General features: G+C 44.6%; 2 protein-coding genes and 1 pseudogene across 4 annotated transcripts in view; all 3 read left to right on the plus strand.

Annotated features, from left to right (window-relative positions):
- The window catches only part of LOC147010450 (uncharacterized), a 71,818-nt gene extending 64,872 nt beyond the window's left edge, over positions 1 to 6,946 (plus strand). Inside the window, exons 17-18 of the mRNA XM_085860310.1 lie at positions 1,897 to 2,007; positions 6,628 to 6,946. Of these exons, the coding sequence (XP_085716436.1) occupies positions 1,897 to 2,007; positions 6,628 to 6,946 (430 nt within the window). The remainder of the gene's footprint in view (positions 1 to 1,896; positions 2,008 to 6,627) is intronic.
- LOC147010447 (uncharacterized) overlaps positions 1 to 14,143 on the plus strand; it is a 188,325-nt pseudogene extending 174,182 nt beyond the window's left edge.
- Positions 14,144 to 27,744: 13,601 nt separating this feature from the next.
- LOC147010451 (protein mono-ADP-ribosyltransferase PARP8-like) lies at positions 27,745 to 59,219 on the plus strand. Of its 3 annotated transcripts, none has more exons than XM_085860140.1 (14): positions 27,745 to 27,788; positions 28,658 to 28,750; positions 29,021 to 29,113; positions 32,604 to 32,738; positions 33,615 to 33,680; positions 39,090 to 39,157; positions 39,376 to 39,424; positions 41,079 to 41,191; positions 44,133 to 44,205; positions 49,620 to 49,689; positions 50,124 to 50,164; positions 50,264 to 50,324; positions 50,424 to 50,508; positions 53,413 to 59,219. In XM_085860140.1, the coding sequence occupies exons 3-14, from the start codon at positions 29,066 to 29,068 to the stop codon at positions 53,510 to 53,512; spliced, it is 909 nt and encodes a 302-aa protein (XP_085716266.1). In that variant the 5' UTR covers positions 27,745 to 27,788; positions 28,658 to 28,750; positions 29,021 to 29,065; the 3' UTR covers positions 53,513 to 59,219. The 3 variants fall into 3 exon arrangements, with proteins under 3 accessions (XP_085716266.1, XP_085716263.1, XP_085716264.1); XM_085860137.1 differs by lacking the exon at positions 27,745 to 27,788 and having other exon boundaries at positions 28,665 to 28,750; positions 53,413 to 53,549; positions 53,669 to 59,219; XM_085860138.1 differs by lacking the exons at positions 27,745 to 27,788; positions 53,413 to 59,219 and having other exon boundaries at positions 28,665 to 28,750; positions 50,424 to 53,383.
- The last annotated feature ends 6,580 nt before the right edge of the window (positions 59,220 to 65,799 follow it).

The following is a 65,799-nucleotide window of genomic DNA, read 5'->3' on the forward strand; positions in this document are numbered from 1 at the left end:
ATCGCCCGGTCTACCCTCCGTGTGGGTACTTAGGTAGGTCGAATTTGGCGAACAACCCTATCCCACGCGGGGGGCCCACCCGTGAACTAGTTCCCGGCGTTAGTCCGAGATGGTCACGACAGAATTGTCCGTCCGGTGGGCGACGTGCCGCGATTCGAGTTACGTGGCCGCTCGCACGCCGGCGGGTGCGAACCCGCAACAATATATATATATATATATATATATATATATATATATATATATATATATATATATATATATATATATATATATATATATATATATATATATATATATATATATACTGTATATTATGTACACTCTAATCGGAAAGAGTTTCACCTTTGGTGGTAGCCGGTATTCCAAATAATTTTCCATTATCTTCATAATATAATGGAACCTTGTCAAAATTATGATGTGGAGTATACTGTATGTCGTGATCAATAAAATATCTTTCAAAAATGACAAAAATTATAAAGTGCATTTCTAGGAATGTGTCACAGGACATTCCCCACGAAAGATGGGCTGAGAAGTGTACTGCTTGGAGAGCTCGCTCATGCATGTAAAGATCAAGACTTGGCTGAAGACTTGGGGGGTTGGGGGGAGGGGAGAACTGCAGCCTCCACTGTGAAAACAGAGAAGAGGGTTGTATTGATAGCAATGCATTGATTGTGTAATTGGAGGAAGTCACTCAGTTATGCATTTGGCCTTGTATACCCTTGGCAGTGAGCTTATTAAGCAATGCAGGATACCAGACTGTGATGAATGCCCAAGATGGAATGTGGTCCTGAGCTCTTATTTGTGATTTTATGCCTCCAACCATTGCTGAGAGAGAAGCAGCAGCATGTCAACATTGAGTGCATGCGCATCGACTGGGGGGATTTGTGGGGTGTGAACGCACTCCCCTTTTGTTGGTGAAAGAAAATTCAAGTGAAATTCCTTTTTCCTTTTCTGAAATAAAATAAAAGATCTACAAACATTCATCTTTCCTGATGTAATTAAACCCAAACAAGGCTCGAAAATGCTCCAAAATCGAGAATAAAAATATTCCCATGGGGAGAGGGATGCCCCCAGACCCCCTTTACATGGTGTCCTTTTCACACGTGAGCCAAAGATAGTCAACAGTTTACACTTTTAGATTCGCTCCTCCCACCCCCCCCCCCTTATGAAATCTCGGTGACGTTGATTGGAGTGAGTATGACACAATCAACATGATGGTAAGAGATCATGCCGTTTAATAAAGGGAATAATTTGATGTTGATGTTGGCAGAAATTCTGGATTGCAGGACGTTTACTGTACTGTAGGTGAGAGGATATTTTTCTGTATCCTTGTGAATAGAAGTGATGTTAACAGAATTCTGGGCAGCCAAAGAAAAGGGATATGCTGAAGAGAACAGACAAAGGAGAGAAGTAAGAGAAGCAGAGCAGGAAATTAGAAAACGGGTACCAATTCCATCTGGAACTATTGCAGATGTCGAAGTGATGTTGGAGAGTTTTCTCCACCTTCTCTGTTGTAAAATACAGATCCAAGAAGGGCACTATTCGTTGGAGTGTGAGCCTTACAGAATGTTTTAAAGTTGCCTCCAATCAAGTTGGCCTTCTACGATGAGATAGCAAGCCGATTCACCACAACCGCCTCCACACAGGATTCAGTGTACGAAGTGTTAGATGTTTATTTATAACCTCTGTTGCTGGTTAACATCCCATATTGGTGACGAACGAAACCAAAGTGCGAAAGAAAAAAACAATTAAAATCATCTTTACCTTTGTATAAAAGAGGTTATCTCGATAACCAGTTGAAGTACTTTGCTTGAAAATAAATAATTGAATATTAAATGTTGACTTGGTAGTGCAGGGTAACATCTCTTTCTTACTTTCCCTTATTTTTCTCACTAGCATGCTGAAAACCTTTCTCCTATCAAGATGGAAAAGAATGAACGTTCCTCGTGATGCCAAAACGAAGATGAGAAGTCCCATCACTTTAAGATTCCTGAAGGGTGCTAAACGGTAACCTTTTCCATGGGAGGGATACCTTCACCACCACCACCACCACCACCACAACTACTAGTACTACTACTACTACTTCAATGGACCCATTTAATCCCACCTTGTGGGGTCGGCCACAAAAGATTTTCTCTCTCTATTCCTCTCTCGTGACCATCCTCTCTATCTGCATGCCACCTCTCATAGCCCTTTTCACCATCTCTGTCATGACCCTTCCACCATCTCTCTCATGACCCTCCCACCATCTCTATCATGAACCTTGCCACCATATCTCTCATGACCCTTCCACTATCTCTCTGTCATGACCCTTCCACCATCTCTGTCATGACCCTTGCCACCATCTCTCTCATGACCCTTCCACCATATCTCTCATGACCCTTCCACTATCTCTCTCTCATGACCCTTCCACCATCTCTGTCATGACCCTTGCCACCATCTCTCTCATGACCCTTCCACCATCTCTCTCATGACCCTTCCACCATCTCTCTCTCATGACCCTTTCACCACCTCTCTCATGACCCTTCGAACACCTCTCTCATTAACCTTGCCACCATCTCTCTCATGAACCTTGCCACCACCTCTCTCATGAACCTCCTCATTATCTCCTTTCATTTCAATTTTAATCTGGCCCTTTTCCTCCTGTTAAATATCTTAACATCAGAACCCTTCCGAACTTACATTCCCCTCATCCCTCCTGACGACACTCCCCAACTAACACAGACATGCCTTCCATGCCTTTTCACGAATATTGATGTCCTTTATGAAGATTATCTCTTTGCCTCCAAATCATCCTGTTTCTTTGATGTCAAAGAAAATGTGATCATGTTACGATTAGCCATGAATGTGACAACAGCTGAGAGGATGATATTATGGTGATAATTAATTCCTGCAACTTTATTTTGCAGTAAATTCTTACAGAGTTAGAGCATCACTTGATAGAGTGCATCTCTCTGACAGGCTGAACAGTTTGCTTTTTGTATCCCACCGATAGACGGATATGAAATTGGACCTCCAAAATATAATCGGCTTGTTCTTGGCACTTACCCAACTCGTCCACCAAGTTTCGTCAGAATCCATCCACACCTTTTGAGATATCATGATATATGTGAATACATATATGTGAATATATGTATATATATATATATATATATATATATATATATATATATATATATATATATATATATATATATACAGTCATGTGCCACTTAACGACGGGGTTACGTTCTGAGAAACGCGTCGTTAAGCGACGTCGTCGTTGTGCGAACATCATTTTTTTTTTTCGTTTTCGAACACCGTACTGACACAAAACTACACACCGAGGCTATATGGTATAGCCTATTGTTCCTCGGATACAAACCTGTACAGCATGTTACTGTACTGAATACTGTCGGCAATTGTAACACGCATCCAAGAGAGACGGAAACACGTTAGTTTTACCTTTGTGCTGTTCATGACGGCCATCGGTGTTGTTCGCAGCAGCTTACAATCGCCTCTCGCATCGATTTATAGAAAGATGAATAAATAGCGTTTGGATTTCATAAACACGTAATCATTGCATCGATGTTATAATTTATAAATGAAGAAACGAGCTCCTGTCAATTGTGATATATATTTTCGGAACAGTGCGATTGTTTTAACAACATGAGAAGCTTCACCAAAAAGAAATTTGTGTTTTAATTTCGAGTGTAACAACGATTTATTCGCGGAATTCTTCAATTCAAAGGTATTTACTTGCTTGAAGGTAAACGTGCAAACATTGGTTCAGTTTGAAAGCCGATTTTCTTGAATCCCGATTTAGCACGACCCTGATTTTTTTCGCGATGACATTTTATGGACCTCAACAATCGCATTATAACAGGGCCACACTGTCGTTTATTATCATTATGAAGTATTATGTACTGTACAGTGTACATAATTGTATGTGCTATTTTTATACGACTGGCAGCGCTACGTCGGCTACATCACTCGGCGATAGGAATTTATTAGCTACATTTTTTTTTCATTTTTTTTTTTTTCAGAGCTGGCAGATCCGTCATATATGCGATCCGTCGTTGCCCAGAACGTCGTTAAGCGGCACATGACTATATATATATATATATATATATATATATATATATATATATATATATATATATATATATATATATATATATATACTGTATATACATATATATATATATATATATACATACGAGGTGTGTTCAAGAAGTATCCAACCTTAATTTTTCGTGCATAAACAAATGAAGCTAGGGAGGCGTGGTTTGGTGCACGTATGTAGGCGATCCTAATCCGTATGCATGAATATTTTCCCGCCTGCAGAAGCTGTCAGTCGCCGACAGACCGCCAATGAGTGAGGAAGTGTAAGTGAGCGCCGTCGGATTTTCGTTTTTGACAAAATGACGGAAAAACTTGAACAACGCTACTGCATCAAATTTTGTGTAAAGCTTGGTGATTCCAAAGTGGAAACGATCCGCAAGATTCAACAGGCCTTCGGGAACAAAGCAATGGGCACCACACAGATAAAAGAGTGGTACAACCGCTTCAAAGATGGTCGCACATCAGTGGAAAGTGAAGCACGTTCTGGTTGGCCCTCAACATCCCGAAATGAGATCGTCATTGACCAAGTGAGGACCCTGCTGATGCAGGATCGTCGAATCATGATCAGAGAACTTGCAGACGAGGCGGGCGTCAGCATTGGATCCATTCATTCCATTGTGACTGAGGATTTGGGCTTAAGGAGAATCTCAGCGAAGTTCGTGCCAAAGCTGCTAACGATCGAGCAGAAGCAACTCCGTTTGGAGATCGCATAGGACATGCTGGAGACTGTGAACAGCGATCCCAACTTCTGAAACACAGTGATCACTGGCGATGAGACCACAGTGATCCATCGTTTTGTCAAAAACGAAAATCCGACGGCGCTCACTTACACTTCCTCACTCATCGGCGGTCTGTCGGCTACTGACAGCTTCTGCATGCTGGAAAATATTCACGCATATGGATTACGATCGCCTCCATACGTGCACCAAACCACGCCTCCCTAGCTTAATTTGTTTATGCACGAAAAATTAAGTTGGATACTTTTTAAACACACCTCGTACAGTTTTTACTCCTATCTCTCAGTGGTGAAGAATCACTTGTAAATCAAATTACACAATTCAGGAAAAATCACGGAATTGTCAGATAGTATCCATAAATGAAAATATAAATAAATGAAAAAAAATGCAGGTGAGCGATCAGAGATAATGGGGAAGCATGGTAATTTTATGTGCCAATCGACATCAAAGTTGATACACCTGGGGGAAAAAATCACAGAACCATCGGAAAGCATCCATGAATGAATATATAAATAAATTAAAATAAATGAAAAATCAAATACAGGTGAGCGACCCAAGACAATGGGGAAGCACGGTTCATATGCCTACACAATGTGTAAACATACCCCAGTAGTAGATATATATTTAAGTATTCTGTGAAATTTGGTTAATTTCCGAATTTTGGGAGGGATCAGCTTGGTGCAGCGTGACAAGTGAATCAGTGATACGACTGGTCTCGAACTGTCATTTTCCCACAACTTGACATTATGACAGTTTGTGTCTGTATCTCTTATCCACCCAGTGTGCCTTCCCCGAGCCATCAGTCTTCCTCACATCCCTTATTTCTCCAAGTCTTCCTCTATTTTTTCCGTTTCCTACCACTGGCTCTCCGTCCCTCCCTCCCCCCCCCCTCTTCTCTTTCTAATGTTCCTTTGTTCTGTTATGTCCTGAACCATTTTATGTTCAAGCTCCTCCATGAGCCTCTTCATTGTATACAAAAAATCTGAAGAAAACAAACTGTTTCAACGTTTCACCTTCTCAGTATCTCCACAATGACAAATCAAATTAACCTGAAATTTGCCCCTGAAGTGTCTGGAGTAATTAGTTATTCATAACTAGCAATGTCATCAAATGACACAATCAAAAAGCGATTTGTTAAATTGTTCTGTGTTCCTCATCGTAGGAATGCAAATTCATAGGAAGCTTGTATTTTGTATTCACCTTCAGAGTAAAGTCTGAAATATTCAGTTAAGTATTCCTTACAAAATGTGATAATTGTTGACATCAACAGAGTGATATCCAAGTTTAATGTACATTCTTTATTTTCAGAATCCCAAATTATGGAAAGCTGTTATTTTGCAAATACCTTCATAGGAAAGAGTAAAGGAAAAGATAATCCAATTTTATGGATGCTATTTTGGTGAATTATCTCTGGAGCTTGCCATGTCTGGTCCCTTGGTAATTTGTTTGCTGGTGTCCTGGATACCTTAGCAGGACTTTGCAACCTGTTCAGAGGTAACCTTTCAGGTATCAAAAGGTTATGTGTCCTCTTACCCTGCAGAGGGCGATGGGAATAACAATAACATATTGATCCCATTTAATTAATTTCCTGTCTTTTTCTCCACCAATCAAACTATCGACATTGTCTTTCCATCTTTGCATTTTTCTTTGCAATTCATTCATGTAACCATTTATTTATCTTTGTTTGATCAGAGTTGAGATAATATTGTGGTTTTTGTTTAAGCTGTTTGTCAGATATCGAGAGGAAACTGCCACTTTCTAATTATGCTGTTTCATTTTATCTCAGCCTTTTCAAATCGACATTTAACCACAGTCACAAGAAGGGAAAGAAAATCGCCGTTCAGGTGAGCCTTCTGCTGTTGATTCTAAATGGGTACAAACAAGGCAATATTTTGGATCTGACTCCACCACAAGACGAGGCTAACCCCCGCTCCAGCAGGGAAAATGGCCTTAAAATGCTTGTTATTGTTGTGTGTGTACCACAATATTCTTCTATTTGTCTGGCATCCACTCTCTCATTCTTCTTCATTATCCCTTTGGTTTTCAGTGTTCTCCAAAGAAAATCTCATTATTTTGCTTGGTTGAGTTGGTTTGCTTGTTTCTGACTTAAAACTTCTGGTCAATCACTTAAAATTGTATGAAGCTTTTTTTTTTTTTTTTTTTTTTTTTTTTTTTTTGTATACCTTGGTCGAGGCTCGTATGAGAGCTAACACACAACTCACAGCAAGGAGGCATGAGACAAGAGGGGCGGGAGTGGAAGGGACAAAACATTGGGGAACAGACACAGGTGAACTGTGGAAGGGAGAGGGATGGGGATGGGACGGGGAACATGGCGAGGGGAAGATGGACATTAAAGGGACTTTCAGGAAGGAAAGCAGGAGAATTGAAGGAAGTGGGCTTGGGTGGATTATCGGGGGTAGAAAAGATCGAGGATTTGGATTGGGGAAGATAAGAGGTGGTGGTGAACAGCTGTTTTGAAAGCCTGAAGGGAAGAATGGGAAAGAATAGAGTGAGGAAGTTTATTCCAAAGGCGGGAAAAAAGAGGAATGAAAGAGTGAAGATGAGCAGTGATTCGTGATTTTGGTAGTTTTACCAGAAGGGGGTTGTTGGCGGACCTTGAGCGCCCTGTGGAAATGTGGTTGGGACAAATCGCAGAGAGAGCAGGGGGCAAGGCTGGAGAGGAGTCGGTAGAAGACAGAAAGACCACCGACCAACCTGCGGTGATTGAGTGAGAGGCCCAAAGACTCAGCTTCATTGCGGGAGATGCCAATGATCTTAAAAGCCCTGGTTTCGACAGCGTGAAGTCGAGAAAGGTGGGAGGCAGGAGCACCAGCCCAGAGGGGAGAGCAGTACTCCATCAGGCTACGGACAAAAGCTTTGTAAGTGGTCAGGAGCTCAAGAGGGCCGAGGAAGGACTTTGCACGACGGAGGATTCCCAGTCGGCGACTGGCTTTTGAGGCAAGGTTGGAAATGTGACTTTCCCAGGAAAGGTCATGGCAGATAGTGAGACCCAGAAGCTTGAAAGAAAAGACTTCTTCCAGAGGATTGTTGAGAAAGTGGATGGGGGGTTTTGTAAACGGTCCTTTCGAAGAGACATAGTGAGAGTGTGAGATTTGTCTGGATTGAAAGACATGTTCCACGTGTTGGACCAGTTTGTGATTTTATCCAGATCTGCAGTGAGCGAAGAAGCTGCTGCTTGCCGGTCTGAGGGATGACAGATGGTACGGCAGAGGGTTGAGTCATCGGCAAAGAGAAATAGAGGATTTTCCAGAGAGTCCGAGAGATCATTGATGAAAACCAGAAAAAGAACAGGGCCCAGAACGCTACCTTGAGGAACTCCAGCCTGCACAGGAAGAGGGGATGAAAGAACTCCATTTAGGGCCACACGTTGACTGCGACAGGAGAGGAAGTCTGCGAGCCATGAGTGGAGATGGCCTTGAATACCATGGGCAGAGAGTTTGGTGAGTAGGGCAGGGTGCCAGACTGTGTCAAAAGCACGTGATATGTCCAGGGATACGGCTCGGATTTCCTGTCTGGCATTGAGGACCTCCATCCATTGATGGGAGAGCAGTAGCAGCATATCTAGGGTAGAGTGACCTGGTCTGAAACCAAATTGATGATTGGAAATCAAGCCATTGGAGAAGAGGAAGGATTTCATGTCTGAAGCGATGATGGATTCCATAACCTTGCTGATGATTGGGAGAAGGCTGATTGGTCTATAGTTACAGGGATCTGTTTTTGCACCTTTTTATGCAGGGCAGTGATGTTAGCAGATTTCCAAGCAGATGGCAGATGACCTTGGGAAAATGAGAGGGTGAATAGAACAGAGAGAGGGTGAGCAAGAGCAGAAGAGCAGGCTTTGAGGACACGTGGGCTGATGCCGTCTGGACCGGTTGCAGAATCTGACTCGAGGTTTGAAAGCAAGCTCTCCACCTTGTCAGGAGAAAAGGATACAGAGTCCAGGGACAGTTGGGTGCGACTGGGTAAAGTGGGTAGAGATAGTGATGGGTTTGGGACACAAGATTTAGCTGCAAACACCGAGTTTAGACATTCAGCTTTATCACGTGTGGAATCAGCAGTGCGGCCATTTGAGGTAAGGGAGGGGATGGAGGGGGAACATACACCAGAAACAGATTTGATTAAACGCCACCAGGATTTTGAGGAGGGAGAGAGGTTTGAGAGTTCAGACTTGAGATGAGAAAGATGTTGTTTTCTGGCTCTCCTGAGGGTAGATACACACTTGTTCCGAGCTTTGTGGAAAGAACTGAGATTGCCCTCAGTTGGGTTTGCTTTCCATGAGGCAAAGGCAAGTTGTTTCAGGACAACTGCCTCGCCACAAGCTTCAGTAAACCAAGGGCGGGAGGAAGGGTAAGACAACTGAACACGAGAGGGGATAAATCTGTGCATGAGGGAGAGCAAGTTTCTTTGAAAGAATTCCCAGGATGAGTTGATGTTTGAGAAAGTAGTGATAGGAGACCAGTCTGTAAGTTTGATGGCTGCTCGGAGACCCTGCCAGTCGGCTTGAGTGAAATGCCAGACTCGACGGCGGTGAGGTGGTTCTCTGATAACAGCCAGAGAGATATCCACTTTAATAAGGACGTGGTCAGAAAAACCAATTGGAGCGAAGGAAGAGCAGCAGATATTGTCAGGGAAATTTGTCAAAATCAGATCCAGAAGAGATGGAGTACCATTGGTTGAGATCCGGGTCGGGAAGTTGACCGATTGAGTCAGTCCCAATGAGTCACAGAAAGCTTTTGCTGATGTCCCATGGCAGGTGAGAGAGGTACCCACACCTAGCCAACTGGCGTGATGACAATTGAAGTCGCCACATAAGAGGAAGAGAGAGTTTGGATGAGAAGATAGAAGATGGTCCATGTTTTCGGAGAGTGAGGTGTAGATGGAGTCATCACTGTTCGGTGGACGGTACAGTACACATATAAACATGAGGTGGGAGTGGAGGGGAAGCCGAAGCCAGAGGTATTCCTGGGGGTGTGGGGGAGTGAGAGCAGTGCAGGGAGAGTGAGGAATAGAGTCTTTGATGAAGAGAGCAACACCTCCACCAGGACGAGGCTCAGGTCTGTCATACCGTAAGAGGGAGTAACCAGGGAGAGATACTTGGGAGTCAGACACGTCTTGGGAGAGGAAAGTTTCTGTTAGGCAGATAATGTCTGGTTTGTCAGTGGCAACCTGCATGGAAAGATCTGAAAGGTTTGAGCGAAGGCCCCGGATATTTGAGGTCCACACTTTTAATGAAGAGGTAGGGGAGGAGGCTTTTGGTGCAGGAGGTGGAGGGGGCGGGGGAGGGTCGGACGAGGGACGAGGGGGAGGTAAGGAGGGTTGCTGAAGGAGTGGGGGGGAGTGCAGAATAGGGAGGCGAGGGGGCCGAATGAGGAGGAGAAAAGGCTGTGTGGTGCTGTGAGAGAGGGGGGACAAGAGACAAGGAAGATGGCAGTTGAGGATTTGAGGAGGTGGAGTGAAGAGATGGAGGTGAGAGGGCAGTGGAGGGAGGCAGGTTGGTGGATGAGAGGGGGGCAACTTAGAGAAGGAAGAGTGAGGGGGATGAAAGGTGGGAGAAAGGTGAGGGGGAATTTTTGAAAGAGGTGACAGGGAGGCTTGGAGGGAGAAGAGTGGGATGGTTGCTTTGAGAGTGAGAGTGAGAGTGAGGGGTGAGGGGGGTGAGTTGGCACTGAAGTTGGAAAAAAAGAATGGTTGATGGAAAGCGAGCATCCATGGCAAACTGTGGTTTTTAAAAGTTTTAGGTCAGATATACGATTTAACACAATTCTTGATGGATGCAATGAAGGCGAATTCAGAGCATGGAGAGAAGAAGCGCTGTAATAGTTGGATTTTTTAGGCAAGGAATGAAGGAGAGGTCGAAATGAGAGCAGTCTGTTAAAATAGCAGAAGAGTAGTGCATTGTGAAACAGTAAAGAGTACCACATGTGTGAGAGAGGAAGATGAAGCATTATAAGATCGTTTTTGTTGTTAATATTAATGTATGAGAGAGTTCAACAGATTAGGTCATGGAAGTGTAAAAAAAAAAAAAAAGAAATCGAGGAAGACGAGGAGGAAGTTAAGAGGAAGAAGTAGCAGAATCGGGAGAAGGTTGTTGTTGTTGTTGTAGGGTTTATTTTTTTTATTTTTTTTATTTTTTTTTGAGATAAGAAAGAGATTAGTTGGGAGAATGGGGGATATTTGGAAAGTGGGGAGGATGAAAATTGAAGGTAATGGGGAGGATAGAAATTGAAGGTAATGGGGAGAAAAAACAAACAAACAAAAAAAAAAAAACGATCGAACACCAAGTGGAACCGGTAGGCCTCAAGCCTAGGACTAGGCCTCAAACACCAGGTGAGAACGTCGACATAAATACTCACAAAATAGCACGATTTTTGAAACAAAACCGAACTAGGAACACACATTAACATGTAGGTGAGAAAATTAAACAGTTAAAACGGGACAAATAACAACCGGAACTTAACTTTGAGAATGTCAGCAGGGAGCCCCGAAGGAGACCTCTTGCCGCTCAAAACCGGAACCGGAAGTGGTTTTGCTCATTTTTACATCTTGCAAGCAAAAGGTTCTTCCTTCAAGCATGAAGGAATGTTCAACAGAAGAAAAAAAATTATACAGAAGGAATGCTCAAAGTATAAAGTATCTTTGTGTGACGATATCTTGGGAATGTTAAGTCTGAAGATGAAACCTTGTACATTTGGCTCGCAAGAACACTTTGTGTGAAACGTTGAGTTAGTTCATTATTTGCCGATTCAACAAAGAATGACAAAATGTCGGTGGTCTGTCTGTCTTCTGTCCCTGCTTTCTGACTTCCATGCTCTGTTCCTTGATCATGATCACAAAACTGAATGATAGAGCCAAACGGCCCACAAAGGTCATGTGGAGGTGGGTCGGTTCGTTCAGTTTTGTTGTGCAGATCACCAATCGAAACGAAATTCACCCTGTACATTCATGAGAACACACCATTGAAATTCCTACTTGTTTCCATATGCACAAGTTGACACACCGACAGTTATTACCATTTGAAATTACTGCCGTGAAGTGGGCGTGACGTGCTTGTAATCGCGGAGGAAACGACCAGTAAACGCTCAAATCAATATGGCGGAACCCATGGTTGTCGTGTGATTTCGAGTGATTTTTGGTCTTTCAACAACCAAATATGCGTTGTTTCATACACTTGGGCGCGAAGGATGATGAGAAAGTGACGCAATTCACGGATAAGAGCTAGCGTAAGGTATGCGAGCGAGTGTGCGAAGGCTATGTGCGATGCCACAGATAGTGAAACGATCAACAAATGCCGTTTGCTGGCTGATCAAATTATGAAACTGCTGCCAATGACTGATCCTCCTGCGGATGCCCGCTGTCACCAGTTCTGCTATGCCTCGTTTTGAAACAAGGATCATATAAAACGCGCTGAAGCCAGGACAAGGAAATCAGAAGCCAGCACTACTGCAGTTTCTGCGAGAGCCAATGCGGTAGTGGGCGGACTCGAAGAAGAGGGGCACTCATTCCACAAAATACGTAGAAAATCCCTCAGAACCTCTGTAGAAAGGGTGGCTGGCAAATCAGCTGGTGTACTGCCAAGAATTTGTATCATATGCCAGAAAAAAAGACAAATTCATCCGTGTCAATGGAAAATCTCAACGTGATCAGTTGTCCCTGGCAGAAACACAGGATGGAGGAAAGCTCAGGGAAACTGCTGAGCAGAGGAGAGATGAACGTGATGTGAGAATAATGACAACTATAAAGGAAAAAGACTGTGTGGCACTGGAAGTTTGTTATCACCGTAAATGTTATTTCGAGTATGTGAATGACACATACCACAGACAGAGTGGAAGTAAACTCCAAACTCAGAAAGTGAACTATGACTCAACATTTGAGATTTTCTGTGATGAAGTAATCAATGTAAGACACATTGATGGAAAGTAATCTATACACATGAAGAAGTTGTGTGAGATGTTCAATGACCTACTCAGAGTATGCGAAGGTCAGGATAAGGCCAACTACCAGGCAACAAGACTGAAGAAAAGACTGCAGGAACGGTCCCCAGACATGATTTTCTATCGTCCACCAAAAATGTCTGAGAGCGAAGTGGTGTACATGAAGGACATTGATATTGGTTCCATTGCTCAGGCTGCTGTTGTAGACAGTAGCTCTACAACAGAAACAGAGTCAACTACAGAGGATGAAGCCAGCCAGGGTCCACAGCAGGGTGACTCAGGCCTCAATTTACATGTTCTATACTCGGGAGCACTCATGGTGAGGGATAACCTGAACAAACATCAAAGTGTGGACATTACATGGCCACCACTTGCTCCTGACTTCGACATTTCAAATGCTGAAAGAGCCATCCCTGTTGCATTGTACAACCTTGTTGCATGGATAGCGGGCCTGTCAGACGAGCCAACCCTGGAGAAATTTGTGGAACTCCCACGGCATATTCATCTGAAAATGCTCTCTGTTCTTCAAGACGTTGTTTCTATAGCGTCAAGGGGTCAGACGTTTACTCCGAAGTCCTATGCATTGGGCCTGACTGTGAAACATTGGACTGGTCTACTCCACTGTTAGGACTGCTCAACAAGCTTGGGCATTGTGTCTCAGTCAGTACTACACAGGCGTTGGAAACTGCTTTGGCACTGTTGCAGATTTATCAGGAGGGAAAACTGCCCTCAAACTGCCTCAGAAATGTACCGACAATATTTGCGTATGATAACATCGATTTCAGTGAGGAGACCCTCACTAGTCATGGGACCACTCACCACACCAATGGATTGATGATACAAGACGCACCCTCTGAGCCGATTCAGCACGCTCGTCCAGTGACTCCAATTAGTCGTCGTCAGCGGTCAATAGTTGGTGACACGCCACCCGTTCTCAAGTATGGTGGCGTGAAAAGGCAAGGGACCACAGCCTTTTACAGTTGTGACATTGACATCAGTCCGTCGCAAGAGGACAGGCTATCACTGGATGTGCTCTATTACACAATGAAAACGGTCCAGAAAACGGACGGGCGGTTGCCGACATGGACTGGGTACAACACCCTCCTTCGTCTGGATCAAGAGTTGACCAAGTCAGCCATCATCTACCTTCCTGTGATCGAGGCATCACCCACGGAACTGGACACCATTTACACGGTCCTACGCCAAAGCATCGATGTGGCTGATAAACTGGAACGTGAAGAAGTAGTTCTAGTCTTCGACCTTGCGATCTACAGCAAGGCGCAGGAGATTCGTTGGTTGCACCCGGAGTTGAGAGAAAGGTTGGTAATTCGTCTCTGCGAATTCCACTAACTCATGAGCTTCCGAGGCATGATCGGTAAAAGATTCAGAGATGCAGGTCTGCTAGACCTCATAATAGAGTCTGGTATTGTCGCTCAGCGTTCTGCAAATTCAGTAATAAACGGCCACCACTATAACAGGAGTCTGCACTGTCACAAGCTCGTCTACGAAGCGTGAGGAAGACTATGCTTCCAGGCCTTCATGGACTCCCTCGCAGAGGAGATGCATGTGCGATTCGAGAGGTGTATAGAGCATCTCCAGGAAACGTTTCCGTCTCCGTTGTTCGAACAGTTACTGTCATAGGAAGAGGTCTCGGAAATGTTCACATGCTACAGCGACTTCAGACAGCAGCAATGTACAGCGAGCAAAACATTCACATTCTGGTGCTCCTACTTGGAAATGGTGGAGATAGCATTAGAGCTTATACGGGCAACTCGTACTTCGAACTGGCCGAAACATCTTGCGATCACGAGAGCGTCAATGCCCTGGTACTTTGCATACGATCACCTAAACTATGCAAGGTACTTACCCGTTTACTGGCTGGAAATGGCCGGGCGAGAGCACTCCCACCCAGACACCTATCAAGCATGCATAGACGGCAAATGGACTGCCCAACGGCATACTCGTTATGGATTTAGTGGTGTTGCGTGCGATCAGATCATAGAACAGACTTTAAATAGGGACAGCAAGACCAGTGGAGGCATCATTGGTTACACTCAGAAAACCACAGCTGTGAAGAAGTGGATCCTGTCCCAACCAGCACGTGCGGAAATCGCAAGGAAATGTGAGTCCATGGCGGGTATCCACGACGAGTCCCGAACAAGAAAGGATTTGGATGTGTCGAGCTCGAAGAAGAACGAAGCAGCTGTGGTACAAGTGATGGACACAGTACTTCAAATGATTAACCCTTTCTCTGGCGCTCACCTTAACTCGTCAATATCATTTCAGGTGTCATCGCACCGCCAGCCACTTCCGCGGACTTGATGAACGCGTATGTCACGGGAGAGAATGCTGTTGTGCAATTCATGCGTAATCGGCTTCTCTCGGGTGAGGTCCCATTCTTCAGTCCGATTTCGAAGGCCAAATTGGCAACTTTCTCGAAGGCGCGAGGCAAGTCGGCGACTCCCCACCAGCAGACGCCGAAGTGTGAAAAGATGACGTTCATTCGCAATTTCAACCGACTGCTGTTGATTGGAGAGAAAAGCAATGTAACACTCCACGATCTGCTCGCGTACCCACTGGCGAACATATCTTTCCCGCTGGCATCTGGTGATGGTTCGATTGCTAAGACGGACAAAGCCAAACTCCGCAACCATATACTGAATCTGTGGCCCGATTGCCGTGTGGACGCTCGGCCTATCCAAGGTGCAACAATTGTGGATGGAATGGCCGTTATTCAGGCGATAAAGGCTGGTTCACTGCCTAACACTTTCGGAAAACTGGAAGAGATGGTGCTGAACATCGTAGTGGCCAAAGCACGACATAACCAATCTTTGAGACTGGACGTGGTGTTTGATACTTACCCAATTATCAGCATCAAGTGCTGGAGCATGCCACATGAGCGGGCAGGGTGGGCGATCTTCAGGTGCGAACCATCTACGGACATGATCAAGCCCTTCCAAAACAGTGGGCCAATTATCTCATGAGTGGAGCTAACAAGGAGGCGTTGATAGAGTTCATCGTTGAATCGTGGACGAGAAACATCTCTCCATAAAAACTGGGCGACATGCTGTTGTATGTCAGTCATGCCGGCAAATGTGAGAAAATCGAGGTGTCGAATGGTGTCATGACTGTGTTGTCAGTACCTGAACTTGAATGTGACCATGAGGAAGCTGACACGAAGCTCCTGCTACATGCCATTCACGCGGGACAGAATGAAGAGTCGGTGCGCAGAGAGTTTCGACACCGTTGTGTTTGTATTGGCGTTGTTCACTCGAAGTCGATTCGAGCATGAAATTTCCATCTGGTCACAGGAAGTCCCAAGGACATTATCGTCGTTGACATTAGGAAGCTGAGTAATGCCTTGGAAAGTTCTGTCTGCGATGCGTTGATAGGTTTGGACAATTTCAACGGAAGTGATACCACCAGTGCATTCAACTGTAAGGGCAAAACAAGGTCATTTGACTTGATGATGAAGAGTCCCCATCTCATCACCTGTTTCGGGAGCATTGGTCGAGAATTCACGCAAGATCAGAATATCATTCACAACCTGGAACAATTCGTCTGCGCCATGTACAATCAGCTGACCATGAAGAGTGTAGATGAGGCTCGCTACAAGCTATTCTGCCGCCAGTTGCTGGGAGAACAGAAGTTGCCGCCCTCAAGCGACGCTCTGATGCTGCATTGCAAAAGAGTGAACTATCAGTCTGCGATCCACCACTGCGCGACTGAGAGGTTTATAGAAGCTCTTTCTCCTACATTTCACGGATGGGTGGAATGCAATGGAGCACTGACTGTTCACTGGCTGAGCAAACCACCAGCGCCGAAGGAACTGTTAGAGGCGACGAAATGTAATTGCAAGAAGATGAAATGCGAGACCAACCAGTGTTCTTGCCGGTCAAAAGGACTGTCCTGCATAGAGTGCTGTGGGTGTCAAAACTGCGCCAACGATGAACAGACCCGTGCAGAAATGGAACTTATGGATGATGAAAGCGGAACCGACGATGATTCTGACGACGAACTGTGAATGCGGGTGTCACACTGCTTTTGCTGTGGTGATCTACTACACAGTAGTATTCAGGTTGGGGAGCATGTAATAGTGGACTTGAGTTTTGTAATAGCAGCAGTCAAGAGCCACGTTCAGCAACCGCTTCAGAGCAAGAAATACTTGAGTTCGAAGACAGTCATCCTCTTGTGGCGGTTCTACTTTTCATCAGGCTGAGTCGCACAGTCTCTTTGTCTTTGATTTAATCCGTAATAGCCAATGTAACTGTCTTTAATAGGCGCTGTAACTGCCTTTAATAGTCAATGTAACTGCCTTTAATAGCCAGTGTGGTTGCCTTCTAAGCAAAAAGTTGCCTTCGTCAACTCGAAGGCCTGTCAGGTCGGTCCAGACGTTTTCGGCCAGTAAAAATATGTAACTGCTTCGGTTTATGACCTTTAATTATAAACGTCTTTAATAACAGTGAATAGGGTTTTCTTAGATAATATATAATTCTGCAGAAACATATTGTATCATTTTAAGACCTCACAAGAGTTTTCTTTGACATACATATCAGTCTAACCTTGTGTTGCGAATTCGCGCCCGCCGGCGTGCGAACGGCTGCGTCACTCGAATCGCGACCGCGTCGCCCACCGGACGGACAATTCAGTCGTGACCCTCCGGGAACTATCGCCCGGAGCCAGTCACGGGTGGGCCTTTCGACCTCACCACAATCGTCCCCATCGGCCACCCGCGTAGGATAGAGTTGTTTGCCAAACTCGACCTACCTAAGTACCCACGCGGATGGTAGACCGGGCGATCGTACCTCGCCGCAGGTCGACTCCAGGCACGAACCGCTAAAGCGGCCCGTTCCATGCTACAGTGATAAACGAGCTGTGTTATCGTCGGCCTCGACGCTCCCGATTAATTACCGGGCGTATTACGCCCACTACGAAACCTTTTCGTGAATCAGGATGGAGGGTCAATTAAAAAAAAGACGAAGCGAAACGGGAAAACGGTTCACACAAAGCACATTTATTTCCCGGCACACAGAAAGCACACATATACAGCCAAACAGTCAAAATGCACATACAGCAACCAAAACAAAAGCAACAACGACGCAGAGTTACTACCGACTACGCGCACACATGGCAACACTTATACAGTTCTACTTCGCAGACGGCGCCAACACACATTTACTCAAAAGCAAAGGAAAGAAGCCACCCTCATAGACAAGGGGGCAGACAGGCCTGTAGGCCAATTGTCGCCGTTTTATAGGCCGGCAGGAGAAAACAACATGCAAATATCCGGATCAGGATGACCTCGGTGGCGGAGCCACGCTCGCCCATTGGACGGAGGAAAAGTGGGCGTGAACCTCCCCTGATCCTAGAATTTGCATATATCGATTTCACACAGACGCGCCTGGAGGCGGGGCCAAGCCGCTCCGCGCTTGCTAATTGGATTTTGGCTTGCTAATTGGGAGGGGAAGTGGGCGGGTAGCGTTCTTGATCCGAATTCTCCCTCTTAAAGGCCGCTATTTGCACTCGCGGCTCGGTGCATTCGGCACCAACCGCCGAATGGGCCCGAGACAGCCCGACGCTCAGTGTTCACAGGTGGTGCGGGAATGGCCGTAGAAGGAGAGAGGCGAAGGTGGTGGAGGGTTTTCGGTGGTGGTTTCATGGTTATGGTGCCGTTTTGGAATGGCGGTGATGCGATGATGTGGGATTGAGTTGTGAAGGCAAAGGTCGTGGCTGTTGGCGTTGATGTTGTTGTCCGACTGTTGGAGCCTGGTTGGTTCAAAATAAAGATAGAACAGAAAAACAACTATCTCAAAGCGTCGCAGCCCGAATGAATCACATAAAATCCCTCTATACAACGGGTTTGGGGCTAACTACACATGAACTGCGAGATATCTCGCCTACGGGCCCTGAATGGTGGTTTGCGAATTTCCACAGCCGTAACACTACCCCCTCCCCTTTTTACAGACTCGTCCCGAGTCGTCAAATTTTGTGTGCCATCATGTGTAGTTCTCCCCAAGTACGCTTTACCTACGGACCCCTGAGTGCGACATTCATGGTATTCCTGTCCCCAAAATAAATAACCTGAGGGCTGAGTAACCAACTAAACAAACCCACTCACTCAGACGACTAAAATAAAATTGCCGGCGCTCGGACATACATGCCGGGGGCGCACTCATATTTACAGTACATCTTAACCTTAACTTACAAATTTTACACTAAACCATGGTCCAGGATCAATGGACTCTGCAAAGAGAAAAGCAGTTAGTAGGGAGCCAGGCGGCTCGCATGTAGTCTCTGGCTCATGAACCAATGCAGGTGACAGTGAACGTGGCTGGCTACTCACACGCAGTCCTAGGCCTCCCCCTTTTGAATGGGCGCAGCGAACAATGGCGCATGGGCTGCACAAATGCAGTCTCCTGGCGCGGCTGCCTACCGGGCAGTCCCTGCAGTACGCGCGACGATCTGACGCAGCAAACAACGTTGCACGGGCCGCCAATGCGGTCCCGTGATGCGGCTGCCTACAGGGCAGTCCCTGCAGTACGCGCGACGATCTGACTCAGCAAACAACGTTGCACGGGCCGCCAATGCGGTCCCGTGATGCGGCTGCTTACAGGGCAGTCCCTGCAGCTTGCAAACTGTTGCGACGATCCTGGCGCACATGGCAATGAACAAGGGGGGCAAAGCAAAATTGAACGGGGCAAAAAGTAGATGAGGGCAGTGGGCATGGCATGGCAAAAGCAGCAGGCTACCACAGCCTGCAGAACAAGGCCGTTGCAGGCAAACACAGCCGGCAGACGAACTGGCCGGCAAAGGCCCTTGAAGCACAGCAGCTGCATACGATCCGGCCGGTACAGGCCTCGCAGCAAAACAACAGCTGCCGATGATGTGGGCTGGCCTTTGCCTTGCAGTGGAGGTTGGTGGAGGGAGTGCGGTGATGCTGGCCACTCAGAAGGCAGGCTCGGACCTACCCTACGGTCTCCCTCCCAACCCATCGCCTTTGCCTGTCACTGTCCATACCCACTCCCTTAATTTGTCAAAACCAATTTAGCCCCAACTTATTTTTTTGTTGTTTTTATTTTTACTTCCCCACTATAAATCGTCCCCTCACCCCCTTTGCTGTCCTTGTTCGGCTAACCTATCTCGTCACCTAGCCTACTCCCAACCCCTACGTTCCCTTCCCAGAGGGGAATGAGGGAGAGCTAGCGTCATGTGCCGAGGCCCAACGAAGCCTCAGGATGGCCTCCCCAGACGTCAGCGATCGATAACACAAAGTGGGTCCAGTGGCCCATAACGAGAGCGAAGGGATGGGTGGTGCGGAGGGTACACTTCCTAATCTACCCTAACCATTAAACTTTAAACTACCCCGGGGCTTTCAACAAGCACCTCTCGCTTAAACTATTGGTTCTATCAACCCAGATTCCCGTCGCCTGTGTTGGTGTCCTCACAATTTCGGGCCTCGCCCCCCCAATTTTCTTCCCGTGCCCTCACACGGTCTCTTGACTGGGACACGTGGCTCCCTTGGCAGGCACGACCCTCTGCTGATTCTCCAGCTATGGCACCCCTGGGCACTACACTGCCTCCGAGCCTACCAGATCCCTAAACACCGGGGAGTGCCCTCCCTGACGACTCCCCAGAAACGCTCACGTGGCAGGCTCGCTTCCCGGGCCCCTTTCCGAGGGTCACCCGTGCCCACAACACTGCCCACGCGGCTAACGGCGCCCCGGGCCCCCGCATCATGCGGGCGCACCCGTGCCCACTACGCGATCCCGGCCCCCCATGGGCCCTTGGCCTACCGCAGCTGACTAGCCTGGTGCCCGGGGTACCCACTCAGCGAGACTCACCTTTCGCAGCCACGCTCCCAGCCCGTCAACAGGGCTCCTGCACCCCTCCAAATGGGTATCGAGCCTACACTCCCACCAACAGCAAAACGACTTCCATTTTTCAATTTGACTAACCCAGCTAACTTACTTTATACTGACCCCGGGGTCCCTTGGGCGGGAATCACTCCTCCCCCCAATCACTCATCGCACCATGCATTCCCCATTCGCTCCATTCACACAGACCCGCTGGCCTCACTCACCCACCAAGCACATGTTTCCACTTCACACTTCAACTCGCACATCGCTGAACTCAGCCATCCTTCTAACTACATCCCCTAACTAACTCGTGCTCCCACGTCGTTCCTTACACTGTAGCACGTTCCTTTTAACCTACGTAGCTAAGCTACGTCCCCGCTACACATCCAAAGTCTGTCACTGTCCTCAAAAAATCATTTTATTTCCCAACCTAAATCTCATCTAAATCCCTCTACCTAATCCATTCCACGGGCCCCATGAGAACTTACCCCTGCCCCATGAAGCCGGTCTATCTAAGCTAACCCTTCCCCCGAGCTAGTTCCATCCTGTGTCCAGGCCAGGGGGTCTTCCACCCCTTGCCCGGGAATCCTGTTCACCCGAAAGCGAGGCTTGCTTTTCTTTTTTTATTTTATTGTGCAGCACCAGCGTGGCAACTCGCAACCTGTGCACCAGCACGGCAATTCACAGCCGCGCACCTTTGGCGTGACGTCATGGCAGCTGCTCGCGTCCCTCGTCCTTCTTGGACGGTACCATCCAGCAGGGATTCACCCTCCTGCCGGATTCCAACCATACACACAGCCATGACGTCACCCGGCGCATAAAAAAAAGCCTCGCGTCTCGAGGGGTTCCCCACACGAACACATGTGCTCTGCCCGTTGGAGCTTAACACACACGTCCGCGTGGAGAACCCATCCGGTCAAAATCCGAAATCCTGCCCAAACCTTGTCCATCGCGGGATCGGCAACATCTACCGTGGGCGTTTCCGGACCGGGCTTCACTCCCGCAAGCGAGCACGTGGCGGCCTCGTGCGTTGCACAGCACGGACCGCGCGCTCGCTGCTGGGTTAACCCGGCGTGGTCCCCGTTACAGCTACGGCCACTACTCGGCCCTTGTCTCTCTGTAGCCGTCTCCGTTGCCATTCAATCCACGCACGCCTGCGTGTTACGACACTCTCTCTCCATTCCATCACACTCACACCGGGAGACGCGGCTGCATGTTCGCGCATGCCCACCGTCATCTCCCTCACATACCGCTCTCTCACACACACGGTCCCTCTCACACTCACACACGCGGTGACACTCACACGCGGTGCCTCATCCACACACGGCGTGCTGGGAAGCACGCACTTCGGCACACTCACCACCACACCACTCACACACGGGGCCGCTTCCACACACGGGGGCGCACTCACGCCTTGCACCACACACACCGGGACAACCACACTGGGGATTCTTGTCCCCAGAAGGGGTTCCTGGGCCTCTATACCCCCAAGCTCGGCGTGCACCCGTTCGCAGCACTCCTCCCCTCGACCTCGCAAAGTACGACCGAACCCACCTGGTCGTGACTCGCTTCAAGAGGGCATACTCCCTCCCCTCGTTCCTGGAGGAGGCCATCCAGCTGCCCGCACCGGGTCACGACACATCCCGCCAGCTCCCCCTCCTTAAGCCTCGCTACCTCAATGTGTGTGTGTTCGTCCTTAACCCTGTCCAATTCATCATGTAGTCTCTCCTCTACCGTTCCCTTCTCCCGCGTCTCAACTATTTTTATTTCCTTTGTCGTCACCTCGTGTCTCGTCTCACACGTTTCGGTCACCCCATTTCGTTTTTCCCTCTCAGTCACCGTCACTTTTTCCGTCACCTCTATGCTTCTCGCCCAACATGTCCCCGAATTATTTTGCCCTCACCCGCCTCCATTGCGGGTCTGACAACCGTTGCACCCCCTCCCAGCTCGTTCGCTCCCACACGTGGCGTCGCCATTTTGAGCTCCCCTGTTATTGCCTTCATGCCCGCCTGCAGGTTTCGGCCCATGATCTGCATCTCACCCCGCATTTCTTCCATTTTGTTTGTGTTTGTTTCCATTTTCTTATCCATTTTCGTTTTCATTTCGTTTATGGCTTGCAAAATCATTTCGAGTGCACTCAGCTAAGCCGATTCGGCACGGATCGGGGGGTTTTGGTGGAGAGGGGGAGGGGAGGTGTCATACGCCGTGGCCGCTGCTGCTGCCGCGCCCATTTCGGGCTCTGGGTTCGGTTGGGGGGGAAATTGTTCCTGCACAACCAACATTTCCTGCTCGGGGTCTCCATCCTGGGCCATGGATTCTAACAATTCTACATCCATTTCTACTACCCCCGGCTCCCGCTCGCCTTGAGACTCCATCTTATTTCTCGTAAGAGATTAAATTTAGCTCACTCGTAATTTGGAGGGAACGGGGGGGGGGGGGGGTCGCCTCGCACACCCCTGCTCCGTTCCCGTGAATTTAGTTGGAGACCGAGGTGGGTTTGAATCCCACTCCCGGACACCAGTGTTGCGAGGAGAGGGATGGGTTCGTGTCCCACTTCTGACACCAGTGTTGCGAATTCGCGCCCGCCGGCGTGCGAACGGCCGCGTCACTCGAATCGCGACCGCGTCGCCCACTGGACGGACAATTCAGTCGTGACCCTCCGGGAACTATCGCCCGGAGCCAGTCACGGGTGGACCTTTCGACCTCACCACAATCGTGCCAATTGGCCACCCGTGTAGGATAGGGTTGTTTGCCAAACTCGACCTACCTAAGAACCCACGCGGATGGTAAACCGGGCGATCGTACCTCGCCGCAGGTCGACTCGGGGCACGAACCACTTAAGCGGTCCGTTCCGTGCTCCAGTGATAACTGAGCGGTGTTATCGTCGGCCTCGACGGTCCTGATTAATTACCGGGCGTATTAAGCCCACTACGAACCCTTTACGTGAAGCAGGATGGAGGGTCAATAAAGAAAAGACGAAGCGAAACGGGAAAACAGTTCACACAAAGCACATTTATTTCCCGGCACACGGAAAGCACACATATACAGCCAAACAGTCAAAATGCACATATAGCAACCAAAACAAAAGCAACAACGACGCAGAGTTACTACCGACTTCGCGCACACATGGCAACACTTCTCCAGTTCTACTTCGCAGACGGCACCAACACACATTTACTCAAAAGCAAAGGAAAGAAGCCACCCTCATAGAAAAGGGGGCAGACAGGCCTGTAGGCCAATTGTCCGCGAGACCAGGGGGGTCCTACGCGCGTCCTCGTGGCTGTGCCCCGACTCCGTGCTCCTTGGGGGGTTTCGTTGGCACGACGTTTGGAGTGGGGTGGGAACGGGGCCTCCTTTTTGCACTATCTCAGCGCGGGGGAAAGGGGGAATTGTTGATGCCCTGGGGGAGGAGAATGGCTGGCTGGCTTGGGTCCCGCGACGAGCGATCCCACACTGCGGCCTAGTCCCCGACCGCCGTCCTCCCTCGGACCCGAGCTCCTTTGCCTCTTCCCGCAACTCTTCTCAGCCGACTCCAGAACCCAACTCGAAGACACACCGATCACTTCGCCACCCGACTCGACTGACTTCGCCACCTGACTCAACCCTGCCACACTAATGACTCGACTCACTATCCACCCGACTCGACTCTCTGCCACACCGATGACTCGACTCACTCTGCCCTGATTGGCTTTGCGCTTGCCGTTTTTTAGGCCGGCAGGAGAAAACAATATGCAAATATCTGGATCAGGATGACCTCGGGGGCGGAGCCACGCTCGCCCATTGGACGGAGAAAAAGTGGGCGTGAACCTCCCCTGATCCTAGAATTTGCATATATCGATTTCACACAGACGCACCTGGAGGCAGAGCCAAGCCACTCTGCGCTTGGTAATTGGATGGAGGGGAAGTGGGCGTGTAGCGTTCTTGATCCGAATTCTCCCTCGGAAAGGCGGCTATTCATGCTCGCGGCTCGGTGCGTTCGGCACCAATCGCCAAATGGGCCCGAGACAGCCCGACGCTCAGTATTCACAGGTAGTGCAGGAATGGCCGTAGAAGGAGAGAGGCGAAGGTGGTGGAGGGTTTTCGGTGGTGGTTTTGATGGTTCTCGTGCCGTTTGGTAATGGCGGTGATGCGATGATGTGGGATTGAGTTGTGAAGGTAAAGGTCGTGGCTGTTGGCGTTGTTGTTGTTGGCCGACGGTTGGAGCGTGGTTGGTTCAAAATAAAGATAGAACAGAAAAACGGCGACCTCAAAGTATCGCAGCCCGAATGAATCACATAAATTCCCTCTATACAACGGGTTTGGGGCTAACTACACATGTACTTAGAGATATCTCACCTACAGGCCCTGAATGGTGGTTTGCGAATTTCCACAGCCATAACACTTGATTCTTCATTTCTGTGTCAAAATCGTGCTTTAATGTTCACTGGATCTTTAATTGCCAAAAATGACCAATTGTGTCATATCCTCGACGTGGAAACAAGTGGATTTGGACTCGGCGTCTAAAATTCTTTAAGTATGCCAAATTTCATTCAGATTGGTGATCTGCACAACGAAAATCATTTTCTGAAGGTAATAGCGCGTACCTCTACATGGTCTAACAGCCTAACATCTTCATGAGGACCACGAGGACACCTGAGAAAGTCTTTCAAGTATCTCTTGAACTGCTTGACTTCAACACAGCCCTGACCTCTGTTACACCTATCAATAGCAAAGCTCGCCTACAAATCCAATAAAGAATGCCCTATCTTTTGTCATCAGCAAATTGGAACACCAATCACATGAGACATCACGCCACGTGAAATAACCAGATCTCCGCCATCGGTGAAGCTATATAGGTTTTTTTACGAGCTCTCGTTGTCCTGCACACTTCCACTCGAGTTTGCATGCCAAACGACTAAACGTGCACTTTCGTTCATTCTGGCTTACAGAATACACATAATTACTTGCAATACAAGTAATGATGTACGTGCACCCTGAGTTGATTGCTTTTGCTTCACTTCAATCACTGACATAACAAACTCCAAAGAATGGCTTCTGATGGTGCAAACTTTCAACATCTACGAGCGATTGACTTGAAAAAAAATCCAACATGAAAGGGGAGTTCCAGGGAAAATCGCGACATGAACTGTTCAGTTTTGCGGCGAAAGCAGAGTTTGTTACAGCATTATTGAAACCTCAAGGTTCCCGATCTCAAGGAGATACTAAGTTTGGTAGACGCGTTTGCATCGAGTTTCCATGGACCACACAGATATTGAAAAAAACACGTCAGATGACTGTTTTTGGATATTTCTCGATTGGCATGTTGAACATTTGGACATTAGCAAGGTTGATGTCGTGTAGAGTTCATCTACATCTGTGGGGAGGTGAAGTCAGAGCAACACTACCGGAAGTACGTAAGGAAAAAAAAATCACCGATTTTAATTTATTCAAGCGTGAACAGCACCAACTATGGCGATGATGTGGCTGTTTCAAGTCGTGAGAATTTTGAACACTTTATACCTATCTGTTATAATGACTTTTTTGCAGGAATGGATGAAAACAATGAGATATCCACTGCATGTATCTGTCGAGGTTTACACTCAGACCTGCAAGGAAAACAAAAGAGAGCCATTAGTACCATCGTCCCAGTTAGATCTGCTTGATGTGTCCCTTTCTGAAGACACCAGAATACTCTGTTCTATTTCTTAATAATGCAAAGGCACAGAATGTTATAAGTTTCATCACATTCTCACAATGGACATTTGGCCTTTGGATTTTCAGTCGCATTTTCATTTGTCAATTCGTCAGTAATTTACAAAATGTCAAATGTTAGACAATCCTCTGCTGAGTTTCAACTTTACGTTGTATTTCTACACAATGCTAAGTCCAATGTAGGAGAAGTATGATGAAGCTTAATAAGTTGGTCATAATTACCTCCTCCACTGATGGTGGAGGAGGTTGTTTTCACCCCTTTCTTTTCGGTGTGTGACAAGGACGAACTGATGAGATTTGGTGACGATCCGAATCCCGATCCGACTTAGAGAATTTTTCAAGTAATTCTTCACCATTGAGAGATCGGGCCAAAAATGATATATTGCACGATATCTCAAAAAATTGGGGATGAATTTGGATGAAACTTGGTGGACATGTTGGGTGTGTGACAAGGAAGAAATGATTCAATTTTGGTGAAGATCCAGATCTGATCATTTTTTAAAAGTGATTCTTTACCTTTGAGAGATACGGCTAAACCGATATTTCACACGATATCTCAAAACGTTGTGGACAGATTCGGATGAAACTTGGTGGACAAGTTGGGTGTGTGACCATGACAAATTGATTCGATTTTGGTGAAGACCCGGATCTGGATCGGACTACTAGAATTTTTTAAGTGATTCTTCACCATTGAGAGATTGGGCTAAAAATGAAAGATTGCACGATGTCTCAAAAATGTATTGGGCCAGATATGTTCTCGTGGATCAGGTATTACAGGGCAGGGTATGCACTCTACCGAGTGCCCTTCAAGTTTAAATCTTTGTCGTTTCCCTATTCTTGGTATTTCAAAATAATAAAGAATTGAGCTACAAACAATACACCAAAAAGTCGGCCTGGGCCCATCATGGGCTTGCGATTTGATTTGATTGCATTAGGTTTGATTATACGGTTGAAGTCTCACCATGCAACTGATGCTATCAACTTGATACGTTCCCTCTTGTAGACCACTCGTAGGCATTTCAGGTATTTTCTTTTTTTTTGTATCCTCTACCAACACAAATTATTATGTTTGGGGAACTGTCTTTTAAAAATTACATCAACAATTAAGTTTTGTTCCAATATCCATGAGATATCAGTAATTCTTTCACAGTTCTGCTTTGATTTGCAAACATTTCTGCAAAGCAGGTCCACCTGGATTTCAACTCTAATCATTAACAAGCTCCACCTGTGAATCAGTTTATTTTACACGAAGTACAATCCGATTATCCTTAAATTGGACGTTCATTAAATATTGATATTGTTGTTCATTGATTTAATGAAAATAACGGGTTCGAGTACATATACATCTGCCTGTCTTTACTGACCTTTTTATTGTTGTTGTTTTTTTTCCTTTTCTTATTCAGGAGTCTATATATTTCAAACTATCAGAACAGGGACTCCTCTTGGAGGTAAGCTTCCATCGTTGGTTCATGAAGGTGCAATTGCTTGAACTCATCATTACAGCTTTCCACTCATCTCCATACATAAGCTGGTTGTTTGTTTTTGCATATCTTGGTGCATTTGCACTTCTCTTCCAAACTGGTTTAGTCTTGAAATGACAGAAAGTCCAGTACTAAGTGACATGACGACATGTCTGCCTTTTTGTCTCATTATGTATTTGTAGAGTGCACCAGTCAGAATAAATACATTCATTTAGGTGTTTCTGGAATAATACAGCATATTAGTTTGTGAATTTATTGTACGAGGTTTGAGATATTTAGTGATCATCAAGGTGAATGACAGACCTGATCACCAGACTTGATGATGTAATGGTTATAGAGCGTCTGCTCTGAGGTCAGCGGGTTGAACCCCGGCCAAAAACCAGGCTCGCAGTGGATGCTGTAACTATTACACCACAGAAGTTGAAAGGTAGGTGTCATGTTGGATCGGGTGCCATGTTGGATGTGCAATGAACAATTCAATCGCACTGTAATCTCTCCGTTTATTTCTTGTAGTGAACATTACATGGTGACAGCAGTAAGCTATCCAGAATTTACAGAGAGAGAATTGGGGTGCTCTCCCACCCCGAACCCCCAGGACTATAATTTTTTAAATCATTTAAATCCTTCATGTGCACCCTCTGAGTACAACCACAAGTTTTCATATTATTCCATGCAGTGGCTCAGGAGTGTATTCAAGTGAAACAAATACACAAATACTTCTGAAATTATAATATGAGGATGAATCTTAGCAACCAGTAACTTGCTTAAGCACCCATTTGTCATTCGGTTTGTCATGAACACATTGTACTTCAAACCCTATTGTGCTACACTTGCAGGCAATACACCATGTCACAAGAAATGTTGAAGCACTGAGAGGGCTCCACGTGCTGTTTGATTCTCCATACATCTCCGAGGAGAAAATTCTGGAAGTCAGTACATCGGATGACTTTTACAACGGGCAACTCCATTTTGTTTCACAATTTCACTTCGCTCACTCTTCCTTTATCAAACAAACCTGAGTATCATAACCCTGATTGGGGTCCCACTGCAAAATTATGAGAATGTGCTCACTACTCATTAAAGATTTGGAAAGCTCATGGTTGTTCTAAGGCCAGAAAGACGGTGTTTGTTTTTATTTTTTGGGGCACATTTAGAATAAAAATCTTGTTCCTTCCCTTCTTCTTTTCCGATTTGTACAGTCGATAGTGTTCATCAGAGATACCTGCAACTCAACATCTCAACGAATGCCAGGTCATGTTCAGGCAGAAATTGAGGTGTCAATCAGTGCTGAAGTAAGAACATTTTCTTCCATTTCTGATCTGCAACTCATACTCACACACAAACATTGCTTGGTCTGTTTAGCATGGCATGCTGGGAGCACAGATTCAAATCGAATGAATGATATGTACATTGTGTTCCAATCTCAATGCAGTTCATTCAAATGTCCACTGATGTCTCCTCATGTCCTTATCCTGCACATCATTTGTGGAAAATTAATACTTAAGCAATGTTTTAAAGAAACACAAAGGAGAAGTTGGGAACCAGATGTTATGAGAAGTTAAACATTTAGTTTCTTGAAGTGGTTTTGAAGCGTGTGGCTGTGGCTGAGATAAGAATAATTTCATGACCATTGCTGAGGGAATTTGAAATATTGCTGCCAAGATAGACAAAGTTGGCCAGCAAAGTCAACGCAGCACCACCGATGGCACAGGACAGGGGATTTTCCAAATTTTGAGGAAAGATTGGTTTGTGAAAAAATTTTGTTTTAGTTAAATTGATTGTGAAGCCAAAGTCAGTCATTGGTGCTGAAAATAGATTGAGTACGCTGGAAGTCAGAAGCTGAATTGCTGACAAATGCACAATCATCAGCACACAATAATTCACTCACAAATTTCTTGAATATTTTTGAGTCAGCTGAGAAGTGACGCAGATTGAAAAATCCACCATCAAATTACACACGAATACAAATACTACTTGGAACATCCTTCACAATGAAGTGTTCAAAACTAGCAGCAAGGAACAATGTGAACAATGTTGGTGCTGGCACACAGCCCTGCTCCACACCCTTCTCAACAGCAAAAGGAACTGACAGCTCATTGTTCATTCCGATGTAACCATTCATATTATCATGCAGACAATGAATCAGCAAAATTAGCTTGTCCGGACAACCAAATCAACCCAAAATTTTCCACAATAAAGATCGATTTAGACTTTCAAAAGCCTTGGTAAAATCAATAAAAACAGCAAAGAAAGGAAGATTTTGCTCTCAACGTTTCTCCTGCATTTGACTCAGATGCATCAACAGTCGATTGATATTTGGGAAAATCATTCTGTGACTTATTAAGACCTTTCCCTGAAAGAAACAAGTCGACTTTGTATAATGTTGGAAAACCTTTTGCAGCAGCCAATAGTGGACTAATTATACGATTGTTGCTTTGATTTGACCGGTCACCTTTTTTGAAAATCGTAATACATTGAAAAAAAATTTGCATTCTTGAAATCGCTTGGCAAAAACTCATGAAGCAAAAAAGCAGAAAAAAAAGACGAAAGAGAAAGTCAGTGAGGAAGAAGTGGGCAATTTTCCAAATTTCCATTGGAGTACAATCTGGGCCGCTCGCTCTTGTGTTTTTATTTGTTTGATTGTGTCATTCATTTCAGGGAATGGTGCAGTGGCTTGACTTTCGAGAACAGTATGTTGAGAGATCGAGTCCAAAACTCTAATCAAGAAATTATTTGCTTTGAAATGATTGGAGAAATGCTCACACCAGTGATTCAAAATTGGAGACTTTTCTGTTGAAACATTACCATTTTCAGCGAGGAGAGTAGAGCTTGATTTTTTTTAATTGGGCCAAAACATTTTTGTTGCTTCGAAAAATTAGTGGAAATTACCAGAATCAGCTGCATTTTAGCTGGTTGTTGGATGACAATGCCAATCAGCAGATGAAACTGGTTGATGGATTTCAATTGCTTTGTGTCGCGGCGAACGATTGCAGAACGAGTGTAGCGGCGAAGATTTTTTGTGTGTCACGTGAAAATTGCGTGTTGCTGTTCTTGTTGAATGAGTAAAAGTTATAAAGTTATTTGACGTGCTGCATTATGCGTTTCCAACACTTTTTGAATTTCCGAATTATTATCATCAAACCAGTCCTGATTTTGACTTTTACTCACACCAACACATCCAGAACAACCTTTTTCAAAATGTCAGTATTGTTGGAAATGTTGATTGACTCATAAATTGCTCAAAGAGTTCATGTTTTGATGGCAATTTTAAGAACACTCTTCATTTTATATTTTCTATACATTGAGTGAAGGTGGATTTAGTTTTGAGCAAATTGATGCTTATAGATTGTTCGATTGACAATGCAACGTAAAAGAGAGATTTCAATGGTAGTTCGGGTAAAATGATCTCAATGATCTAAAGGGTTTATATGTTCTAAATTGGTCAAAAGCCCTGTTCTTCATTGCATGGCCCACGATGGCCACTGGTGGCCCCTGGTGGCCCAAAGTGTGGCCCGTAACGTGCAGCCGATAATACACAAATGTGAAACCACTACGGGCAACACGGGCAAACATTTAACCACTCATCCCAACTCTCTCTTCCTCGTATGTGGTGATTTCAGTTGTCATCATGTAACTTGGCTGGGTGATGGTACCTCTCTCACCACCCATGGTACTTCAGCAAAGGACTTCCGTGACTAAATGGGACTGATTCAATCTGTAAACTTTCCAACCCAGATTTCTCCCAATGGCAAATCCTCCTTTCTGGACATGGTGATGACTAACTTTCCTGCAAATATCTTCTGCTCTGTCTCTGTTTCAATTGGTTCATCTGATCATATGCTTGTGCAAGTCGATTTGTCTAATCTCCAATGGGTCTGTCTATAAGATCTAAAATTGGTCTTAAGAGATCTAAAGTGTGTAAATGTCTAAAGGTTCTTAAAAGGTTAAAGGGGTTCAAAGGGTCAATGGGTGTAAGCAGTCTTTTGGGTTTGGAGGGTCTAAAAAGGGTATTAAAAGGTTTAAGGTTTTAAAGCCTTTAAGGGGTCTCAGTGGTCTTAATTATTATAATCGTCTCAAGGTTCTATGAAGTTTAAAGGACCAAAGGGTGCATTCCAATAGTTGTTTTGGTCTATAAGGTCTATAGAGTATGAAATTGTTTTGATGGATCGAAAGGGTTTAAAGGGTCTTCAAAGGGCAAAAGGACTAGAAGTGATGAGAAAAGGACTGTACCCTCTCTGCCACCCTCCGACCCCACCCCAACTCTCTGTCCTTCCATCCCCCTGTCTTTCCCGTTCTTCAAAACAAGAGTTCTTTTATGACATTAAGAGGTTAAAATTTAATCAAGAGGGCAAATTTAATAATGATGAAGATCAAATTAAATTAAGAGGTATACATTAAACAACAACAAAACATCTTGTGTTATGGCAGATTCTTGCAATAATGTTACGGCCATACAAAACATTGATAACATTTTGAAATAATTAGCGAATTACCTCACCACCTGGATGGAAATTTAAAAAAGGACTCCAGCATAATTAATCATCGTGCCGAGTTTCAAAACGATCCGTTGAGCCACCTTGGAGTTGTCGGGAAAAATACGAAAAAATGTAAATGGACCCATGGACGGAAACAAGGAAGGAAGTACAGATTGACTGACTGAAGGACATCATTATAGCTTTAACAGCTCATCTCGACTTTGTCGTCGCCAAGCTCAAAAAACAAGAGGTTGTTTCCTCCTGACCATGCTATCTTTTATAATTATGTTTTGTCTGTTTCTCGCAGGTGCTCGATCTTCTGCTTGCAACAACTTTAAATGCAGATAATCATGCGAAAGGCACTGATGGATCGGTGGTTATCCCCTATCCGAAGGTTGTTGACCCAAAGAATCCCAACGCTCTGGCATTTCACCCCGGGAATGTGAGTGTGTGTATGTCCTTGGCTGTTCTCTCCATATGTGGGTTTTAGAAGGTGTAACAGAGGTCTCAAAGACATCCCAGGTCTCAGTGTCTATCCGCATGTGTGTCTCTGCGTGTGTATGTCCACGTTTCTGCCCTAAGGTGTGTGTGTGTGTGTGTGTGCGCGTGTGTGTCCAAGCCATAACATTTTTACTATTTGAGCTTTTGTCATCAAATTTTCAACAAACCTTAATTATGAGGAAATGGAGAGGCCTAATTGATAATTGGCCCAAAGGGCAAAGTCACAAGAAGTACAAATTGCCCTTATTAGCTCACCCGCCACTGCACAGTGGTTTACGGCTATTGACCTGCAAGACAGCTCGTTTGGGTGCCAAACCATGTGAACTATGATGTCATCCTTATCAAACTTTATACCTCGTGGCTATACTTTATACCATGGTCGGTTTCGGAAGCTCCATCACAGAAATCACTGCTCGCAGTTATAATTGGTAATCCTTGGGATTGACTAGCCATGAAAATATAGTTTGATAAAAATGACATAAGAGGATGGCATCGTCAGTGGAACGGTCAGTGTGGGATTGCATCATCATTGGATGATATCTTCATTGGAACGGTCAGCGTGGGATTGCATCGTCAACGGATGGCATCAGAACGGATGGCATGGAATGGCCTCTTCATTGGAATGGGTGGTGTGGGATGGCATCGTTACTAGAACGGGCATCGTTTGGTACCCGGCATAACTGCTCACAGTTGTAAGAGGCAGTTTTACTTATTATTATCATCATTAGTCTAATATGCAATCATTGTTGAATACAATTCATTAATATATCAAACATGCGTGTGTACATTCTGACACTGAATTCTGTTTTGTTTGCAGCGTAAAACTTATAAAAAGTTCATAAAAACTCTCCGGAGAATTCCATCACCGATGAAGATGGCAAAAGTAGGTGATTTTGAAAAGTTTTGCTTGAATTACTCAAGCTTGCTTTAAGTTTTTCAAAATGTTTATTTTCATTTAATCCATAATACACAACAGAACCAGCAGAAAAGATGCAGCATCAAAGGAGCAGACAACGATGGCAAATAACATTGCATACTATGGAAATTAGAGGTTCAAAACTACAAAGATCAAGGACACAATTGCTTCCTAAAATCTCTCACCCAGTTTGGAGGACCACATTTTGTTGTGAGAAGAACCAAGCAAGAATATATTTTTGCAGTTATGCAGTGAAATGTAACTCAGTGGTGTAACGGTGAGATCGTCCAGTTTTAGTGTGGGTGCTCGGAGGTTTAAACCCCGATTGAGTCATACTGAACACTTTTAAAATGGTACTTGCTATTTCCTTGCTTGACACTCAGCATTTAAAAGGATATAGCATGGACGGACAAACAACTCGGTGAAGGCAATGACGAAGCACCCAATATAACCCGGAACAAGACACTGCTTCGGTAGCACATGTCAGGATCGCCTGGACATCAGAATCATAATCCACTTAGCAAGAGAGTGAAAACTGCATCACTATATGAATCCTTGACAGAAATATGGGATTGAATAAGTGTGAGTGCAGACATATGGGATTAAAGTGAGAATCCTAAAAATAGGTTGCTGTGTATGACGTCAACCGTTAACTCTATGTGATGATCGAACACGATGTTTTGCAAGCCCGGCCATAGCTTGAAAGTAAAAAGGAGGAGAGTTTAGATCGTAATCAGGCAGGGATTTTTCAGTCAGAGAGTAGTTTAAGAATGGGATATTGTCCCTTGAGAAGTAATCGCAACAGAAACAGTAGATAGTGAAACACCAGACCAAATCCAGAATTGGTACCATCAGGAGGAACCCGAATTGATAAAATGTAGGCATCAGGAGGAATCTGGATCGGATTCGGGTTTTGGTTGCCTCTCCTCTACCCTCAAACCTATCCAGATGCAGCCAAGTGAGCCTAAGAAAAACAATTTCCAAGCTTCACCTCTCCCTCAACAAAGAAAGAGAGAAACGAAAAAGAAAGCAAAATAATGAAATTAAGAAAATAAAGAAATTAAGAGTAAAAGACACCAAAACAAAACAAAAACACAGTCTCAAAAAAAATACATGGGCTCAAAACAAGAACCCAGGCCCAAAACAAGAACACAGGCCCCCTAAAAACACACAGCCCCCCCTCAAAACACACGCCCCCCAAAAAACACAGGCTCAAAACAAAAACACAGCCCCAAACAAAAACATGGGCTCAAAACAAGAACACAGGCCCAAAACAAAAACACAGGCCCAAAACAAGAACACAGGCCTGAACCAAGAACACAGCCCCTCCCCAAAACACAGGCCCCCCCAAAAAACAGGCCCAAAACAAAAGCACAGGACCAAAACAGAAACACAGGCTCAAAAGAAGAACATAGGCTCAAAGCAAGAACACAGGCTCAAAGCAAGAACACAGGCCCAAAACAAGAACACAGGCCCAAAACAAGAACACAGGCCCAAAACAAGAACACAGGCCCAAAACAAGAACACAGGCTCAAAACAAGAACACAGGCCCAAAACAAGAACACAGGCTCAAAACAAGAACACAGGCCCAAAACAAGAACACAGGCCCAAAACAAGAACACAGGCCCAAAACAAGAACACAGGCTCAAAACAAGAACACAGGCCCAAAACAAAAACGCAGGCCCAAAACAAAAACGCAGGCCCAAAACAAGAACACAGGCTCAAAACAAGAACACAGGCTCAAAACAAGAACACAGGCCCAAAACAAGAACACAGGCCCGAAACAAGAACACAGCCACCCCCCAAAACACAGGCCCAAAACAAGAACACAGCCCCCCCCCCAAAACACAGGCCCCCAAAAAACAGGCCCAAAACAGAAACACAGGACCAAAACAGAAACACAGGCTCAAAACCAGAACACAGGCCCAACACAAGAACACAGGCTCAAAACAAGAACACAGGCACAAAACAAGAACACAGGCACAAAACAAGAACACAGCCCCAAAACAAGAACACAGGCCCAAAACAAGAACACAGGCCCAAAACAAGAACACAGGCCCAAAACAAGAACACAGGCTCAAAACAAAAACGCAGGCCCAAAACAAAAACGCAGGCCCAAAACAAGAACACAGGCCCAAAACAAGAACACAGGCTCAAAACAAGAACACAGGCTCAAAACAAGAACACAGGCCCAAAACAAGAACACAGGCCCAAAACAAGAACACAGCCCCCCCCCAAAACACAGGCCCCCAAAAAACAGGCCCAAAACAGAAACACTGGACCAAAACAGAAACACAGGCTCAAAACCAGAACACAGGCCCAACACAAGAACACAGGCTCAAAACAAGAACACAGGCACAAAACAAGAACACAGGCACAAAACAAGAACACAGGCCCAAAACAAGAACACAGGCCCAAAACAAGAACACAGGCCCAATACAAGAACACAGGCCCAAAACAAGAACACAGGCCCAAAACAAGAACACAGGCCCAAAACAAGAACACAGGCCCAAAACAAGAACACAGGCCCAAAACAAGAACACAGGCCCAAAACAAGAACACAGGCCCGAAACAAAAACACAGGCCCTAAACAAAAACACAGGCCCAAAACAAGAATACAAGCCCAAAACCAAAACACAGGCCCAAAACAAGAACACAGGGCCAAATCAAGAACACAGGCCCAAATCAAGAACACAGGCCCAAAACAAGAACACAGTCTCAAAACAAAAACACAGTCTCAAAACAAGAACACAGGTGCAAATTAGGAACACAGGCCCAAAACAAGAACACAGGTGCAAATTAGGAACACAGGCCCAAAACAAGAACACAGGCCCAAAACAAAAACACAGGCTCAAAACAAAAATGTATAATTTCGTGTCTCGATGCATTGGAAACAGAGCGGTATGGCCATATTGACAGGTCTTGGAGGTACCGTGTGTGCATGCATGCTGGTATCTTCTAGTAGTGTCGTGTAATCACTTTTTCCTGCACCAAAGTTTCTTGTATATTCTTGTACGTATGTGCAGCGAGAAGAAGAAGCATTATTCGTATCTTCTGCTGATTGGCCATTCATGGTCATGTGTTTACCGAGACATGTATGATTACATCCATTTTCATGTCTATTAAGAAATAACGAGTTACTCCACTACATTCTCAACTTCGTGAAGATGAAGCCTATTCTTGAGAATGCTGCACCCCGGCTTCCAACAAGCGGCGCTTTGAAACATCTTGGTAGACATGATTCAAAATTCCACTGGAGTTGTTTTATGATGCTTTTTCGAGGATCCATATTACTACTTCTTCTTCTTCTTCTTCTTCTTCTTCTTCTTCTTCTTCTTCTTCTTCTTCTCTTTCTTCTTCTGCTTCTTCATCTTCTTCTTCTTTTGACTGCTCCAATTAGGGGTTGCCACAGCGGATCATCCGTCTTCATTTCGCTCTGTCCTCTACATCTTCCATTGTCACACCAACCACCCGCATGTCCACCCTCACCACATTCCTTAAACCTCATCTTTGGCATTCCTCTTCTCCTCCTACCTGGTGCCTCCATCCTCAGCATCCTTCTCCCAATATATCCCGTATCCCTCCTGTGCACATGTCCAAACCATCTCAATCTCACTTCTCACTTTGTCTCCAAACTGTCCCACCTGCGCTGTCCCTCTAATGTAATAATTTATAATGCTGTCAATCCCAAAGAGAATCGCAGCATCTTTAACTCTTCCACCTCCAGCTCCGTGTCCTGTCTTTTTGTCAGCGCCACCACCTCCAAACCATAAAACATACCTGGTCTCACTACCATCTTGTATACTTTCCCTTTCACTCTTGCAGATACCCTTCTATCACAAATCACTCCTGAAACTCTTCTCCACCCACTCCTTCCTGTGTGCCCTCTCTTCTTCACTTCTCTACCACACTCTCCGTTACTTTGGACAGTTGATCCCAAGTATTTAAATCCATCCACCTTCACCACCTCAACTCCTTGCAACAGCACCATTCCACCACCCTCCCTCCCATTTACGCACTTGTACTCAGTCTTATTCCAACTGACTTTCATTCCTCTTATCTCCAGTGCATACCTCCACCTCTCGAGGGTCGCCTCAGCCTGCTCCCTACTCTCACTACAGATCACAGTCATCCGTGAACATCATAAGCCATGGAGACCCCTGTCTGATCTCGTCTGTCAACCTGTCCATCACCATTGCAAACAGGAAAGGGTTCAGAGCCGATCCTTGATGCAATCCCACCTCGACCTTAAACCGATCCATCATTCCTACCGCACACCTCACCGCTGTCGCACTCTCCTCATACATATCCTGCATCACCCTCACATACTTCTCCACCACTTCCAACTTCCTCATACAATACCACAACTCCTCTCTTGGCACCCTGTCCTAAGCTTTCTTTAAATCCACAAACACACAATGCAACTCCTTCTGACCTTCCCTATACTTCTCCATTCAACACTCTCAAAGCAAACATCACATCTGCAGTGCTCTTTCCTGACATAAACCATATTGCTGCTCACAAATCATCACCTCTCCTCTCAACCTAACTTCCACGACTCTTTCCCAGAACTTCATGGTGTGGCTTATCAACTTTATACCTCTGCAATTACCACAGCTCTGCACATCACCCTTATTCTTAAAAATCGGAACCAGTACACTTAATCTCCACTCTTCAGGTATCCTCTCACTTTCCAAGATTTTGTTAAACAATCTGGTTAAAAACTCCACTGCCGTCTCTCCTAAACATTTCCATGCCTCCACTGGTATATCATCTGGAACAACCACCTTTCCACTCTTCATCCTCTTCATCGCTGTCCTCACTTCATCCTTACTAATCCACCGCACTTCCTGATTCACCATCTCCATCTCTTCCAACCTTCTCTCTCTCTCATTTTCTTCATTCATTAGCTCTCAAAGTACTCCATCCACCTTCTCAACAGACTCTCCTTGCTTGTCAGCACATTTCTATCTGCATTCTTTATCACCCTCACCTGCAGCACATCCTTCCCAGCTCGGTCCCTTTGTCTGGCCAATCCGTACAAATCCTTTTCCGCTTCCTTTGTATCCAACTTCTCATACATCTCGCCATATGCCTTTTCCTTAGTCTTCGCCACCTCTCTCTTAGCCTTGCACCGCAACTCCTTGTACTCCTGTCTACTTTCTTCATCTCAATGGCTAGGATCCTTATTACCAACTAGAATGTGTTTTTCTCTGCTGTCGACTGGGGTTTAACAAAGTGATTTGAAGCCTAACCACACTCAAATAAATCGCTAATTACGGAAGAACAATTGTACTCTGGATGTCACAGAGTCTGCCACTCACATGATTGCAAGGCTAACAAAAATATCTTCTTGTTTGTTGAATTTGTTTTTAGTGGTCCTCCATGGAAGTAAAAAAGCATTTGAAGAAAAAGCATCCTTTGGCATTCCCTCTGTTGAAATGGTAAGATTTTGATCTCAATTTATAATGCATCCATTATTACCTTCAATTGTCATTATTTTTTCAGTTTGTGTTAATTTTGAGAAGTGCATATGTTTCGACGATCTTCTTTTCAACAATTATATGCAATTGCATTTACCAGCTGTGATGCACTTAGTGGTAATTTCTGTTGCAGGTAAAATGAGGCATTCAATATATATTCCTTCGTATTTCCCCTGCAGGGTAATCGAAAGTGTCGAAATCCCAATTATGAAGCTTCCCATCAATCAGGTGAGTCCCTATCTGCAACATGCTCTCAGCACCCTGTGTGTTTATGGTGCAATTTCTGCCCTGAATTGTATACTTTAAGTACAGTAATGGAATAATTTTTTTAATTTTGAATTGGCCAAACATTTGTTGACCAGTTATAAATCGCTCCATAATGCCTAAGCTTTGGTAACCACATGAAAGGTAATATCAAATCATCTCTAACCCCATTCCTTAGTGGGGGTAAGGAAGTGATTAAGGTCCCAACAAAAATGGGGGAAAAAATAGATTTCTTCAAAATGCGAATGAGATTTGAACAGCACCGCGCAATGCCCGGAACCTTTGCGAGGACATCATAAATATATGCTTTATATATTTGATGATGTGGATTGTGAGAGAGCTTTTTAAATATTGACATAAGTGAATTGTAGTTACATTCTGTAAGTAGCTAAATAACTCAAGTAAATCAAGAATTAGTGATTGGAATGAGCCCTTTATTTAAAGGTTTACAGTTTCAGTAAATTTTAGTGTAAATACGGCAAAAGTCATCAGGAGGTGGAAGAGGCACATGTTAGCATTGCCGAGCAACCAATTCCAGGGTAAGCTCCATTGTCCTTGGTCACGAGACCTGCAGTAAGCAGACCGAGGCTGCACCGGCTGACTTGTATTCGTTATTATTTTCATTTGCGGAAATGTTCCGACTGTTTTGTGATTCTTTTCCCCTGGGATATTGGATTTGAGTTGCATCGGGATGCAAAATTTCAGCTTTCTTCCCCACCTAGAAGGTATTTAACATGTATGTCAGTGAGTCCGTGAGTGAGAGAGTCAGTGGTGAAAAAGAGCTGCATAGACTGGATTATATCATTCCCTTTTTCCCGTCCCCATTTTTTTTTTGTTCTTTTTTCTATTTTCATTATTTTCTACACATCCACATTCAATTCTCACTTTGTACTCATGATGATTTCCCTTCAAGTTTGTCACATGGGCAGTCAAATTGAAAGCTTTCGATTATATTTGTTGCTGGTGATACATAATATACCTCCCTCTACATTTGCTTCAAGTTTCTGACACTGTATTCCAAATACTTCAGTCTTATTCTGGGTGAATTAAGAAATAGGTGAGCATGTATAGGTTATGCTATGTGTTACAAGCAAGCAGTAAGTTTGAATGGCGAGGTTGAATTGATGGATTGGTTGACTGCCTGACACTGCTGAGGTCATGGATCTACAGATGCAGACCCACTGCCGAGATTGTTGTTGATCCAGCGTTTGGAGAGATTCTGGGCTGATGGGATCGAAATCTCTGTGATGAGTGGAGCCCAACTTATGATCTGGGTTGTCGGAAAATCGATCATATCACTCTCTTACGGATTGCTGTTATTGATACGTTCGGTTTATAACTATGTTAGCCATTTCCATTGAATGAATGATTATAATTGTTATAAGGAATGGACGAATGATGGTAGTCCTGTGCAGATTTGATAATCATATTCTTATCTTGTAATTTATACTTTTTGTCAAATGATTGATGAGGAAAGACTTTGCACATTAATATTTACACACTACCTATGTCGCTGTCTCTATCTCTCTCTCTCTCTCTCTCTCTCTCTCTCTCTCTGTTTGTTTGTTCTCTCTCTCTCTCTCTCTCTGAACATCTCTATCTGTCAATATTTCCACAGCAACTTCCTTTCATGTGCACACATCATCAGTTTTTGTTCCTCACCGCTCCAAGTGAAAAAGAGGCTGAATTTCGTTCAGCAAGAAGGAAGTATGGGAGTTCCTTTGCCTTCCAGTAAGTATGAAGAGTTGATTTGTATTTTTGATTGCATTATGTATCAGATTTACCTGCTTATGCGAGTTGTGTATGGAATGTTTGATGCCTGACATAGAAAACAACATCAAGAGCTTTCAATTGTTTGTTTATTTTATAAAATTGTTCCCAATGAGTTTAATACATGGTGATTCAGGGGTCGAGATGCACAGGTTTTCAGATCAATGGCCAACATCCCATGACCCAGAGTAATGTGAGAAGTTTGGTTGGGAGAGGCCTCAACCCTTTGCATCCTCACCACAGTACTCACCATTGATATGATTGAACACACCTTCACTGCCCCACAAAACTGTAGCCATGAACTTTCGAAGCTGATGTCCTGTTGAACTTCCAGGGAGATGGACATTGTGTGTGATTCCACTTCATGCAGTGTTGTTTGGTTTCAGAATTGATATGATGAATTAATTAACAAATCTGCTCATAAAATGTGACTGAGTTTACTTGAAGCACTTGACAAGTTCCCAAGAAATGTCAGGTGGGAACTTTTCTGATCGTTCAACGTTCTGAGCATCCATCTTGCTTGCACCTTTTGCAGTGAGAATGGAATGCACTGATTCAGTTCTGATTCCCAATTTCTCGAATGTGTGCCAGGCTGTTAATCTTCTCTCATTCGTCAAAATATTGTGGATTCATACCAATTCACAAATCTGCTCATTAAGTTGAATTTCTCTCTGCCTGCAGTATTTACTGTGCAATCTTTATATCTCCCTTTTCTCAATATCTCCAAACTGAATCTTCATTGAATGTGAAATTGTAAACGCTTCTTCCTTGAGAAGCATTTATAAACATTTTGAAATGTTTCACTGTCCAAACTTCTCCATCACCAACATACCACATGTTCTTCTTCTTCTTCTTCACTACAATCTTACTCCCTTCACTCCCACCTCTCATTTGGCTGTGTGTTGTACTGTCCTCCAAACAGTGACAACTTCATCGACATTTCTCTCAGTTGGTCTAAATCTCTCAGATTTAGACCAACTTTTCATCATTCATCCCAACTCGCTCTTCCTTATATGTGGAGATTTTCATCGTCACAATGCAACTTGGCTGGGTGTTGGTCACCCTCTCTCACCAGCCATGGCACTTCATCAAAAGACTTATGTGACTCCATGGGACTGACTCAATCTGTGAACTTTCCAACTCGGATTCCCCCAATGATAAACTCTCCCTTCTGGACTTAGTGATGACAAAGTTCCCCACAAGTATCTCCTGCTCTTCCTTTGCTCCAATTGGTTCATCTGATCATATACTTGTGAGAGTCAACATCTCTCGAGATGTTCTCAGAGAGCTGCCTCAATGCTGGCGAGTCTGGCAGTTCACTCATGCAAACTGGCAGGGACTGCAAGCAGCCATCTCTCTTCAGGGATGGTCTCTGATATTGACTGCCAATGGATTCTTCCACAGAAACCCACCCTCTCTCTGATGAGCAGATCCATCCCATCATGTTTTCATTAATAATACACTTCTTCCCCCTCCTGGTACACTGAATCCTGTGAATCTTGTGGCACAATGAATCATTCCACAAAGCCCACAACAAATGTGTTCACTTTCACGAGAGCCAGAAAATGACATCTGTCCACTTTGACACAATGACACAAGATTGAACTTTCAAACTTTTCTCCCTACTCTAACATCTGGAGGCACTTTTGTTAAGTCTGTCTTCCAGTGTGCCTCCTTCATCCCTTCCCTCACTTCAAATGGCACTACAGCCCACTCTACTCATGGGAAGAGCCAAATGTCTCAATTCTGTGTTTGCTTCTAAATCTTGTCCCCAACCCCTCGCACTCTGTACCCACTCTACCCCGTCACACACAACTGCTTCTGGACTTGTGTCTTTTGCACCGAAGAAGGTGGAGATGTTCCTGGCAACCCTCGACTCTGATTCTGCAACTTAACCAGACAGCATCAACTCACGTGAACGAAAAACCTGCTTTGCTACTCCTGCACATTCTGTTTCTGTTCTCTTCAGGCTATCTTTTGCCTGAAGTCATCTTCCATCTGCTTGGAAGTCAACATAATGGAATCCATCATTGCAGTTGACATGAAGTCCTTCCTTTTCTCAAACAGCCTCATTGTGGATCACCTTATTAGATTCAGACCAGGTTACTGTACTTGGACATGCTGCTTCTACTCTTCCAACAATTGATGGAGAACCTCATTGCCAGACATGAGATCAAAGTCGTCTCTCTGGACATATCTCGAGCTTTTGATACAATCTGGAATCCCATCTTGCTGTCCAAACTCTTTGCTGATGGCATGCCTCTACACATGGCTTACTAACTTCCTCTGCTCTTGCAGCCAACGTGTGGCTCCCAATGGAATCCTTTCATCTCCTCTCACTCTCATGGCTGAAGTTCCCCAAGGCAGTGTTCTGGGCCTAATCCTATTCTTGGGTGAACCTCATTTTAAGTTGGGCTCCAAATGGGGCATCCTCCATCATACATAGTACCTCGTTGGCACACCTGAACTCCTGTCCACTGACAGGGTCTTCATCCGCAGCTTGATGGAGTACTGTTCTCTCCTCTGAGCTGGTTCCTTTGCCTCACATCTTGCTCCACATGACAAACTCACATTGTTAAGTTTGTATACCTGCAAACAGAAAGAAAGCCTGTTTAAAAGTAAAACATCAAATCACAAGTGTCTTTTGGGTCAAAAGATGACCTGAAATAGGTCAGGCAAGAAACTTTCTGAACACCCCTTATACTTCCAGTTACCTTTGTTGTTCCATTGCTGTTAATCAAATTTGAAAGTTTTAAATTTTTTTTTTGAGATATTAAATACTTCTCTCATTCATCAAAATGCAGTGTGTTCCCGACGTGCAGTGATATATGTACACTGTACAGTTTATTTGCTTCGTTACTGCTGTATTTTATTTCTGATGTAAACTGTTTCTGCCCTCCAGTGGATCAAAAATTGAGAATTGGCATTCCATTATCCGTCAAGGCCTCTTTGTCTATTCTTACACCAAATATCAGGTAAAATACGTCATGATTCTTGGAGTTTGCAATATTCTTGTGTACGGCCAACTTCTGTGTTTGCTTATGGATGTAACTACAATGGCTGTTCTGTGAGCTTTGACATCCATGTTAAAGATGTGCTGTTTGAGATTGGTGCAAATCATCCACAGGGTTTTCCCCAGTACAGGAAGTCCTCTTTATTCCCCCATCCGACCAACACTTTTTCACATTAATGCTTTTTAAGAACTCGCATCAGTTTTCGGTGAATGCGTGGTCTTTTTCGTGTTAACGCTTTTTCCTTGGGGCAAAATTGTTTTAACTTCTCCCCAGAAATGAAATGAGCCTGTAACGTCCCTGCTCACGATTTTGTGACCCTCGCAATGTCAGAGACGCGTAAGACACCATGAATACGAGCATGTGATACTCGTGCATCGAATAAACTGAAGACGCTTAAGTTGGAAATTAAATTAGACATTACAAAACTGTCTGAGATGGGAAACTCCTTCACAAATCGACGTTTGCTATCCTTTTTCTAAACGATCGGGACGATACTCGAGCATAAGGCGTGAATTCCTGAACACATGAAAGCACCGATGGGGTCGAAGGTAATTACCAAGAAAATTAGTGGAGTGATAGCTGAGATGGAAAAAAAACTTTTGATTTTGTGGTTCAAGGACCAGACAACAGAATCGGCACCTGCTGATGCTTATGCTGCATACTGTTACGGGCAAGAAGGTACAATGACTGCTTTCGTGGGCAATGTTGTCATGTCTTGGTTTTGTTTTTGTTTTTTGATGACATTTCTTTCATGATCATGATCCAGAATCCTATGCTCCAGTTCAGGATTTTGTTCTCTCTCTCTCTCTCTCTCTCTCTCTCTCTCTCTCTCTCTCTCTCTCTCTCTCTCTCTCTCTCTCTCTCTCTCTCTCTCTCTCTCTCTCTCTCTCTCTCCCTCTCTCTTCCTCTCTCTCCCTCTCTCTCCCTCTCTCTCCCTCTGTCTCTCCCTCTGTCTCTCCCTCTGTCTCCCTCTGTGTCCTCTCCCTCTGTGTCCTCTCCCTCTGTGTCCTCTCCCTCTGTGTCCTCTCCCTCTGTGTCCTCTCCCTCTGTGTCCTCTCTCTCTGTGTCCTCTCTCTCTGTGTCCTCTCTCTCTGTGTCCTCTCTCTCTGTGTCCTCTCCCTCTGTCATCTCTCTCTGTCCTCTCCCTCTGTCCTCTCCCTCTGTCCTCTCCCTCTGTCCTCTCTCTCTCTGTCCTCTCTCTCTCTGTCCTCTCTCTCTCTGTCCTCTCGTCCTCTCTCTCTCTTTTCTCTCTCTCTCTTTTCTCTCTCTCTCTCTCTCTCTCTCTCTCTCTCTCTCTCTCTCTCTCTCTCTCTCTCTCTCTCTCTCTCTCTCTCTCTCTCTCTCTCTCTCTCTTTTGTGCTTGCCCCCAGGGCGGTCTCACTCATGCCGATGGTGAATGAAATGCATGGGTTGTTATTTGGCAAATACCGTACCAGGTTCAGTTCCTCGAAAATTTGCTGGTTTCAGGTTCAGTTCCAGTCACACACGGTCTGTTTGAGTGATTTTCTTACTTTCATTGAGAATATATTTTGCCACACCCTTCATAATGAGTGGCATTGCTATAAGGAGCCACATTATTCCAGAAGACAAAGAAGAAAGCTGTCCAGACCACTCTTCTTCCCTACTTTAAACATCAGGAAACCCCATCAACTCCGTCAACAAGAAAAGGAACCTTGTCAGCCATGTATGAAACCAGCCAGATATCAGACAAGATGCAGCAAGCTCTGCCTCACTGTCTCAGTAATCTCTCCAATCGTCACCCAAACCTCTCAGGCATCGACATGCATTACACACAATTCTATTTTTGCTGAGTACAGTCCACTAGTACATTTACATTCAGTCATAAGCCGTGTTAACATTTATAAATTGATGATGGAGCCATTTAGTGGGGCACCCCAAAATATTATAAACCACAAACACATATGATTACCTTTTGAAACGGTCACTACTGATGTTTAACTCTCAACTGAAAGGGAGGAAACCTGGGGTGCGTTCAGTTACCATGCAGCTAGCTAGCACTTGCCAAGCCAACCATTCTTTATCAGCTGTTTCAAATGGAGTGCTTGATTGAATGCTTAAGCCACTTGCTGAGTGCTCTCGAAGAAACTTGGTAACTGAACATCCCTGATGTTCTTGAGGCCTAACCCTTGATCTACAGTAATGTACATGCCCCAGAGAGGATAATACCATGACCCTTCCTGCCACTCCCGTATGGATTGGGTGTACGAGTTTATTAAAATAAACATTTATCGATGTTCTCCTTTTACTTATTTAGTCACTGTCATTACTATTAACTTATTCATCGATATATTTATGTTCTGTCTGAATTTATGTAGTTCTTACGTTTTTAGGATATTATTCACTTTAGACTTCGTATGACCAAAAATTGGTGCCCAGGAATGCATCCTCAGTTTTTAACATGATGCCAATGGGAAAAACGTTTCTGATTCACACTTTTTTGCATAACTCTCGACTTTGTGTGAACGCATCCTGAGAGTTAAGCGACGACTCTTGGTAATATAATCAATTCTATGAGGTTTCATAAACTGGAAAACACTGGAACAGAGATGAGATCGGACTGTAAAACCTCCAATCTGCCTACACTGAGTGAGAAGCAGACCTTGAGACTCTACCTTTTGTTGAAAAATGTTTTAATGTGGAAGAAAAGACATTCGGATTCCAAGTCAATTCTCTTTCTTTAAACCACCATTGTCTGACCCACTCGTCCTTCTTCCGGCTCACCCGGTACCGAATCCCCCGATAAGGCAGAGCTGAAGCATGTTTATATGTTACAAAATCAAAGGCAAAATGATTCCGCAACAACGTCAATGATTTGAGAGATTTTGATTTGACTGCCTCTGTTGAAGGGAAAAGGGAGAGTCAGCTTCACCAGCCAGGACTGGGGAGAAATATTATATTTGGATTTCCATCGTACGTTTTGCGCACTCGTGAGATGCAATGGTTCAAAGAGGACAAGGCTTTGTGGAGAATCCAAAGACTGTGACCATCCTTCAGACCAAGATGGGTGATGGCTCCATCAGGCTATGGAGCTCCACAAACTGTCTCACTCAGAGGGTAGCCATTGAATAGATTCAATGATTCACCATTCAATCCATATGGAATGACAGTGAGAGTGTGGAACTTTTAATGTGCTGAATGGCGTGTTCTTGTTTGTGAATATCTCCTTATTTTGTTGAGATCGGAATACAAAATTAACACCACAGCCAGTTTGGAGTATGAGGAACATACCTGTACATGGAGTGGTTTATAAAATGGTGCACAGTGAATTTTCCAGGAAAGCAGAAAGGTCATTGTTTTTATACCAAGAACGTGGCTTATCCCTGTACATTGCCTTGCGGCCTGCAGAGGTCGGGTACAGAACCAAATTCCATACAAGGCAATCTTCTGCTTCCCTTCATGCAGTAAACCCAATAGGTCAAGGAAGAAATGCTGAATTCCATGGAAGATAGCTTGTACTGCAAAGTTCACTTCTACACTGGCAGACAAATGTCCAAAGAGATGGGCCTGAGCTTCTGTTTGATATTCATTGCATCCATCATTGTGGAGAGGAAACTTCTCAGGGCAGTAGCCAAACTGATGATTTCAAACAATAGATTTTGGAGAAGACTTAAATGTGAGTGTAATTGTTCATTTCTTCGACTTCTGGTTTTGGGTTGGAAGCGACGGCTGGTTCTCTCAGGGCTCTCTGCCGACTTTCTCAAAGTTAACTCTCCGGTCGTTGTACGTCACGTTTTAACTGTTTATTTTCTCACGTACATGTTTACTGTGTGTTCCTAGTTCAGTTTTGTTTCAAAAATCGTGCTATTTTGCGAGTTTTCGTCAACCTTGTCTTATCGGGCTCCTTGAGGTCCACCCGACCTTCCCGTCAATGTGTAAGATCACTTTATTTGTATTCTCTCCCTATTACCATCAATTCCTATTTTCCCCACTTTTCCCAACACGCCCCCCCCCACCTCAATCCATCCCTCCCAACAACATACTCTGTTTCTTGTCTTAAATTAATCCACCCCCAACCCACCTCTTTCAAATTAACTGCTTATCTTTCTGAAAGTCCCTGTAACATCCATCTTGTGTACCCCGTGTTCCTCGGCCCACCCTCTCCCCTACACAGATCTCCTCATGTCTCTGTTCCCCACTGTTTTGTCCTTCCCTCTCCCGCCCCTCTTGGCTCATGCCCCGCTTGCTGTGCATTGTGTTGGCTCTCATATGAGCCTCGACAATGCATACTAAAAAGAAATTGAGGTGATCAATCTTGGCTTCCATATTATCTTGTGGAGAATGCTCTCCACATTGTGTCGGTTCTTCCATGCAGTTTCCCTATCTTACCCACTCGTGTGCAGGTATAAAAATAGCTCCGCAAAGCGGGCGTAACCCCTCAGCCCATGCATTGTAAAAGGAAGCAGTGATATCACGATGATGCAGTCAGTTAGAGCACGTTGGACGTCATATCGAAAATCAATCAGACTTCAAGATGGCTACCATGGCGGCTAGTGAAAATCGCAGCGCGCCAATTTCAAAAGGAACCTTCCTCTACTTAACCCCAACATACCTGCAAAAATGGATTTAATCGGACAAGGCGTTCTCCTCAAAATCGACGGAAACCAATTTCAAGATGGCTGCCATGGAGGCCACATTGAAAATCGCAGCGTGCCCATTTTCAAAAGGAACCTTCCTCTACTCAACCCCAACATATCCTGCAACAATGGATTTAATCGTACAAGGCGTTCTCCTCGAAATCGACGGAAACCAAAAGTTGACAGACGCCCGGACGCCTGCCGGACAATGCCTGTGATGACAATACCCCTTTTTCAGCCCAATTCGGGCTGAGGGGTAAAAAAAAGGGTGAATTCCCGAAACATCTGCTTCTCCTCCTTTCCCATGGCAGTTAGCATACAACTTCCTGTTGATTTCATCCATTTTTCCATGAGGCTTTGCTTGATGTTGGAAGCAATGCCATGCTTAGGGTAGTGGACAGCCGCAATGAAGTTGTGGCCATGAATAAGTTTGTGGGTGGCATATAACCCATCTTTAGTATGAGTTTATTGTATTGCAGAGACATGATACTACTGTATTTAAAGGTTTTGGAGGAGTAGTGTAACTTCACACATGACATACCTTCGATTATAATCATCTGATAACACGTAGGCTTGCATCTAATTCCCAAGTAGTTCGGCCCTGAAAAGGGCCTTTTGTGGTCTTGCCACTCTGCTATTTGAGGACATTAGTTTGTGTGTGAGAAAACTTAATAGGTGGACCTCATGAAGGTTGTAATTTCCCACTCAATGAATGTAAGAATCCATTGATGCAACTTGTTCTGTTCATTGTTATTGATGTTGTCTTTCTTTCTTGTTTAGAAAAATGGAGCAGTGTTTGGACCGGGCATATATACATCCCCGGTTTATCACATCGCCTGTGGTTACTCCTGTGAGTCATGGTATTGAAATTAAATCTAGATATGGCATATCTCCATCCGCTCGTATGTATCAATCACAAACTCATGCCAACCTTGCATGCTCATTGTTGCCCTCCACTCCTTATACTCTCAGTAGAGTTCCATGCCATTCACATTTTTCTTCTTCTAAATGATCCTTGCCAGTTTCACTCAGATAATATTAGTCTATCATGCCATACGATTTAATGCATTTCAATTTTTATGAACTGCACATAATATTTAGAGGGTACAGTTCAAACTTGTCAAAATTGTTGTAATTAAACATCTGCAGAAATGAAGTTGTATTTTTTAATCATTCGAGTAAAAATCTATTACTATTCATCAATATTCTTATTTGACATTTCTGTTCCAAAGCTACATCATTTGTGCTTCTTATATTCAAATGTTGTGTTTCTTCTTTGTGCAGTTATACTGTGTCAACAAAACACGAAGACCAAACCATCCAAGGTAATCTTCAGGAATTTTCAAATGAAAAGTTTATATTAAATTCCAAAGTAAGCCGATATCTTGCAACTAACTTTCCGCTATTTTTTCCTTTCACCCCAGCATAATAACGATCAATTGTTGATGGAGCAGCCCATTATCAAATGCATTGCTTTATGTGAAGGTAATGTCCTTTTATCTCATTTAAATTCCTTATCTGTGTTTTTTATGTTGACACAAACCTTCGTGTGAATTATTCATTGACGCATTCCCTCTCCAACAGTGATCAAGTCAGATTCCCTGAAGAAACATGAGAACATCTGGGTTGTTTCAAATCCGAACCACATCTGCATCCGTCTCCTATTTGTGTAAGTACTGATCCATGAAAAAGTGATTCCAAGGTACACACAGCTGATCCCAAGTTCGCTGAGGACACCCAAAAGTGATATTTTATTATATTTTTTACATTAAAGCATTTACTATATACTTGACTTCAGATCAATGACAGCCACCAAGGAACATCAACGGACGCCACTCTCGTGTTAATTTCACATGACCTCAGTGTGATCATCCATATCTCGCTCACATGATGGTGGTTATATTTGCCTCATCTGCGTATGATCTTCGTTAGCCACTTGTGGATATAGATTTGTTATTTTCTTCAAGAAGTCAAGCTTGATTCCATCAATGGTCATGCATGGACCGAGAATAAATCATTTTGGGGGAATCATGTTGGTGAGATGTTTTTTGAAGTGCTGGGAAAGGGGGGATTGGAACAAAATTTTTATTTAATTTTGCTTGTGGAATTCCTGCAGCCTTTGTTTAACCCTTCACCATGACTGTTGCTCCCTGCAACACATTTTCCTTCATCTCTTATGCAGCCTCTGGCTGCTGGTTGCATCATTTCTGCGAGAATGGCTGGACTGGTGATGTAAGTTAGGGCAAGAATTTATAATTTGTTCAGGGTGCAAGCGATAGCTCACCTACTCTTCACGAAGAACTCTGTGGGTAACGCCCACCAACTAATGCTGGCAGATGGGTCACACAGTTTAACGTCCATTCAAGGGACAGCACACACATTGATATATCTCCCTCCCTTTGAGACTGTTTACAACTGGGCCGAGATTCCAACCCAGGCTGGATGGCTCAGAGGCGAGTATACCTACCTCTTGGCCATCCTGCCAGCCTTCTGTTACATGTACAGATTCAGACAAAACTTGGGGGATGAGTTGGGTGGGTCAGAAGAACAAGCTGATTATATGTTGCTTCAGGTCTGGATGCAGATCTGGCCGATCAGTGCAATTCAAAATGTAAAATGTTCAGCCTGGTGGAAGTATACACTTTGCCAAGTGCTGTTCTAGTCTTCTGAGATGTTATATCGCTTTTTCTTTCAGGGGAAGGAATATTTTATGACCTTAAAAGGGCATATTCATTCCCTTCTCTCACAAAGCAAATTTATGTTGCTCCTTCCATGCATCCACTTCTTATTTAATATTGTGGCAGCTTCAGTCACTTAATGGTTAGACTGTCTTTCAATCCTGACAAATCTCACACTCTCACTCTGTCTCTCCGAAAGGACTGTTAGAACCCCTCCTCCACCCCCCCTCCATCTACTTTCTCAACAATCCTCTGGAAGAAGTCCTTTCATTCAAGCTTCTGGGTCCCACTATCCACCATGATCTTTCCTGGGAAAGCCACATTTCCAACCTGGCCTCCAAAGCCAGTCGCCGACTGCGAATCCTCCGAATGCAAAGTCCTTTTTCGGCTCACCTGAGCTCCTGACCAGATACAAAGCTTTCGTCGGCAGCCTGATGGAGTACTGCTCTCCCCTCTGGGCTGGTGTTCCTGCCTCTCACCTTTCTCGGCTTTACGCTGTGGAAACCAAGGCATTTAGGATCATTGTTATCTCCTGCGATGAGGCTGAGTCTTTGGGCCTCTCACTCTCTCACCGCAGGCAGGTCGGTGGTCTTTCTGTCTTCTACCATCTCCTCTCCAGTCTCCCCCCCCACCCCTTCCGCCCCGCTCTGTCTGTTAAATGTCCCCACCATATATATGAGCAGGGTGCTCAAGGTCCACCAACAACCCCTTTCTGTTAAAACTACCAAAATCACAAATCACTGCTCACCTTCACTCTTTCATTCCTCTTTTTCCCACCTTTAAAATAAACTCCCACACTCTCTTCAATCCCATTCTTCCCTCCAGGCCTTCAAAACAGCAGTTCACCGCCAATGCTTAACTTCCCCCATCTAAAACCTCGATCATTTCTACCCCCATTAATCCACCCCAAACCCACTTCCTTCAAATTCCCTGTTTCCTTCCTGAAAATCCTTGTAATGTCCATCTTGTATACCCCGTGTTCCCCGCCCCATCCCTCTCCCTTCCACAGATCCAGGCTGGATGGCTCAGAGGCGTAAAATGTGTTCTCTGTTCCCCTAACGTCTCTGTTCCCCACTTTTTTGTCCTTCCCTCTCCCACCCCTCTTGTCTCATGCCCCCTTGCTCAACATTGTGTGTTCGCTCTCATATGAACCTCAACATTGTGTACAAAAAAAATAAAATAAATCCATTCTCACTGTATGTGGTGCACAATTCGAATCCCGGCCAGCTCCTCCCAGAGAGTTAAAAAATTGTACTTGCTGCTTCCTTGCTTGACGCCCATCATGTAAAAGGATGGAATATTGACAAACAACCATATGTTGGCAAAAATATCTCAGGCAATATCGAACCTCATTCACCTTCCCACCTAATTCCCATTCATGCTGCAATGTTGTCCAACTCAACATAAAATCAAATGGAAGTGGGAAAGTGAACAGTAGGGACTTTTTGGAAATTATATTTGTCTTTGAAACCTTGTTCCCACACCACTGCCTGCACTCCCTCCAAAACGCAATCTGCTGACAACCCCCTCGAACCACGACCTGTCCTCACCTCTTCCACACCACAGTCTGCTTTCACCGCAACCACACCTATTGACCATCGAATTACAAACTTAATGCTGGAGCCATCAGTGATGAAGCTACAAAGCAGAAAGTGATTGTTTTGATATTCCCCAATGCTGGAATGTGCCGAATGTGATGCCTGTTTTATCAAGACACGTAACTTTGTTGTGTGTCAATTATTTGTGTCCTCAAAAAAGAACCTTCATTCCAATAAATCCAGTATTGGTTAAAATACCTGAACAAAAGTCCAAGGGGAAAAAAAGAGTAAAATCCTCACTTGTGATTTGTTATATTAACCCATTGCCTGTCTCCCACGTCCCCCCCTCCTTTGCAGGTATCAAGATGAAGACACTGCAGATTCCGTCAACACACAGGATATCCAGACAGAAAATGCAATTCTGAACATCATGAACACATATATGCATTGGCTTTAATGTGCATCATCATTGATTCTCAAAGGGAAACAAAAAGGTGAGTGTGAACCTTCTATCATGACATCCCTTATCCTTCAGAAAGGCAGGCAGAAACCTTTTCCCTCTTTGCAGACCTTGATGGAATCACAAGATTGTCCAATCACGTTTGTTTTTCAGCTTCAAGGAGAGGAGTGTGGGGAGGGTTGGAGAGAGTTATTGTTTTGCCCTGCTGACTACATGATCACAGGTCAATGGTTTACTAAACAGATAAGATTTGACAAAGGTTGTTTACGATTAGAGTAAAGATCATGTGTGTCGAAAAGATCTCAAGTGAAGTAAAGATCATGCTGGTTCAACTCTTATCAATAAATATAGCCCCTCAATGTCAGAAATGAGATCAGGGTCATCTGTGTTGAGATATCTCAAGCAATCAGTGGTCTGGCATCAATAAAAGAGTCTTGCTCTCCAAATTATCTGCCCCATGGCATCCAAGGCCAACACCACACATTGCTTCCTGACTTCCTCCACTCTCCTTGCCAACGTGTGGCTCTCAATGCAATCCTCTCATCTCCTTTACCTGTCAAGACTGGAGTGCCCCAAGGCAGTTTTCTGGGCCTGGTCCTATTCCTAATCTTTATCAACAATCTCTCTGACAATCCTCTTTATCGATGACTCCACACACTGCCGTGACATCTCTCATCTTTCAGATCGGCAGGCATCAGCCTCTTCCCTCTGCAGACTTTGACAGAATCACAAGCTGGTCAAACACTTTCAATATGTCTTTCAATCCTGAAAAATCTCAAAAACTCACTCTGTCTCTCTGAAAGGACCATCTGGCAAATCCTCCCATCTACTTTCTCAACAATCCCATTGAAGAGGTTCAGTCACTCAAGCTTTTGGGCCTCATTATCAGCTTAGATCTTTATTTGGCAAACCATACCTTTAACTTAGCCAGGAATTTAAATAATAAGATGGAAGAGCTTGAGGCCAAAGATAGCGAGAAGTATGATATAGTTGCAGTAAGTGAGATATCGTTTAATGAGGAGTTCCAATGTGTAACTGGATAAACACATGAAATGCTGCCTTCTTCATTGAAATCAGAAAAAAACCTCACTCCCATCCACAAGAACTCTGCAAACACACTCTCTCAACAACACAGCAGTGGGCGTCTTTCCAGCCAATGATGCCTTTGCTGCTCCTGTGTGAAGCGGGGCCATCGCCGTTAAAAATAAAACACACAGGAAATGGCGCTCTGTGCTGAGGCGCGGCGGTGATGGCTCATAATTAACCCTCAGCCAGGCAAAGATCCCCGGGGGGTTAAAAGTGCTGTTTAAAGCCCACAGGTAAGTTTACGATGTGTATTCATTCATTCCTTCTCCACAAGAAAATCTCAGGAAGGCTATTACAAAAATTGTAGCAAAGAGGAACCAAAGAAAGGAGGCATGCAATCAGCCTGGAATTTGGGAGTTAAAGCAAGAGAGGGTGACTGAAACAACACATATATCCATTCTGGAAGAGCTGGAGAAGGTTGAATGCCTGAGAGAGCTAAAGGAGCTGGAAATTCTCTGTCGTTTACATTCTACGGCATCCTTTCTGATCTTACACCCTCTGCTCTCAACATGTGTTGTTGACTGTGGTCCCATTTGAAGAGACGGAAGGGATGGAAGGGCAGTGTGGGGGAAAAATTTATATTAATGTATTTTAAATTGCAACAAATGGAGTTTCAGAAATGTAACTTTTATGCTGCAAATTGAATTGGCTGTCATTTCTGGCCAAAAGACTTTTGCCCTAAATGATAAGAAATGTGTTGTTCTGGAGCAGAGTGACCGAGCTGATAAATGAACCTTTGCTTAGAAAATGTACGAAGTGTCTTTTCGTCTAAAGGACACGTCTACAGTCTGGGTGAATATCCCCCAACCTCTCTCTCATGGAAGTATAAAATGCTTTGAAATCTAAAAGTTTGGAGTACAAGCACGTGATGAAGTATAGTTTCTCAGTGGCTTGTACTCCTTGGAACTGACCAAGTACCAAGTTAGAATAAAACTCCCTGATGTAATGTAGAAGTGAATTGAATCGGGTTGGTCTAACTGTTAACTAAAGTAAGAATAAATGAAATAGAACCAAATAATATTGCAAACAAATGGGGATTTTTAAGTTCATTGTACAAGGGTGAGAAGTGTATGGTGTATAATTAGGAAATAAATTGTTTCACAAGGAAGGACTTGTGTGGACATCAGTTTTATCAGTGTCGATAGGGTTTTTTTTGTAGGATTTTATAATCAAATCGGACAAGCGTTAAACTCTGTCTGAAGTCAAATAGGATTCCACAATCGGCCAGTTAGAATCCTTCAGGAGGACAACGATCACAACAAGGTGGGTTAAAAAAATCCACATCAGTTGGTGCCGTGACTCGGATTCGAACCGACGTTGGTGCGGTGCTCGTGACTGGAGGTGCTTAATCTGCCGGAGGCAGTGCCTGGAGGAGCGACAATTGCTTGAGCGAAGGTAAGGGAGAGCGCTCTGAGCTGGTAACGCATTTCGAACAAAGAAAAGTTCATTGTCAGATAATTTTATTGAGAGAAAGAAGAGGATCCGGCAGAGGGAGTTCATTTTAAAGTAAACAATAAGTACTGTAGTTGTTTTAGAAAAGTGCTGGAGAAGAAGAGGAGTCAGATGACAAGAAGAGGCTCGTTGAGGAGCCAGATGCGTAATTAAATGGGCATGATGAAGCGACATGCCACATGTTTGCATTGATACGGACCGGCTGTGAGAGAGAGGCCGAGGACATGGCTGAGATGCCGAGATAGGGTTAAAATAGATAAATATTATAAGTTACCTGTTTGTAAGTTATAAGTTACTTTTTGTTCATTGAACTCACTGGAAGTTTGTTGGCAGTGAGTTTGTTATATTATATTGTGTGGAGGTTTTATGGATTTGTAAATGCAATGATTTGCACGAAATGTTTTGTAGAGTGCAGGAGACGATTAACCGACTGGGAGCATGGTTGGTGATTTGCATTGAGATGCGATGTGTTACTGAGAGTAAAAAAAAAAAAAATGAAACTTGTGCGAGTCCAATATTCACTGCAATGAAACGTGTTCTGTTGGGATTTTGACGATATTTTAACTCGTGCTGAGTTGAGCTGTGGGTTTGTTTGAAATGGCATGTTTTCCATTCTTTGCGTTGTATTTCCACGCGAAGGTCACAAACTACACTGTGTGAGACCCCCTCCACTCGATCTGTGGGGGGTGGCATATATCTTTACACTGAGTCTTTGTTCGAGCCTTTGCTTTAGGTGTGAAATTCGATTCATATGTAGATTCAAGAGGATGAGATAGAAATGTGATTGGTATTTGTCACGTGATCACACGCGAGTCTACGAGATGCAATGCTGTTTAGTGTATGTGTTGAAGCCATGACAGAGTAATGCAAACTGTGGGTTTTGCCTGTCAGAGTTTTTTCCTTTTTCTTCCCACTGGATGTGGAGAGAACTTCCTGTACCTCGTTCCTTGGTGTTTGTGGCGCACCCTCTCGACTGAATCTGTTTAAAGTGAAGTCCATTTAGGAAAAAGTGTTGAAGTTTTATTTTACAACCATCGGGATTTTGAATAAATTGTGAAATAACAATTGTGAATGTGGATATACTGCATGTGATTTAAATGTAGAAACGTGATTTGGAATGATTTTAATGATTTGTTGATGTTTAGCACGTGGGGCAATTCACAGATAAGTGATGATTCCCTCGGATGGACGTTGAAATATTGTTTTATTCGTCTGCGAATGTTGAGGTTACCTGAAATTGTGCTGGGAAGGCAATGGCAAACAACCTAGTGTAACCCTTTGATCGATTCAGTCAAGGTAAATTCATGATTTAATTGGATAGATGCTGAAGATTTAATTTTTCATTTATGGATTTTAAAAGGAAATATTTTGTTTTGACCAAAAAGGTGTTTAAGAGAGTTTGGATGTTTATTAGTCTGAAGTTTAAGATGCTTTTCCAAGACTGGGATAAAGATTGTGGAGGGTGAAGCTGCATGTGTAGACAGAGTGTTTGAGCTGCAATATAAATGATATTCGCCTGATAACAGATTTGACAAGTGATTTGACAATTTTTGAACAACTGTTTAAAATGATTTATTTGTTTTGATCAAAGAAAATGGATTCGTAATTGAGAAGGTCGGAGGAAGTGATAGATGGTTTGTGTATGTGAATTGGAAAAATGGCAGCATGTTTGGTGTTTTTGTGAGAGAGAAGGGGACAGATGGAGAAATGTCAGAGATTTAAAATGTCGATGGAAATAGCAAATGAGATGGATGTTTTGAGTATACGCACAACTGGGATTTCTGGATATTTTAGCATGTTGTTTTGGGAAATAACAAGGAAAGGGATTAAAATATTGATATGACATATAATGCAAGTTAAATGCTTCCATAACAATCTTTGTTAGTCTAGTCTAACTACATGTGCCCATGACGTTTATTGATTGGTGTTTAATTGATGCTTTGTTTGTTTCGGAGTGTTGAAAGCAGTCTTTGAAGCAATGTACGATTTCATCTAAAAGAACTTCCACACAAAGATTGGACGATGGGAGAACCCAGATTTAGGTGATTGAGCATTCAACACATGATTATGCCTCCCCTTCCTGAGATAAGATGGAGCAATGTGGGAAAAGAAAGAAAAAACCCACTGAGGAGAAGGTTGAGCAAAGTCTTAACGTCGGCATTGTGTGGTGCCTGCGTGGAGGAATGTTCTCAGCCACACTCTCGATTGCCGCTCTGAAAATACATCGTGAACTTGCTGTAGTTGCTTCAATGTACGACAGGCCTGCAATTCCACACTGCGCTCCTTCAACCCAGTGTCTGGCCCAAACTTGTACTTGCCCACATCTACCTTCTCCTCAGCTCAAGGAGTGCTTCGATTGTGTTTCCCATTGGGTGCCGCTCTATCCACACCCTGACCTGTTTATCTTCTGACTTCGGGTAGCATGTTTCCAATGTGTGACACATGCTGATGAACAGGCCATAAATTAAATGGAAACTCACTCATTTTCTGATATGAGAACACACTGCCATTGTTGATTGAACTTGAATAATGGAAATCTTTTCTCCTTCAGGAATGGGACATGGTAATCATGTGTAAGAAAAATTATTCAAATTTTCCTTAAAAAAAAAAAACGGGGGAGTGTGGGGGAAAAATTTATATTAATGTATTTTAAATTGTAACAAATGGAGTTTCAGAAATGTAACTTTTATGCTTCAAGTTGATTTGGCTGTCATTTCTGGCCAAAAGACTTTTGCCCTAAATGATAAGAAATGTGTTGTTCTGGAGCAGAGTGACCGAGCTGATAAATGAACCTTTGCTTAGAAAATGTACGAAGTGGCTTTTTGTCTGAAGGACACGTCTACAGTCTGGGTGAATATCCCCCAACCTCTCTCTCATGGAAGTATAAAATGCTTTGAAATCTAAAAGTTTGGAGTACAAGCACGTGAGGAAGTATAGTTTCTCAGTGGCTTGTACTCCTTGGAACTGACCAAGTACCAAGTTAGAATAAAACTCTCTGATGTAATGTAGAAGTGAATTGAATCGGGTTGGTCTAACTGTTAACTAAAGTAAGAATAAATGAAATAGAACCAAATAATATTGCAAACAAATGGGGATTTTTAAGTTCATTGTACAAGGGTGAGAAGTGTATGGTGTATAATTAGAAAATAAATTGTTTCACAAGGAAGGACTTGTGTGGACATCAGTTTTATCAGTGCCGATAGGGTTTTTTTGTAGGATTTTATAATCAAATCGGACAAGCGATAAACTCTGTCTGAAGTCAAATAGGATTCCACAATCGGCCAGTTAGAATCCTTCAGGAGGACAACGATCACAACAAGGTGGGTTAAAAAAATCCACATCAGCAGCATACACCAAAGATGGACTTAACAAGGTGCCACCATGTTTTAGAGGAGGGAGACAAGTTTAAAACTCGTGAGAAGGTTGAATACCTCAATTCTTGGTTTGCTTCCAAATCTTATGTCCCTTAATCCCTCACTCTCAGTACCCATCCTTCCCTGTCATACACAACTACTCCTGAACTCTGTGTCTTTTGCACCTGAGAAGGTGGGTTTAGTTATTTCAACCCTCGACTCTGACTCTGCTCCTGGACAGGACGGCATTAGCTCGCTTGTCCTAACAACCTGCTCTGCTGCTTGTGCACATCCACTCTCTCTGCCCTTTTCATCCTATCATTTGCCATCGGTCATCTTCCATCTGCTTGGAAGTCCATTAATATCACTGCATTACCTGCAATGGTGCAAAAACTTATCCTGTTAACTACAGACCTATCGGCCTACTTCCAATCAAAAGCAAGGTCATGGAATCCATCATCGCAGTTGATATGAAATCCTTCCTTTTCTCCAACAGCCTCATCCCAGATCACCAATTTAGTTTCAGACCAGGTCACTCTGCCTTGGACATGCTACTTCTACTCACCCAAAAATGGATGAAGGCCCTCAATGTCAGACATAAGAACAGGGCTGTCTCTCTGGACATATCTTCTGCTTCTGATACAGTCTGGCATCCTGTCTTGCTCTCCAAACTCTTTGCAACTCGACACATGGCTTACTGACATCCTCTACTCTCGTAGCCAATGTGTGGAACTCAAAAGAATCCTTTCATATCCTCTCCCTGTCAAGGTTGGAATGCTCCCAAAGCGGTGTTCTCGGTGCAAGTCCTATTTCTGATCTTCAAAAATGATCTCTCTGACTCTGGAAAATCCTGTTCATGTATTTGCTGATGACTTTACCCTCTGCCATGACATCCCTCATCCTTCAGACAGGCAGGCAGCAGGCTCTTCCCTCTCTTCAGACTTTCATAGAATCACAAGATGATCAAACACTTGGAATATGTCTGTCAATCCTGACAAATCTCTGTCTCTCTCTCTCTCTCTCTCTGAAAGGACCATCTCCAAACCCTCCAATCTACTTTCTTAACAACCCTCTTGAGGAAGTTCAGTCACGCTACCATCTGGGTCTCACTATCAGCCATGATCTTTCCTGGGAAAACCACATTTCAAAGTTGGCTTCCAAAGTCACGACGATTGGGCATCCTTCGTCGTACAAAGTCCTTCCTTCGTATACCTGAACTCCGATCCACCTTCAAGGCATTCATCTGCAGCTTGATGGAATACCATTCTGCCCTGTGGGCTGACTCTGCTGCATCATATCTTGTTCTGATTGATGCCCTGGAAACCAAGGCCTTCAAGATTATTGCAATCTTGCATGATGAAGCTGTCTTTGGGTCTATCACTTGCCCCATCCCAGACAGGTCGGTGGTGTTTACATTGTTAATGAATATTCTCTGTGAAGATTGATAATGGGGAACAATGAAGATTGTTAATTATGGAGGGAAAATACTCCACACGCTTGGGTAGTTCAGTAGATGATTCGGGATGTGGATGTGTAATGTTAACATTCGTGAGCACAGCAGCTTCGTCGAGGCTCACAAAAACACACTCGAGATCAGTACATGACAACACAGTTATGCAGGATAGATGTGGTGTGGTAAACTAGATAAGACACATGTGGTGTGGTAAACCTTGACAAGAGACATGTGGTGTGGTAAACCTTGACAAGAGACATGTGGTGTGGTAAACCTAGATAAGACACATGTGGTGTATAAACTAGACAAGACACATGTGGTGTGGTAAACCGAGATAAGAGAGATGTGGTGTGGTAAACTAGACAAGACACATGTGGTGTGGTAAACCGAGATAAGACACATGTGGTGTGGTAAACTAGACAAGACACATGTGGTGTGGTAAACGAGACAAGACACATGTGGTGTGGTAAACTAGACAAGACACATGTGGTGTGGTAAACCGAGATAAGACACATGTGGTATGGTAAACTAGACAAGACACATGTGGTATGGTAAACTAGACAAGACACATGTGGTGTGGTAAACCGAGATAAGACACATGTGGTGTGGTAAACTAGACAAGACACATGTGGTGTGGTAAACTAGACAAGACACATGTGGTGTGGTAAACCTAGATAAGACACATGTGGTGTGGTAAACCTAGATAAGATACATGTGGTGTGGTAAACTAGACAAGACACATGTGGTGTGGTAAACCTAGATAAGACACATGTGGTGTGGTAAACTAGACAAGACACATGTGGTGTGGTAAACCTCGATAAGACACATGTGGTGTGGTAAACCAAGATAAGACACATGTGGTGTGGTAAACCGAGATAAGAGAGATGTGGTATGGTAAACTAGACAAGACACATGTGGTATGGTAAACCGAGATAAGAGAGATGTGGTATGGTAAACTAGACAAGACACATGTGGTGTGGTAAACCGAGACAAGACACATGTGGTATGGTAAACTCGACAAGACACATGTGGTATGGTAAACCGAGATAAGAGAGATGTGGTATGGTAAACTAGACAAGACACATGTGGTATGGTAAACCAGACAAGACACATGTGGTATGGTAAACTAGACAAGACACATGTGGTGTGGTAAACCGAGATAATACAGATGTGGTGTGGTAAACAGAGATAACTTGTTTAATTAATTAAATAGATTAATTAGATGAAGTTAACAGATAATTTTTGAATTACCAATTAATTGTTTTATTTCGAACTGACCAAACACATGAGAAAAATAAAGGATCAGAAAACAATCATTTAACTTACCTTCTATTTCTCTTGTGGAAATGCAACACCACCAGGGTTCCCAACAGAAATAACAACACAGGAACGAGACAAAATGTCCAACGAGGAAAGGTTTCTTTGTGTATTCCTTCTGAACCCGCAAAGTGAGATCCAAAATTAAAATATCTCCTGAATCTGTCTCAAATTCCTCATCGTGTCTGTACTTCCCAGCAGGACCATTTGCAATGATCGAGTTCAGGTCTCAAGATCATTCCTTGGGGTGGATTTGTTACCCTCGCTGAAGGAGAGGACATTGCATTTGGTGTGGATTGCATTTGATTCACAATGTTACGATTGTTGGAAACTTATATTGTAACACAAGAATTAAAATTATAAAATATATATATATATTATTATTAAAACTCTCATCTTGTATGAATGTATGTTCCCAAAATAAAGCCAAAAATGGCACATGATAGCGCAAAAATTTTCAGCCAACCGTACTCTCCATTCGCCTGCGGTGTGCAGTATCAAGTTTTGTTAAAATTGGGCAAAAAAAAAATTATAAAAATATCAATTCCCGATTCAGTCAAGTATTCTTCGGGAGAATTTTATCAATACAACCAACCTCAGCGGTATCGTTCGCTGGAGCTATCTTTTTTCTCCTTTTTTTTTTTGAAATTTTTTTTATCAACTGCTATCACAACGGGTTCATGGGTCATCCAGTATATTATTAAGCAGGAGTGTCTGTCCATCCATCCATCCCTGAACTACTTCCTCAGTTTTGAGGATCGCCCCATCAAACCTTCTGCAGAACATTTCAGGGTCCTGAGGAGGGAAGGAGGTTTTATGAATATGTAAATACAATTATGATTTTGACTTAGATCCGTGCGAAACTGCTCCTGATCTGGACGTAAACACAATCACGGGATCAACAGAAGCATTTGCTGGTTTGATAATATCCCAATACAATTGTGATCTTGAGTTTCCAATAGGACAACCCCACTTTTATCCATCAGGTGGGTCGAAGGTTTCATAAATTTCTCAAGACAATTATGATTTTAATTTTCGATCCATCCGAAATGTTTTGTATCCGCCGTTTCTCACTGGCCGATTCGTCTGTACTCGGAATCACGTGGGAACGGCATCAATTTTTCTTTATCTCATCAGTGTTTGTAATTTGGTATTTTAATGGTATTGTATTAATTTGTGATTGGAATGATGCTGTGTGGAATGAAAATATAGAGAGGATCAGGTCAGGTATGGGAGCATATGCCAGAGCAAAACGTTGCTGCATCTGTACTGTACTGAAATGGGAGATGCTTAGCAGGCAGGCACGAGCGGAAGGACAGTCGAGCCGGGCTGTGTTGCACACGTTTGAGCGCGGGCGTACTGTGCCCGCGGCTCCCCTTTATTCCGTACTCGGTACACTCACGAGCCGGCCGACTCCAGCATTGCTACGACGCCTCAGACGGCGCGCACACCCTATATCCCTTGCAGATATGATAACCACCACGACCACTCCTCCAACCATCACGCCCATCATGCATCATCATCATGCCCCTCCCCGTGGGCATGACTACACCACACTCCTCCCTCCTAAAAGTATGATTATTAAATGATCAGTATTATAAGAAGCATAGACAACACGAAGAACCTCGGTATAATAATCAGGCAAATAAAATGAAAACAGCGAAGTATAACAGCACATCACATCATATAATGCGTGGAAGCGAGCTACTGGAGAAGCACAGCAGCACTACGCAGCAAAAACGCCCCCAGGCAGACCTGAAACAGATAAACCTTTCGAGGCCGGACCCCCGCTGTCTGGAACCCGCGGCACCACCGCCAGACCCAACCGACCTTGGTGGGGGCGCTGAACAGCACCCTTGGCTGGAAGCAACAAACACTCCCCAACCCCCACGCACCATAATCAGTTGAGATTCCACCGCATGGCCAAAACGGCCTTGAGTGCACCCAGAGAGCCACGCCCCAGGCGCCAGGCACGTCCGACCTCGCTGAAAGCAGAGGTGGGGGTAACGCCGACCAGCGCACGAGTCCCGGCTCAGAGTCGATCTCCGAGACCCACACGGCAGTTAGACGGTAGTAATTCCATTTAAACCCCACTTCAACCATAAGCTCGTTATAAATCAATAGGAATAACATTTGAAACATTGCGAATTCATTTTTCCGTACAGCGCGCTTTTTTGATAAAATCCCAGCACATGACAAAGCAATTACCTGCGGCCTGGGCAACTGGAGGCCAATAAACCTTCTTTATTCGCCCCCACATCACATTGATCATAACACCAACTCCATTAACTGATCCCCGCCAAATCCACTTTCACATGAGAACTGCTGGCATTTATTTCAACAACGTTAAACTGCATCACTAGAGCAAGGAAAAACATATGCCCTGAACAACAACCCACAACCCACATCACGAGTCCGTTTCTTGGTTGCCGACTTGATGTTGCGACTCGCGACTCCCTCTAACGCCACGGGCTCACCGCCACCTGTTGAAGCTGCCTGAACAACACCGATGCGCATTGCCTCACGAACCCTGCCGAAGCGCGGGAACTCATCGCGAACGAAGCGCGGGAACTCATCGCGAGAGCTGATATGGCTCTCGCCGCTCCTGGAGCGCACATCATCGCCGCAGGCAGCAACGAACGGTGGCTCCCGCCGCATCGACGCGGCCCCCGCCGCCAGAGCCTCGCCCTCGGTACTCGACGAAGGTCTCGAAGAGAGCACTGGCACATCTGGAGGCACGAACCGGAACCCGTTCCGACCCAAAAGGGTCCGGCTCGCCGAGTCCGGCTCCTGCTCCGGCTCGCCGGCATCGTCATGCCCCGGCTGCAGGCTGATCTCCAGGTCACTGGGGTCCTGCTGCGGTGCCCCTTCGCTCCCGGTGCGACCGTGCTGCGGTGCCCCTTCGCTCCCGGTGCGACCATGCTGCGGTGCGCGCCCTCGTCCCGCACCGCTAGGCGCGCGAGCACCCTGCGGCACTTGAGCCATCGCGCGGACTCCGAGCTGCGTGACCTGCGGCACTTGCGCGGTCACCGCGTGGCCTTCGGGATTAGCCGCCATGCTCCAGCTGGAGCTACTCATTACGTCTTGACCAGCAATGGCGCGGACATCCGTGAATGTCTGCTCGACAGATGAAGCAGTCGCGACCGCCGAGTCGAATGTGATGTCGGTCAACCATAGGATGGCTGCTCGCAGACCAGAAATAAAACGATCTCTGAACCGTGCCGGACGCTACTCCGACGTGAATTTGCACGGCACAGCCGAATGCGATGCGCGGCCAGCACGAGTGAACTCAATTCGACACCCGATCCGTGCCTCGCTTACTTCCCCCCCCCCCCCGCCACTGATCTTGTCATCTCCGGATCAATTGCAAGCAGGTTTCGACCCGGGACGGAAGAATCGCCTCGCACACCGCTATCTATGACCGTAACAATGGGCGATGACCCTCGGCCCACATATCGTAGACGACCTCGAGAGCCCAGACCGCCGTCCGAGTGATTGCATTGCCACGCTCGCCCACGACCCGCGCCGCAGACCGTGCGCATGGCCGTGCGTGCCTGGCCCATCGCGATGACCCCTAGACCATCTGCTGTGCCCCGACCATCGAGACCTCGGACATTCTCCAG

The sequence above is a fragment of the Eptatretus burgeri genome, chromosome 16, assembly GCF_056783735.1.
Source record: "Eptatretus burgeri isolate ZD-2024b chromosome 16, Ebu_testis_v1, whole genome shotgun sequence".
In the NCBI taxonomy this organism is placed as follows: Eukaryota; Metazoa; Chordata; class Myxini; order Myxiniformes; family Myxinidae; genus Eptatretus; species Eptatretus burgeri.

Excerpts from the sequence above, each read along its gene's own strand:
- LOC147010451 (XM_085860140.1), top strand. The coding sequence starts at position 29,066 with ATGCCAGGTCATGTTCAGGCAGAAATTGAGGTGTCAATCAGTGCTGAA. Across the intron at positions 39,158-39,375 it reads GCATTCCCTCTGTTGAAATG|GGTAATCGAAAGTGTCGAAA; the intron begins GTAAGATTTTGA and ends TTTCCCCTGCAG. Across the intron at positions 50,509-53,412 it reads TGCATCCGTCTCCTATTTGT|GTATCAAGATGAAGACACTG; the intron begins GTAAGTACTGAT and ends CCTCCTTTGCAG.